General features: G+C 47.2%; 1 protein-coding gene across 1 annotated transcript; it reads left to right on the top strand.

The window, feature by feature from the left end:
• Positions 1-38,369: 38,369 nt before the first annotated feature.
• LOC144128388 (uncharacterized) lies at positions 38,370-61,918 on the top strand. The gene is made up of 8 exons (XM_077661757.1): positions 38,370-38,645; positions 45,247-45,434; positions 47,513-47,675; positions 51,069-51,291; positions 53,097-53,151; positions 54,790-54,905; positions 56,455-56,836; positions 61,493-61,918. The coding sequence occupies exons 1-8, from the start codon at positions 38,501-38,503 to the stop codon at positions 61,916-61,918; spliced, it is 1,698 nt and encodes a 565-aa protein (XP_077517883.1). The 5' UTR covers positions 38,370-38,500.
• The last annotated feature ends 10,171 nt before the right edge of the window (positions 61,919-72,089 follow it).

Raw genomic sequence — 72,089 nt, 5'->3', positions numbered from 1 at the left:
ACTGCCTGCAGTGAACATTATTTTCCTGCTGGATGAAGGCAATGGTTGGCCTATTAGAATGTATTTGTCATAAATGTAGATTGCTTCTTAGAATTTCTTCGCCTTCTTTGCATTTGCTGCATTTCTAAATATGTTTGCTTGAATGCAGATGCTTGTTTGCACCTTCCACAATGCTCAGCTATAGGTTTCTGTAGACACACATCTGTTCACATTTGTCGTATGGTCGGGACAGGGCCACATTTGTGATATTGCCAAAACCACGTTAGCAAGGTTTATTTTGATTTTTCAAAATGTGCTAAGCGGCATTGCACTGTTGTTGGCCCTGCAATGCTGACATTGAGCCGTTTCTGACGGTCCTACAGTGCCAGTGCAGCCATCGACCTGTTGAGGTTGAGATCGCATTTTATTTCAACCCATTTCCTACTGCTTGGATTGCATTTGCAGATTCCCTACTTTGCACCTGTGCTGAATTCTCGTGGCCGACATGCTTTAACTCAAGTAGTTTTTTCCTTCTTGCCGCGTGCTCTGTTTAAAAGAACATTAGTGTTGCAAGTAAACATCTGTGAGATTATAAGAAAAATGTTATACAGTCAGCAAGCGGTTTAATTATATATTTGTGCAGTGAACAAAGTGCACCAGGAAATGAGTCGCCGAGCCTTTCAGTGCCAATGATTTTGACACCAGAAAGAGAAGTGCTTCGTCAGTCAGAAAGTGCAAGCAGAGAGAGTCGGCATGCCCGGCAGTTCATTTTTTAACAAAAACTGCACGCTATGCTGCAAGTGGTATGAGGGCAATTCCAGGATGCAACAGCCATATGATTCAGTCTGTATTTGTCGCCAAACACTTCTAACAGTCCTTGCACTATGTTATAGTATCTGGCTACCACAGTCCAGATGTTCGCATTGCAGTCCATATTACACGACAAAAATATCTCGGTCCCAATTGGCTTTGTGCATTTAGGCCCTGTCATTTGTCCAAACAGCAAGTTTTCATGTTAAGGCATGCATGCTTTGATAAAATTTCATCCCCAGAAAAACTGTCCATAATTCAAGCCATCATATCACAGGGTGGGTATTAACGAGGCATGGCTACGTACAGCAGAATGTGGTAAATTTTTGAGTTCTGATAGTGTCACAAGCACCAAATCATTGCACCATTTCTATGACTAGCATGGGTTCCTAATTGTGAAAAACACTATATACTCTCACACTGCTAAATTGTTGTGGCTCATTAAATTGTTCCTTCCAGGTCGGTACGCTTTTTGAAAAGAGTTCCTTTGATAGCCAACTTTTCGTTCTTCATGACATATATTTGCTCCTTAGTCTCTTTGAGAAAGCATGTGATAAAATCATTTATAATATAATGTCTTGCATCGTACCGTTCTGAGTGGGATTTAAGTGATCCTAGCCAGTTCACAGCAGTTGGCCCATGCCAACTCTTGGTCATCCTGCCTTTCTTTTTTTTGGAATCTCGGGCAACCTCAAAGGTTTTGTACTTGGCCCTTACCTTTTTCTTACATTCAATAGTGACCTTCATTTCACTTGATGGGAATAACACGCTACACACGGAGAAAAACCGACAACTGAAACGACGGACACAGGACAAGCCCCCCCCCCCCCCCCCATTGTGCAAATCACAATTGTTCACCTTACTTTTAACAGGCTACAATTTTAGCTCGTGCAAGGGACAGGAAAAAAAGAAGCCTTTGAGATACGGGAGGCTGGTGAAGACGAGTGCGTAAGCGCACCCTCGGTGTTGTTATCAAGTGAGGAGTTAGATCTAATCAAGAAACGAAGGAGCGTGTGACACAGCCGGTGGCAATGAATTCATTGTTTTGAGCATGTGCATGAAATGTATTCATGTGCCCTCGTACCAGAATAGATTTTAGTTGTTAGTGCACACTTGTCCTGTGTCCGTCGTTTTTAGTTGTCGGTTCTTGTCCGTGTGTAGCATGTTATTCCCATCAAATGTGCAACCAACTAGCCGACATTGCTGTGCTTCTTCCTTTCACTGTTTCATTTAACTAGTCTTCATTGATTGCTATATGGTCTGCCATCCCAATATCAATATCAACATTCCAACCCTCCAGAACAACCATCAGCGTGCTCGGGAATGGCCTATTTGGCAATGTTAAAAGGACTGCATTAATAGTTTTTAATGTCAGCCATACCCATCTCCATTGCGAGCTGATATGTGTCAGTATTTCCTTTGCTGATGGCATACACACGCCATTCTTTGCAGAGTGAAAGCCCAACGTGTCATCTTTTTTTACCACTTCGTTAAATCCTTTAATGAAAAATTTCAACAAGTTAACGGCGTTTGGCACCTTGCATGGAGTTATGGGTGAAATTCTCGGCCGCGGCGACAGCATTTCGATCAATAGCAGTGGTCAAAATGTGCACAACCGCATCCGGGCTCAAATGTCACTTATTGAGACGTTAAAACGCAACGAAACCTCTAAAATCAATTGCACAAGCTTCCGCCGGTGTCATGATCGCAACTTATTAAACAGAGGCAATGAGCAAACGTGCATGTTCCGATAATAAAACTTCCAAAAAAGGCCTTTCACTGTGGCCACGTGTGTCGCCCAGCCTGCGTCTGGTTTGGCCGCGGTTTTTACAAGCTTATTAATTCGCTCAGTCTTTCCGCCGGGCCAGGAACAGACGCCGTCATCAACCCATGACGACGGCACAACTTCAACTTCTTTAGAGTTCAGAAACTCGACGATGGAAAACATCTAAAAAAACGAATCAATGGATTTTTTCATATCACATATGAGAGCAGGCTGGAACACATTTTTCTATCTTTTTTTTTAGTCCCATTATATTCTACGTCACATGTGGGAAGAATATGACTGCTTCGTACTCTCACAGCATGCTGAAGACACCAGAGTAAGGCATTGAGAACCTGAAGCAAACCTGCAGTACAACAAACTAAAAACGAGGGTTGAAAACACCAAATGAGAAGGTCGGGACAGATCCCGCAGCTTGTTGCGAGCAAATTATGAACTCACTAGCTCAAACTCCAATACTCTTTGTTCAATTATTGTCGCGCCTTATATTGCCCAGCAAAATCGGATACACAAACACGACGCAAGACGGCGTCACTGGGCGCCCGAGGCTATAATAATGTTTCTTTGGTGCTAATCAAATGGCAAGAGAAAAGAATACCAACCTTTTAGCAGGACGTACCACCAGACTCCCGAAAAAGAGCGAAGTACCCTGACACCGCCACACGTGCAAGTTGAAACGGTTGAAAGTCTCGCGTCGTTAACGTGAACCTTCGAGTCGATTTCTGTTAAGGCTTGTCTTGGCTGCAATCAGCTTGTAGCGCCGCATAAGGCACAACTTTTTCAGACATTTAACAATAGCAACAGCACCTACTCTTGATTTATTTTTGTCATTGCAGACAAATTGTTTTTATCAATTATTAAACCTGTTGTAAAAATTATAATTTGTTTGGCAATATTTTGTCGGGTGTGTCATCAGCCAAGACGAATCGAAAGCTGACCCGAAAGATGATTTCGCAGATGTAAACAAACATGGCAGACACGCTGGAAAAGGCAAAACAAGAGCTGTAAGTCAGCTTCAAAGTAGTGTCAGACGTCGTTTGAGCTTGTAGTCGTTTCAGTGCAGGAAGATAATCTTGTCTGCCAAGGTGCCGAGCACTTGGTGTCAGCTGAGCTGACGGACTGCTATCTATTCGTCGTATTCTTCCTTTGTGCGCTGTTGCAACGATCAAGTCTTGTCATTGCGTTATTATCATTTGTGTTGGTTGTGCAGCTGTGCCACGTGACTAGCTTCGTTTGTGTATGCGTGTGTGTGGTGCGCGCGCGCACCCGACCAGTAACGCTGTGAGCAGACCGAGCTTGACTGAGGAGATATGCGACTGGACAGTTCTGTAGTTTTTTGACGATATTCGCAAGTGCACCATCCTGAGTTTCACCGCTGCAAGCTTAGGCAGCACAACTGCTGCTGCTAGAGATGCATTGCATGTCTTTATAAATCTATGCGGCAGTCATGCCGAAGGCTAAGTACTGGCTCGCGAATTATGCGTGGTATCGAACAAAACGTGTTTCTGCAGCACTGCAGGACTTGGAGATCCCACAATTTGAACACGATTCATCCGAAAGCCGGATTGACCAATCGAGCGAGCATTCAGGCCCTGAATTGGCTAGCGCATCAAATGCCTTTGGTGAGGTTTCGGCCATTGCTAGACTTCCCAACTGTTCCTGGCGAGGCAGAAAATCATGTGCCACATGCAGCTGTGCAGCCTGATAACTGGGACTTAATCAATGCTAATAATTCTGCAGGCACCAAAGAAGCCAGTCAGACCAGCCATGCAGAAGAACCCGAAATAGATGGTTCTGGAAGCAGTATTATGAAAAGTCTTCAGAGCTGGGCTGTCTCTCACCACATCACACAGACGGCTGTAACCTCATTGCTAAAAATGCTTAAAATCATCAGTGTTTCAATAAATTTCCAAGTGATGCCCGTGCCCTTTTGAAAACCCCTAGACTGCCCGGAGCCGAGATTGTTGACATGGGTTCTGGCGAGTACTGCCATTTTGGTTTGTTAAGAGGTTAACAGCAAGCTCTCAAAACAGGGGACAGTGTGCCATCAACCATCTCTCTGTCCTTCAACATCGATGGCCTTCCTGTGTCTAAAAGTTCACATACTCAAGTTTGGCCTATATTGTGTTTGGTCACAAACTGTAAAGGACTGGGCCCGTTTCCTGTTGGGGTGTTTGCTGGCGACACAAAGGCGTCTGATGCAAATTAATTTCTTTCCCAGTTTGTCGATGAACTGTTGGGATTAATACAGAATGGCATTACCATGAGCAGTTTTAAGTATTGTGTGCAGATTCACAGCTTTGTTTGTGACGCTCCTGCTAGAGCTTTTGTCATGATGACAAAATCACACACAGGCTACTCCAGTTGCCCACGCTGCACTGCTGAAGGCAAATACGTAAATGCCAGGGTGGCTCTGCCACCAGTAGCGTCGGCACCGAGGACAAACTCCTCCTTTAGAGACCAAACGGATGGGGATCACCATCTTGGTGCATCAGTTTTGTTGAGACTACCAATAGATGCAGTCAAAGATATCCCTTTTGATTATATCCACCTGGTCTGTTTAGGTGTTGTTAGGAAACTAATTCAGCTATGGCTATCTGGGCCACTGACAACTCGTATTGGGCCCACTTCCCGAAATGAAATGTCCTAGAAGACCTTGCATGCCAGCAAGTATGTGCCAGCAGAGTTTGTACGCAAAGGCAGGGCATTAACGGAATTCGACAGATGGAAGGCCACTGAGCTTCGACTTTTCCTGTTGTATACGGGACCCGTTGTTCTTAATGACATTTTGCCAGCACCACTGTATTCAAATTTCCTTGCCTTTCACTGTGCCATCGCTGTGCTTATTAACAAGGACCTCTGCACCCAACAGGCATCATATACACAGCTCCTGCTAGAATGCTTTGTGGGTACCTTTGCAAAATATTATGGCCAAGAGCAAGTTTCTTTCAGTGTGCACTGCCTCCTTCACCTTGCAGACGATGTTCGCCATTTTGGCTGCCTTGACAATTTTAGTACCTTTCCTTTCGAAAATTGTCTACAGCAAATTAAAAGAGAACTCCGCAAGCCAGGAGCTTTGCTGCGACAGCTGTACTGTAGGATGGTCGAAAAAGAACATGCCCAGGAAGTCTCAATGGTGCAGTGTTAGTAATGAGCACAGTTTTGCAGGAGCGCACGACAAAAGGGTGCTGCCTCCAGGGTGCAAGGCACCTGAATATTCAACTCTCAGAACCAGCAACTTTAATCTGAGCTGCAGCAGACCAGACAACTGCTGCATTATTAATCGCCATATAATTCTGACAAAGAACTTTGCCTGTGATGAAAACACGTCCTCGCCAGTTGTCATTGGGTGCGAATTCCTGAAACAAGAGAACATTTATGTGCAACCATTAGAATCATCAAGGCTTTGTATTGTTGTTGTGTCTAAGCTTTCTGAATTAAGATACTGGCCAATTAATAACATCAAAAAAGCTGTCTTGCTGCCTTTTGGATGCAAGTCAGTTGTTCTTCCTTTGCTACATTTGTGACTCTAACGTCATTATTCATAGACCCTGTGGTTCTTTAACATGAACGAGGTGAAACGTAAGGTGCCCGTGTGCTATGCATTGTCAGTGTACGTTAAAAATCCCTAGGTGGTCTAAATTATCCAGAGCCCTTCATCACGGCATCCCTCATAGCTTGAGTCGCTTTGGGATGCTAAACACCATAAACCATCGTTATCTTGCTTAATACTTAATAGAAATGCTTAATGGAAATGTTTTGTTTAGTCCTGTAAACTAAATCTGTGTTTCCTGCTCTTATATTGCTTCATATATTTTATTATGAGCTGTGATGGCTTTGTGTCTTATTCAATAGTGACCATGTCACAATGAAAATATATCTAAAGAAACAGGTGCACATTTGTGGACCAAATCTTGGCCTTGCAAAGGCACCCTAAGATGCAGACAAATAAAATGCATGTGTTTGTACACATGTGTAACCATAGTTACACATACAGTTTCCACATCTGTGACTTGTGTGTGACATGTGTATGTTAGTGAATGGATAATTTAAATAAAACATAATTACACTACTGACAGAACATGTAGTTGAAAAAATCCTTTCACTTCTACCACATACTCCTTTTCATCCGGTTACATATATTAATATGAGAAATGTATATAATAATAAGAAAAATTTATGTTTAGTTGTGAGATGTCTGTGGAACACCTCTGCAGTATTTTCAATTCAAGTCCATTAAAAAAATAGAAACCATAAGTTTTAGTTTAAAACCATTGGTATCGTAGACATCCACACTCATATTATGTAACAAGTCCAATGTGAAATATATACTAGGCAGAGATGTTCTTTTGATTGTCCGCGATGCACAGCATATGCAACCACAATAGTGAGGCGTAAGTAATTGAAAGCATCATGTATGCACATAAAAAAGTACACACAATACTTTCATAAGTGCCCATAAAATAAAGTGTGTTGAGCTGCGATGATGTTTCCAGCAATTCTATATTTTAGTAAAAGAACATCCTAAAATATTGTATGAATATCTACTAGTTGATATCAACATGCAGTAGTTCACACAATATCCACAGAATATCAACAAATGACATTGGACGTGGCGCTCGGCTGCTGGCCCTAAAGATGCGGGCTCGATCCCGGCTGCGCCGGTGCACGGAATTTCGATGGAGGCGAGATTTAAGAGGCCCGTGTACTGTGCGATGTCAGTGCACGTTAAATAACCCCAAGTGGTCGCAATTTCCGGAGCCCTTCACTGCGGCGTCTCTTATAGCCTGAGTCGCTTTGGAGACGTTAAACCCCTACAAACCATAAACTATCTTATGCTTACATTCACAGCGCAAAGACGAACACGGATATGAGGGGAGACACCACAATGCGCCGGAGACAGCACAAACGGCGCTTTGTGGTGTGTCCCCTCATATCCGTGTTCGTCTTTGCGCTGTGAATGTAAGCTTGAAATACCAACTCGCCCAGCAACTGATCTTAAACTATCTTAGTCTAGTGATGCAACGGAGGTAGGCCGCAGCGATTCGCGGAGCTCGGCGCAGCAACCACCTGTTTCTATAGACGCAGATCCGGTTCCTGGGGGCGCCGTTCCTAACCACTGGCAACACGCAGCGAAACTTTGGTTCGCTCTTGTCGCGCCACAGATAGAAGTTGATGACGACGCTCTGCAGTGCTCAGCGCGAGTGTGTGCTGCAGTTTGACACGAGCCGTGTTCGGCTGCGGCCATGTTTAGTCGCCTCGCGCAGTGGTCTTTGAAGCTGACATGCTCGTGCCGCCGCGAGTTCGTCTCAGAGTCGTGGATATATGTTTTTATTTTTTTAAAGCGAAAGCTTTACTTGCCCAATAAAATGAAAATTGGTTTATGAGGAAAGTAAATGGCGCAGTAACTGTCTCACACATCTCGGTGTACACCTGAACCGCTCCGTAAGGGAAGAGATAAAGGAGGGAGTGAAATAAGAAAGGAAGAAGGAGGGGCCGCAGGGGAGGTATCCGGGTAATTTCTACCACCTGGGGACCACCCGGAGATATTCACCTACGTCAGCAAGTACGTCCGCTCGTTGCCTGCCTGTTTTGCGTCGCAAGCCCGGTCCTCACCACTCAGTCGGCCTGATCAGCCCCTCTCTTGCCATTCTCCGCCTTTTGACCGCGTTGGGATTGACCTCTACGGACCGCTTCCTTACACTGATGCTGACAACCGCTGAGTTGCTGAGTCCGGCGCGTCTTTCTGTCCGAGGTCGTGGGATCTATGCTCAAGCAATGCAAGGTCGCTCACCATACCGCAACGGCCTACCATCCGCAGACTAGCGGTTTGGCGGAATGGTTTAACCACACCCTGGGCGATATGCTGTCCACGTACGTGTCTACTTCCGACCATTCCGACTGGGGCTCCCCTTCGTCACCTACGCCTACAGCACCGCCGCGCAGACCACCACTGGCTTCTCGCTGTTTTTTCTCCTCTACGGGCGAGAGCCTTCCTCACAGCTAGATACTGCGCTTCCTTGCCGGCCTGACGAGTCTGAGTGCACCAACATTTCAGAAGCTGCCTAACATGCCGAAGAGTGCCGTCAGCTCGCTCGGTCATTAACGTTGGAAGAGCAGGGGTGTCAAAAATTCTGCTTCGACACCACCCACACTGCCAACAGTTTTTACCCGTCTCTCGCCTGGCTTCGCGTGCCTTCTACCACACGCGGCCTCTCTTCAAAGCTTCTCCCCAAGTATCAGGGACCTTACCGCGTCGTAGAGCGCATTTCCTCGGCGAACTACATTGTAGACCCGCAACAGATCGGCGCCGATGTAACTGCGAGGCTGTTCATGTGTCCCGCTTGAAGCCGTGCGATGACCCGTGTGTTTTGTTGTCTCTTTGACTTGCTAGGATGGCTTCGCCTTCAGTCGGCGGTGATTGTAACGAGGAAGATGGACAGTAGCGGCAGCCGCACCGCCAGCGCACAGCGCGAGATTGTTGTGCTGATGGTCAGAGGTCGGACCGCCATTCTGGCCAGCTCTCCTTAGGCTATTTTCCCTGTAAATCCCCTTAGACTTAACAATTTGCGCATTCTGGCCATCAGCCAAAGGTGCTAGAAGCTGCGTTGTGTGATTAGATATGAAATGCCTGCAGCTCTATTCGTGATACAAACGAGGCGAACACTACGGCTGTTTTTTTCAGTGTGAAAGCACTTCTAACCACACACCCCGGGTTTCAGTGGTGTGTATCTGTGTATGAGTGCGAAACGTCTCGTAGAAAGTGTAACTGGCTCATACACACCTCAATATCGCTTCGAGTAGCCCGTGGTGTCCACGTAAAAATTGATACAGTTTGTGCCTTTCCTTACCTCAGAACAAATGAAAGGTTTAGAAGAGTTTTTTGTTTTGTTTATGATGAACGCAAAATGGCGCAGGAACTGTCTCACATATATCGGTGGACACCTTAACCGCACGGTAAGGGAAAGAAGGAAGGTGGGAGTGAAAGAAGAAAGAGGTGCCTATTGGTCGCTCCGGAACAATTTCAACAACCTGGAGATCTGCAATGCGCACCGACATCGCAGAGCACACGGGCGCCTTTTGATTTTATCCTCCAGCGAAACGCGGCCGCTGTGGCTGGGTTCAAGTCCGGGAACCCCGGCCCACTAGCGAAGCCTTTGTTTATTTTGATGAAAGTAAAGGCGTGTAACCAGCTCCCTGTGTCAGTGGACAGAATCGAACTTGAAGTACGTGGCTGTGGTCTTCAACTGCAAAAACTATGCTTTAGCACATTTTTTCTTTTTTCGTGCTTAGTAACGCTGAACCGCCAGCCATTTTTTTTAACTACTCTGAGGTATACACTTCGTGGAAGCTCGTGTGAATGAGTGAGTAGTCGAGTGCAGTCGTGAGTACTCGTGTGAGAACTCGTACTCGTTTGAGTACTCGTGTGAGTAGTCAAGTACAGTCGTATCTTCTTGCTATTTTTTGTTTTCGGTGGAATTGTGGTATAAGAAAAAGGTGCCGCAATGCGAGGCGGTGCAAGCAAAATCACGGGCCGTTTTCCTTGGGGTCAACCACGAATTATCGTGCGCTAGCACCATTAACCCTGGTTTCGCATGGTTTAACCTGACTTTTGTATGATTTTGCTTGACCTGAACTCGCTGACTTCGCTGATATATCATATGATGTAAGTTTGCATGATATTGCATCATTTTAGACTTTTACTGCGGTGGAATTTGTCATTCTCTGCAATAACGGACCCGTGGGAGTCCTGATTGCGCTCCAGGCGCAGAGGTGCAGCGGCTGAGCTACGCGCCACTGCCCTGCGATGGCAGGTGGCAGCTGGTGATGACGTCACAACGGCACGTGACCGAACTGACCCACGTGCTAGAAGCAGGCTTCGGACAGACAACCGCTTTTCGGCGTAGTGAAAGCGTTAGGGGACTAAAATGGCAAAACAGGAATCGTTCACTACAGGCTCGGGGAGTTGTTGATTGATGTTATTCAGGCCATTTTAGCCACCCGTTTGATTTCCGAGTGGCCTGAATAATGATTTATTTTAAGCGACAGCATAAGAGCCTCACTGCAGCGGAAGGCCGGCATCGCACTGGTTGAAGACACTAACAGAATAAAAAACTTCACAGCTGGGGGAGTTCCGCTGGCCGCTGCATCATACCCCTACCCCACCACATCTTTCTTAAGCATGATATTCATTACATTGAAAATATATTCCTTTTACATTAAATAATTTACAAGGCTTTGAGGAAACGCCATGAAACACACCGCAAAACACACAGAGCGCTAGAGCGAGGAGCACATCACCCAGAGCGAGGAGTGCCACTGCGATTTATAGTCGGTCGGTTCATACACTTCCCTCAGATGTGGGAGAATTCTTAACACCCTGCCTGTACGGATTGCCAGGCTCTCGAACTGTGCTTGCAGTGTAGTCGTCACGTACCCAGTCTCTCACGCTTTTGTTGAGGAGGAAGAGGGAAATTTTTTATTAGAAAACTATACTGTGCTCGTCTTCTTGAGTGGAGCCCTTAGTCTAGGGCTCCCATGTGCCGCCGCTGTATGCTGCAGGCAGAGCAGTCGTCGCTGGTCTAGCGGGTTCGTGCCGGTCAGAGCGGTCTCAAGAAGCGCTCTCAGTCCGTGGCTCAGTTTGCCACCGCTATTTTCTTGGCACGCTCCATGAGCCGGCGCTGGTCGGTCGGCTCCGTGCTTGAGAGAGCATCTTCCCTAGAGGAAGCGGTGGGGAGGGTTACGGGTGGAACGCCGTCGGGTGCTGTTGTGCAGGCCCAAACGGAATCATGCAGAGTAGGTCGGTGTTCTTCGTAGCTCGGGCATTTTACCGGGTAGAGGGTGGGGAAGAACAAGTGTTTGTGATATAAGCAGAGGGCAACGGAGTGGATTCCAAGCGAATGCAAGCGTATCAGGGGCGGCAGAAAGTTAGCTGGGCGGATGAGATCAACAAGTTTGCGGGCATAGGGTAGGCGCAGCTGGCACAGGACAGGGTTAATTGGACAGACATTGCAGAGGCTTTTGCCCTGCAGTGCGCGTAGTCAGGTTGACGACACTTATATTGCGTTACCTGTAAAGTGCTGAGTCAGGCTGCATTGCAAAATGAATATGAGTCTTGAGTCACAACTATGACTATGAGTCATGACTAGGCCTTTGTACGTTTCGTTTCATCGTTGATGATTGTACGTGTTAGCTACATGTGTTTGTGACATCGCACACCGGTCTGCTTTAGCATCCTAATTTCGTGCCATAGATTGCGGGAAACGGCGAATTTCGTACCGTGGACGGAGACACACCCGCCGCGGTGGCTCAGTGGTTAGGCGCTCGGCTACTGATCCGGAGTACCCGGGTTCGAACCCGACCACGGCGGCTGCATTTCGATGGAGGCGAAACGCAAAGGCGCCCGTGTGCTGTGCGATGCCAGTGCACGCTAAAGATCCCCAAGTGGTCGAAATTATTCCGGAGCCCTCCACTACGGCACCTATTTCTTCCTTCATTCCTACCATCCTTCCTTCCCTTACGGTGCAGTTTAGGTGTCCACCGAGACGTGAGACTTCTGCTGCTCCATTTCATTTACTAAGAAGCCATTCACTAACGGGTGTTTGATATGCGAATGCAGGAGTGACCACGATGGAGACGCTTGCAGCGTTTGACTGTAGAATGTTTACTGCCTGGAAAAATTTTAAACACGAATTTATGTACGTGCGCAGAGATGATCGAAGCACGCGATCCGCAACCGAACTGCTCTTCCGCGTGGTCTAGCAGCCGCTGCGCTGATCAAGCATCAATGCGCTTGCGCATCGGAGGGTCAGACAAAGATCACCGTTGCCCATCATCCCTCCTTTCTCGATGGCCTGAGCGTGGCCTTTCTGCGGCTAGAATTCTGCTCTAGTGGCTTTAGTGGCACTCCCAGCATCGTTACTGTTCCACTATCTCGTACTGTGTTTCTTTCTGTTGAACAAGGACGACCGTGTGTTAATTGATCTTTATACAGCGTTGTTCGGAAGCGACGGGCCTTCGCACTATGCGTACACCGGTGCGATTTATGGGCGCATGGAATGATGAATCAACCTTTATTAAGCCTGAAATAAATCGGTGGTGCACGCACGCACCAGACGGGGTGGTTCCCTAGTTACGGGACCCATACGTTTCCAGCAGCTTCTGGCCCCTGTCGGTCAGTGCGAGCTGAATCGGTAGGGCGAGGCTGGATAACAAGGTCTTCCATCGCTCAAGGAGTTGGGGATTGGGGGTGTTGGCGGAAGGGCAGAAGGGGGGGAGGGGTCTTGAGTTTTTTGCACTCTGCCAAGACGTGCGGCAGGGCGCCCTTTTCTCATTTGCAAGAGGAACAGAGCATATCGTGTTCCGCAGGGTACATGCGGTTCATCAGTACGGGATGCGCAAGCGGTGCCGCCTGCGCTCGACGCAGGATCGTCTGTTGTTGCCTGGTGAGTTTGGGGTACGGTTCTGGCAGTCTGCACTTTTTCTCGCGGTACATCCGGATAAATGTCCCGAAAGCTGGCGACTGGGTGCGGTAGCTCTTCCGGCTCGTGCTCGGCCCGGATTGACATTTCTCGGGCATGGTAGTCGGCGATGATGTTGCCTGCTACCTGCGAGTGAGCCGGGGCCCACACGAGCTCTGTGGCTCTTGGCGCTTCCCGGAGGCTTGCACTTGGATAGAATGGCTCGGGCCACGGAGGAGATTGCCCCTCTGCGGAAGCTTCCGTAGGCTGTCTTTGAGTCGGTGACCACGGTGTCTACGTTCGGCTGTGCGAGTGCGAGGGCCACGGCCGCTTCTTCGGTAACTACGGGGTGTGTTGCCTTCAGGGACGCGCTGACGATCAGCCTGTCTTTTGACATAACCACCACCGCTGCCCGGTCACTGTGTTTTCGGAGCGAGGCGTCCGCGTAGAGGATACTGAGGTTCTCTTCCAGCTTCCGGGCTATGGCTTTGGCCAGCACGGTGCGCCTCTCGTCGTCCTTGCCCGGCGTCATGTTCCGCGGAAGGGGTTTGGTCTGAATGGTCGTATTCCAGTCCTCCGGAAAGGCCGCCTTGATGGGTACTGGCTCGATCTGCCATCCTATCTTGCGTAGGACGGCTCGTCCGTTTTCCGTGTGACTGAGCCGGATTCTCTGATTAGAGAGGTGGGCTTCGATGAGCTCCTCCACCTTGTTGCGGGTGCCCATGTCTAGCAGTCTTTGCGTGGACGAGTATATGGGCATGCCCAGTGCTTGCTTCATTGCTTTACGAAGCATCGTGCTGAGGGTGTCCCTATTCGCCTTCGACAGCTGGAGATACGGGGCGGAGTAGGTAACCCGCGACACGACGAACGCGCGTACCAGGCGCATGGCATCGTCCTCATTACGGCCTCGGTTTCTGTTAGATACTCACCGGTAAAAATGGGTACAAGCCACCCCCGGCCCGGCGCCCGGCGTCTTCAGGGCTGTGTGCTTGGAGGAGGCTCCGCAAACCCCGCTGCGCCCCTTCGGGGGCAAACCCAGTTTCGAACAACAAATTAAAAACTCGGTTCACCTTCACTGTTGACGACCTTCAGAATTGCCATATATTCTTGGGCCCCTGCAATCAGAAATAAACGGTCAATTAGGTAAATTTAGTTAGTCAAGCGTTGATTAGCGTGCACTATCAGGTACATAATGTCCTTCATGCTGTAGAATCAACTTGCCAAAACCGCACTGTCGTATAGGTCGCGGTTTTTTGTAGAAAAATCTGCAGATATTTAATAGAAACACCTGACATGGTGGCGGGCAGCAAACAGGCCCTAAGGGAAAAAAAACATATGGCTGGGCTATGGGCGGCGTACTGCCTACTGCTACATTCATAATTGCTCTTGAAAACAAGAAGGATCTTATCAATGGAGAAAGAGACCTCTTCCGCTGTCATTCCACCGTCCGTCGCGGTTTGTGTGAGGTCAAGACGCGAGGCACTAACGTTCTCGTGAGGAAACGCGTGCCTTGCGAGCTTTTATCTCGTGAACTACGCTGCTAGCAATTGTCACCGCAGATTCTAAAGCAACTCCAGTATTGCTTGAGCAGTGGAAGAGATCTCTTCTATTTTTGTGCTACAGAGCGGTGCAGTGTTGGTGTAGACACGGAAAACTGTCCTCTCAATAGTTTGTTTCCGCAGATTTGTATGTTCTCTATGTTTTTCATTGCAATAACACAGCGCGAAAATCGTTGTCGACTTTCTATGGCTCTGCTTATTAACGTGTATGATACGCTGACGCGAGCAGGTGGAAAATTTACTTACGCCTGTGGCCACAGCCTTTACGGTGGGGCTTAGATGCGGGGCTAAATCGCTCAGGTCTGGAGTGCAATTTTCAGAAATATGCTTTTTGAGATAAAATGCTCATTTTTTCGCGATCATCTATAGCGACGGCAAGGGCGGGGTCATAATACGTGCGAGAATATAATCCCGGGGGCATTCAACTAATATATGCTAATTGGCTTTTTAGTTCCATTCCTTAGGCGCTGGGTAATTGTAGCGGACAGTCAGGGCGCAGTTACTTTTGGAATGCCTTCCAACCGAATGTCATTCGACTCGACTGCCGAACTTACGCTGCCACACGGGGTGGCATTCGGTTCAGATTATATTTGGGTCCACGGGGCTCCGCGGTGATATTCGAGATTTTGAATGCCTTCGAAACGCGGACACAGCCCGCACCGACCAATAGCCGTCGCCTCGCACACACCTGCGCCGCACTACTGTGGCTGTTTTTTCTGCTGCTTGTTTGGGAAAAAAGCTCCTGCGCTCGCTCAGTGAGTGCTTGAAGGTCCAACACTGGGCGTGATGGTGGAATTTGCCGCAGGGCGCCGGGGAGGCTGCGCACAGCGCTCGTTCGCGAAAGAGAATCTGCGCTTTAGTTCCATTAAGTAATCTCGTCTTCTATACCGGTGTTACCTGTGCTTGTTTATGCAATGCGGCAATCTGTGGAGAGCGCCGATACGATCGCACTCCTGAGGGAAACACTTGGCAGCCGGGTTGTTGACAATCGGCGATCAGAAACTACAATGCAGGCAGACTATCTACCGGAGCCGTCAAAATGCTGGCTGCCGGCCCATCACCGGCAGAGCCAATTAACCAAATCTGGACTCCCGCCTGCAAGGGCCTCCGAGAAAACGAGACACCGCACGCAATTGGCCCGAGGACTGGCACGCCGGGATGCCGGTGTGGTCTCGTCGAGCAGAGAGCCATTTTAGACCGACGAGGAGCTGAACACGTACCAAGGTATTCTTAGTCAATACAGATTATGAAGGCAGACGCTACCTCGAGCACGCAAAGGGCTCAGCAAAAAGGACGATGTCATACGGGGAAAGTTACAGTGGGGTTTTTTTCCCAATCCACTAGCAATAGGACTGGCGCCTTTATCGGTGATAATCACCCTGACATGCGATTGATGCTGAGGCGACTTTCTTAGCATTGCGGTCTCAGTTGTGTGACCGATTAGTGTTAATTCGATCGCGGCTCTCGTGACCGGGCCTGCGAAGGGTGCCGGAGTGCAACCTTTAAACGGTTACAACCTAATTGCAGACATGGTCCACATGGTGTGGACATGCCCTAGCTACAACGAACCAGACAGGAATATAGTGTCCTGCTAGGCTTTTATGATCAGCCAGAGAGAAGAAGACCAAAAGAAAGTCATCCATCGTACACCGCTGAATCGCAAGGGAACCACCGCATTGGATGTGTACGGTGGAGGAAAAGCTATTTCACCGAAAGGTGGTTTGGGCACGTAGGCCCTTGGGCACCCGCACGACCCCATTGCACTCAGAGGTTCACGAATCCATGATGGTCCGGAATAATTTCGACCCCCTGGCGATCGTTAACGTCCACTGATATCTCAATAGGCGACCGTCATGAGTAGTTTGGCGCCAACGTTCGCAGCGCCTTCGAAACCACGGAGCCCGGCACATGTCCGTGCTTGAGGAGAGAGGTGGGGAGAGACAGAAAACTTCAACACAACGAAGTAATGCGGCGCACGCACTGCGCTGGCCTCCCGCACGATGCTGGTGGAAAAAAATCTTTCTGAGGAAAGAAAAGCATAGCGAGGGGTCGACCTCGCGAGAGAGGAAAATGGTGTGATCTCTTTAAACGCATTCGCCGCCAAGCAGTTGGCGCGTGCTCCATACCAATCCAGCAGTTTCCGTTATTACCTCTCCCCTATACTTTTTTCCTGTGCCCTCATCTCTTTCATTTCATTTCTCCATTCTGCCTGCTATCTTGTATTTCCGCTGCCCCAGATCAGGTACTTCACTATCGATGGCAGATGCCGGGGCTAGCAAAAATATTTGCCTTCCGTTTTATTTTATTTTAATAAAACCACTTGCTACTACTACTACCAAAGTGCGCTCGATAAAACGCTACCGTGCACTCCACTCGACTCCGTCCCTCAGCGGCGCAAGAGTCATGGATTCACGGCTGCACCCGCCGCGGTGGCTCGGTGGGTAGCGCGTTCGGCTACTGAGCCAGAGTACCGGAGTTCGATCCCGACCACGGTGGCCGCGTTTCGATAGAGGCGAAATGCAAAGGCGACCGTCTGCTGTGCAATGTCTGTGCACGCTAAAGATCCCCAGGTGGTTGAAATTATTCCGGAGCCCTCCACTACCTCTTTCTCTCTTTTTCTTCCACTTCCACCTTCCTTCCGATATGACGCGGTTCGGGTGTTCACCGAGATATGTGAGACAATTACTGCGCCATTTACTTGCCTCAAAAACCAATTTACTATTCACGGCATGCAGCCCCAGCGTTTTTAGAAGGCCCGGTAACGAGAGTTAATTGTTAATTCATTGTTGGGGAAAGGAAATGCCGCAGTATCTGTCTCATATAACGTTGGACACCTGAACCACGCCTTAAGGGAAGGGATAAAGGAGGGAGTGAGAGAAGAAAGGAAGAAAAAGGTGTCCGTAGTGGAGGGCTCCGGAATAATTTCGACCACCTGGGGATCTTTAACGTGCACAGACATCACAGAGCACACGGGCGCCTTTGCGTTTTTCCTCCATAAAAACGCAGCAGCCGCCGCGGTCGGGTTCACCCGGTAACGAAATTTGGTTTTTGGGGAAAGGAAATGACGTATCTGTCACATCTTTCTGGACACCTGAACCGGGCCGTAAGAGGGGGAATTAAAGAGGGAGTGAAAGAAGAAAGGAAGAGGTGCCGTAGTGGAGGGCTCCGGAATAATTTCGACCAACTGGGGATCTTTAACGTGCACTAACATCGCACAGCACACGGGCGCCTTTGTGTTTCGCCTCCATCGAAACTCGGCCGCCGCGGTAGGGTTTGAAGCCGGGTACTCCGCATCAGTAGCTGAGTGCCCTAAACACTGAGCCACCATGATCATCATCACTATCATTGCCATGAGACTGACTGCACCCACTGCAGGGCAAAGGCCTCTGATATGTCTCTCCATTAACCCTGTCCTTTGACAGCCGCAGCCACCATACGCCAGCAAACTTCTTAATCTCATCCGCCCACCTAACCTCCTGGCGCCCCATGCTACAATTGCCTTCTCTTGGAATCCACTCCGTTACCCTTAAGGACCAGCGGTTATCTTGCGATCGCATGCCCTGCCGAAGCCCATTTCTTCCAACTGATTTCGACTATAATGTCATTAACCCTCGTTTGTTCCCTCCGCCACTCTGCCCGCTTCCGGTCTCTTAACGTTACACCCATCATTTTCCTTTTCATGGCTCGCTGTGCTATCCTTAAGATGAAACCGTTTCATTAGCCTCCACGTTTCTGGCCCGTAGGTGAGTGCCGGTGAGATACAGCTGTTGTACACTTTTCTCTTGAGGAATATTGGGAAACTGCAATTCATGATGATAGAGAGCCTGCCATAAGCACTCCACCTCTTTTTTATCTTTATATTTATTTCTCTCTGATGATATGAATCAGTTGTCATTACCTGCCCTGAGTAGGCGTATTCATTTACCACTTCCATCACCTCGCTTCTAATCGTGAACTGCTGTTCCCTTGCTGGACCGATGAACATTACTTTGGTTTTCTGCATGTTAGTATTTAGACCCAGTTTTCTGCTCTGCCTGTCCAACTCATTGATCATGATTTGCAGTTCACCTCCTGATTGACTCTGGAAGGCAATGTCATCAGCGAATCGGAGATTATTTAGCTATTCTTCATTAACTCTTATTCCCAGCTGTTCCCTATTCAGGCCTCGGAATACCTCCTGTAAACAGGCGGTGAATAGCATTGGCGAGATCGGGTCTCCTTGTTTGACGCCCTTCCTTATTGCAATTTTATTGCTGACTTTCTTTAGGACCATGGTAGCTGTGCAGTGGTTATATATATATATATATATATATATATATATATATATATATATATATATATATATATATATATATATATATGGGCATGTAGATAACGGTAATCGAGGTCCGGTCCCATGACCATTTTTTGTTTTCAATTAAATTTTTATATGTGATGGGTAAATGTGTCCACACAAAGGAATGAACCTTAGTTTTGCAAGGAACTTCGTAGTTTTCTCGGCAAAAAATCGTATGTCACAAGAGGTGGAGAATGTCGTTTTTGCCACTTCGCAAAGGTGCAAGTTTGGAGCATCACTGCATGCACAATAAATTGTTTCTGCGCATAAGTTTTTTTTCAGTACATCATTACAACTTGTACTAAACGAACAAATAAAAAAACGTTTTCTTGCTGTGTAGATCTTCTGAGTAAACAATCACAAATTTCGCTTCCGGAGCTGTGCGGTGCCAAAAAGGCACTTTTCAGGGCAGCCTTAGGGCAAGATGCATAAAGATCTCCCGACTGAATCTTTTTTTCTGCATTTTTCAGCTACTTTTAATCACTTCAGGCAAGTTTTGTAGCTCAACACTTGACCTATATTTTTTAATATGGCCTCAACATTGGCAGAAGTTCAAAAATGTCAAAAAAGTGACAATTTTGAATTGAATTTAAAAAAAACATCATCATCGAATTTTATTAAAATTTGCCCTAATTATACTCAATACTTCGTAATTTTAAGGCACCAATAAAGTGTTGCATTATTTTGTTTTAAAGTATAAAAATAAATACAAAACTGAGGTCATGTTTTTGTTACCTAGAATTGCTTATTACTGCCTCTTAGAAATCGTAACTGTCAGAAATTTGAGTTAGCACTCACTGAACGTGGTTACATTTTATATACCACAATATGCGAACCATCCTGAATATTTGTACAGCTTCTACTCGATTGTTAGCGGCGTTCTTAATGCGTCAAAATGGGAATAAATTCGCTATTTCACCTGACGAACTGGCTGCTGGCGGTCAAGCGTTTTTTTTTGTATTCTCTAATTTATCATCGTAAGGTACATTGGTATGTAATCGATTCTTTAAAAATAATAGATCATTTGTCGGTTCTTAGAAAAATTTTTATATATAAATATTTATATTAATGTGTTTCCGAAGCCTACGTTTCCGTACCTGCATCTGTTTACCTCTGTGTTCAAAGGTTCTACAGGGCAATGTCTGGAGACAGAACGTCGTCTTCTGAGAGGAACAATTTATCTGCAAGATTTTTAATCAGGAGGAGTTTTAACAGGGACGCAATTTGCAAATTGGATGCCGCTTTATGTGCAGATTGCAATTCAGAAAATCGTAACAAGAAATAAACGGCAGCAGTTGAAGTCGGTATGCGGACAGTATATTGTCCAGCACGAAGCACAAACCAGATCACAGTCTCTTCCATTCCGAAGCAGCGGTGGAGGCCACGTAGGATGCACTGCCTTCATTTGTTTGAACGTACTTTCACATATGGAGCGTCTGAACTCCAGGCACTTTCTTTGCCATTTTCCATTCTTCCTTCTTCGTTTCGCGAAAGTCTGCAAGCTCCCTCTGTGGGAGCTCTAGAATGGTGATGTTCTTTAGCGTTCCTTGAATTGCGTCTACGAAGACGCTGGCTGTTTGTATGGCCTCACTTGCAGGCTTCCGCAAGTTGTGGTGTGATGCTCGATGTTTCACAAGCCCACCACCGCCGTCGCAAGCATTTTTGCCGTGTCCAGTGGCCGAAAACATCCATTTCGTCTCTTGACATTCACTGCGTTGTAGCTCATGAAACTGATATTTATTCTTGAAGTGAGCGGGAGCCCCGTCGCTCACATATGTTATCTTGGTGTAGATTGGCGCGTTGTCTTCGAGGTGTGCTTTGATTTTCGACAGAGCCAAGCATGCATGAGCTGAATCATGAGACATGTCAGAAATAACGGCGTAGTTCCGAGTCGATTTTCTTGACGTGACAACGCAGGTAAACACGGTCATCCGCTTTTTCTGCCAATGGTACTCTTGCACTGCGTCTAGAAGCACAACTGTCCAGTTTTCGGCGAAATCAAAATGCAAAACAATTGTACCTCTCTTGGAGCTGTGTTTTTCTTCATGTATTGCTCTTGCTTGCACAGATCTAATATAGTTGTGGGGAATCCATTTCATGGTCATTCTTAGAAATTCTCTTATAAATGATGAAACGGTCAGAGTCTTTTAACGAGCTCAACGTATTCCCATGAAGCAATCAACACCTCGTCCTTGCTGCTCATTTCAAAATTTTCGAAGTGAAAATGACATCTTATCGACAGTGCTCACAATTCCTAAGGAAACACGACGCAGTAGGATCCTGGCTTACGCAGAGACTCTGCATATCTTCGGGAGAAAGCGACCTTCTGGACGCGTTCTGCAGTCCCACGAGGCACAACTGAAAGTTTGCACAGCACACGCAAACACACACTTGCCATTGTGGCGAGCCTTTCACCCACTTAGGACGCAAGGATATGAATTTTGTGAGGCCAACCTGGGAGGCAGGGTGAGCTTGGTTGTAGAGGCGGAATGCTTCTCGCAAGGACCGCCTCATGCAGCGTTTAGGTATCCATTCTTTCTCTCCCTCCTTTTCGATTCTCACAACACCCTTTTTGTTCGGAGTCTGCCTAGAGCAATGGAGTTCATCCATGGTGTAATGTTCTAAAACGGTGGTAATGTCTTCCTGTTGTAGTTTACATCTTGTATATCTCTCCTGTGTTGACCATACGCCTTCCTCATCCACCTTCTTCGATTTTCAGATAGCGTACCTCGTTGCCTCCGGAATAACTTCCTGCACATATTTTACGGTTAGGTGGCGTGGTAGCAGTGTCAGCAGCTGGCAACGCTCTTGAAAGGACGTACACCTATTGTAGGCAGCACGTAGGTTGTCCTCCCAGCTGCTGCATTGCGCACACTTTTCTTCTGACGCACGCGAAGTCTCTGGGAGATTATATGCTGCCTGTATCCCCGATCGTATTTTCGTCACCATAGCTCTTGCCACCTCTTCCTGCTTTCGCTTTGCATAGGAAAGTCTGAGGCGTTTTTTTAGAGCGCTCGGTGGCTTTAGGGGCGAAATTTCGCAGGTAAGGCTGACACGAATTTAAATTTTCTGCGATTTCTTCCCCAGGGCGGAATTCTGCTAATGTTTCGGTTGACTCTGCCTGCATATTATCTATGTCTTCCTTGAACCGACGGTAGCAATTCTGACAGATGAAGTCACTTTCTCGTACTCGGAGAGCTTCTTCGGGAAGTAGGACTTTTTTTAGAGCAGCGACATTGAGTGTCTTTACACTGCGAAAATTACGTCCTTTTTCAATTCTCTGTTTGTGCCTTTTTGAGTAGTCGGCACAAAACGTTCGCCGCGGAAATCTCTTCATGAATGCAAAAGCTCACCGCTTCCGGAGATTATCGCGAGACAGAAGAGCAGCTGACGGATGCAGGGCCCAGAGCTGCTTTTCCAAAAAAAAAGAAGATGGACAGATGAATGGATTTTTAACACAGGCTGCCCACCGTTGACACTGATGTTGTTTCGGTCTGGCGTACGAGCTCAGACTGAGATACCAAGTATGCTGGTCGAGGGAGCGCTCCAGCGCAGAGAAAACACGTGAGTACAGAAAACGACCCCACCGGGTCTACCAGGCCTGAAAAACGACACACAAAACTCGAGATCCGAACAACATCCGCTCACAAGGGTTATCTCGGTCGAAGGCTGAGACATAACTGCCAGGCGTTCGGTGCGTTGATGATAGCGGCGGCTAAAGCCTCGGTGCGGCGGCGGCGCACATGGTGCTGTGAAATTCAGGGTCGCGCCGGGCGTTATATAGCTATAGGAGCGGCTGCCAAGCGCGGTTCATCCCTGGATCGGCGGTAGCAGGTAAAGTCACCTTGAGAGTGTGACGGGTGCATTAAATGTTTGCATAAACTACCCCTACACACACGTCACTCCAAAATAACGAGCTGAAATATGCTACAGTAATTTAGGTCCCACCGTTAGAACACTACGAAAGCGAATAGGAGCTTGAGACCTTTGATTGTAATAGAAAAAACGCTTACAAATTACACTTATGAACTCAGCAACAGTAGCGTTTAAAATTTACTTACAAAAACCAATACTAAAACCAGCTTCTGAGGATTGCGCATCATAAGAGGGAATACTGAGCAGTCGTAGGGATTGAAATCATGAAGTCTGTTTTGTATTTATTTTCATACTTTAAAACAATATAATGCAACACTTTTTTAGTGCCTTAAAATTGTGAAGTATTGAGTATTATTAGGGCAAATTTTAATAAAATTCGATGATGGTGTTGTTTATTTAAATTCAAGTCAAACTTGTCACTTTCTTGACGTTTTTGAACTTCTGCCAATTTTGAGGCCATATTGAAAAATATAAGTCAAGTGTAGAGCTACAAAACTTGCCTGAAGTGATTAAAAGTAGCTGAAAAATGCAGAGAAAAAGATTCAGTCGGGAGATCTTTACGCATCTTGCCCTAAGGCTCCCCTAAAAAGTGCCTTTTTGGCACCGCACAGCTCCGGAAGCGAAGTTTGCGATTTTTTACTCAGAAGATTGACACAGCAAGAAAACGTTTTTTTATTTGTTCGTTTAGTACAAGTTGTAATGATGTACTGAAAAAATACTTATGCGCGGAAACAATTTATTGTGCATGCAGTGATGCTCCAAACTTGCAACTTTGCGAAGTGGCAAAAACGACATTCTCCACCTCTTGTGACATACGATTTTTTTCCGTGAAAACTACAAAGTTCCTTGCAAAACTAAGGTTCATTCCTTTGTGTGGACACATTTAAAAATCACATATAAAAATTTAATTGAAAACAAAAATGGTCATGGGACCTCGATTACCATTCTTATCTGAACATGTACCCCATATATATATATATATATATATATATATATATATATATATATATATATATATATATATATATATATATATATATATATATATATCCTCCAGTATTTTGAAATAAGGTTCTACTACAACCCTGATTACGAAATGCCTGTATGACTGCTTTGGATCCCACTAGTCGAATCCTTTCTCGCAATCAATGAAGGCTACATATAGGGGTTGGTTATATTCTGCGAATTTCTGTGTCACCAGATAAATGGTGTGAATATGATCTATTGTGCAATATTCTTTACGAAAGCCTGCCTGATCATTTGGTTGATTAAACTCTAAGGTTGTCCGGAGTGTATTAGTGATGACGTCAGTAAATACCTTGTAGGCAACGGATAGTAAGCTGATCGGTTTGTAATCCTAAAGTCCTTGGCGGCTCCTTTTTAATGAAATAAGGTAATGTTTGCATTCTTCCAAGCTTCTGGTAGGTCGAGTTCATAACTAAGGCATTGCGTATACGTTGTGGCTAATTTATCCAGCACGATTTTTCTTCCATACTTCAATAGATCTGCTGTTACCTGACCCTCCCCAGCTGCTTTTTCCCTTTCCATTGCACCTAAGGCTTTCTTTGCATCCTTTTTCGTAACTGGTGGGATGATGCATTGCTGTGCGCTAGTGACTCTCTCATTGACGTTCTGATTACATTTGCTACTCAGCGGATTTTTGTAGAACTCTTCGGCTTCATCAACTATCTTATCCATATTGGTAATAACATTACCATCCTTGTCTCTTAACGCACGCATCTGGTTTTTACCTATGCCTAGTTTCCTCTTCACTGCTTTTAGGCTACCTCCTTTCTTTAGAGCATACTCGATTCTCACCATATTAAACTTCCTTATGTCTGCTACCCCCCCCCCCCCCCCCCTTGCGCTTATTAGCTTTGATAGCTCTGCCATTTCTATTTTGTCGGTAGGGCTAGACGCCCTCGTGTTTTGGCGTTTCTTAATCAGATCTTTCCTCACCTGAGATAGCTTGCCGGTATCCTGCCGAACCGTCCTTCCCCCTACTACTGCGCACTCCGTAATGATAGCTGTCAGACTATCGATCATTGTATGGACATCAAGATCGTCTTCCTCAGTTGAAGCCGAATATCTATTCTGCAGCACTCTCCTATATTTCTGCACTTTCCCTCTTACCGTTAAACCGTTAATGGACTTCCTCTTCACTAGCTTCTTCCGTTGCCTCTTCAAGTCTAAGCTAATCCGAGACCTTACCATTCTGTGGTCGCTACAGCGCACCTTTCCGAGGACGTCATCCTGAACGATGCCAGGTTGAGTGCATAATATGAAGTTGATTTCATTTTTAGTCTCACCATTGGGGCTCTTCCGGGTCCATTTCCTGTCCTCTCGTTTGCGGAAAAGGTATCCATGATCCATAAGTTATTCCGCCCTCATCTGCGAATTCGACTAATAACTATCCCCTGCTATTCATAGAACCTATCCCAAAGTCGCTTACCGTGTGGTCGCCAGCCTGCTTCTTGCCTACCTTCGCATTGAAGTCGCCCATCAGTACAGTGTAGTGTGATTTTACTTTGTTCATTGCCGATTCCATGTCTTCATAGAACCTTCGTAGAAGATTAGCCACTAGAGCGGGTCATCTACGGAATAATTTCGACCCCCTAGTGATCTTTAAAGTGCATTGAAAAAAAAGGACACCGGAACCACAATGTAAGAAAATGAAGGAAAGTGTGGGTGAAGGAAGAAAGATAGAAATAGATGCCGTAGTTGAAGGTACCGGAATAATTTTGACTCCTTGGGAATGTTTAACGTGCACTGACATCGCACAGCACATGGCCGCTTTTTGCGTTTTGCCTCCATCTAAACGCTGCCTCCGCGATGGGGTTCGAACCCGGGTACTCCAGCTGAGTAGCGGAGCGCCCTAACCACTGAGTCCGCGCGACGATAATGAAAGTGGCGCAGTAAGTGTTTAACTTCGAGATGGAAACGTGGTGGCGTGGGAAACCTCAACAGCGCCGTGAAGGGAAGGAGGAAGGTTGGATTGGAAGAAAGAGGGAAAGAGTTGAGACGACTGGGAACGGGAAACAAACTGTCGTCGTGTAGGTTTTCCAGCTTTGCTGAACGGGCCCCGGTTGCAGACGGGTGATCGCAGGTGTGTCCGGATTGATGCCCGTGATTAGGATTACTGTTTTCTGCCTGAACTTTGCAGTTGTTCACGAAGAATAAAATACTGACAGAAGCACTCAGTTACACCATTGGCTTAACTTTTTGCGGGACCGAATTAGATTGCGACGACACGTTCCTGCTTTGAGCGTACTGATGTTTTTCGCTAGAAGTTACTCAGTGATGCGTTGGGGTTTATTCAGGTTCTGTATCTTAAGAAATGCTTTCTTATTCTTACGCCTGTTTAAAACTGTTTCCTTTATTCTACATACAGCGTGCAATATATAGATGGACAAATTTCGTGAGTGTTCCTAGAAATTCCTTTCAAGCAAACGACGTGGCGTGCACTGTAGCAGACCTTCCAGTGAAGGCCAGCTAGCCGGAAATCAAGGCAGGCAGACATGGAGCCAAGGGGAGACTACGTGACGGAGAGGACGTCCTCAAATAGGCCGAAAAAGTGGTGGATGTTTCGACAGGTGGCGGTGCCGCCAAGGGCTACGAGCTGTCTCGATATTTGGGAGCGTGACGTCATACTTGCACCTTCGTCCCGACCTGTCCCGACCGGACACAGAAGTGGGCTGAAGAGCGCGCCCTTAAACGCCGCATCCGAGAAGTAACCGTGCGCACACTCTCCGAATCCTCTAGCTCACTGAGCTCTGCTCCACTGTCGAAATGAAGGCGTTATTCTGCCTATGCCTTTCAGCGCTCTGTTTCTATCGACTAACATCAACTTCCCGCTGACTAAGCACATTTTGCCTTTGTTATTAGCTTCGCACTCACTGTTTCCTTCTCTATCGGCAATGTCCTTCACTTAATAATAATAATAATAATTAATTAATTAATATTTGTTTTTTGGGGAAAGGAAACGGCACATTATCTGTCTCATATATCGTTGGACACCTGAACCGCGCCTAAAGAAAGGAATAAGGGAGGGGTGAAAGAAGAAAGAGGTGCCGTTGTGGAGGACTCCGGAATAATTTCGAACACCCGGGGATCTTTAACATGCACTGACATCGCACAGCACACGGGCGCCTTGACGTTTTTCCTCCATAAAAACGCAGCCGCCGCGGTCAGCTTCGAACCCGGGAACTCCGGATCAGCAGCCGAGCTCTCTAACCACTGAGCCACAGTGGCGGCTGTAATAATAATAATAATAATAATAATAATAATAATAATAATAATAATAATAATAATAATAATAATAATAATAATAATAATAATAATAATAATAATAATAATAATAATATAATAATAATAATAATAATAATAATAATAATAATAATAATAATAATAATAATAATAATAATAATAATAATAATAATAATAGTTGGTTTTTTGGGAAAAGGAAATGGCGCAGTATCTGTCTCGTATATCGCTGGACACCTGAACCGCGCCGTAAGGGAAGGGATAAAGGAGGGAATGAAAGAAGGAAGGAAGAGAGTGGTCCCGTAGTGGAGGGCCCCGGAATAGTTTCGACCACCTCCCCGGAGAAAAACTCCCGCGGAGAAAAACATAAGAGTCCTAGGGATGCGGCTGCAAGCAAGCAGAAAATGCAGCCACACACTCTGCTTGCTCGGAAAGTAAGCCGAACAGGTAGGCAGAATGATAACCAGTCTCCGACCGAAGACATGGAATGAAAGAAGACGCGCTAAAACTAGTACGGAGCCTCATAGTCAGTAGGGTCGTCTACTCGCTGCCATACCACCCCATGATCAAAAGCGAAACGGAATAGACAGAGACAATCCTAAGGAAAGCATACAAGACGGCACTCCACCTACAGAGAAACACATCGAATGAGAAGCTGCTGCAGCTAGGAATCAGTAACGCCTTTGTGGAGCTGGCAGAAGCACAGCACAAAGCACAGCTGCAACGACTCAGAAACACGGCTACAGGAAGAGCGCTCCTGACAAGGTTGGGTCGCGACCCAAAGGGGCATCTCGATCGATCCGCCGATATACCCGACGAGATCCGTAAAACCCTGCAGGTCAATCCCATTCCGAAAAACATGGACTAAAATCTCCACGCGGCCAGGAGACAGGCGCGGGCAGATTATGTGAAGAGGTTCTTAGCCAAATGAGAAAACACAGTCTTCACGTATGCAACCATGTATCCATGGAATAGACGCGAAAGCTACTACAAGACAGCTTCGGTGGTAGTTGATAACGCAGGCAATCTAATCACCTGCGCAACTACACGTAGCGTCAGGATAGCTGAAGCGGAGGAGGTCGCTGTTGCGCTGGCAGCGGCTGAGGGCTATCGAAAAGACGAATCGTTGGTCATCCTCACGGACTCAAAAGAAACATGCAGAAACTATACGAAAGGTAGGATCTGCGGGGCTGCCTTAGCTATCCTTCACGAAGCAGTACACCTCAGAAAAACAGCAGCCCACAAATTAATCTGGATTCCGGCACACACGGGGATAGAAGGAAACGAAAGGGCAGACAGCTTGGCTCGAGAGATCACGTACCGAGCCGAGCGGCCATACGCCCTGGGACAGCATTTCACCGTGGAGATCGGATTTTCAGAATACCTAAACTATCAAAGAGGCAGGAGAATTAGATACTCCCCGCCACATAAGGGCCTAACACAACAAGAAACAGCTAGTTGGCGGAGGCTGCAAACGGGAACATTCTTTAACCTGCATATACTTAGCAAGATGTATCCTACACAGTATAGGAACACATTCCCGTGGTGCGGGGCAACCCCAACGCTTTACCATATAACCTGGGAGTGTAAGCGAAACTACACGTTCCACCAACACAAAACCCCGAGTGCGGAGCAGTGGGAGGGCCGGCTCACCAGCTGCGAGCTCGCCGCCCAAAGGGCAATGGTGCAACACGCAAGCGAAGCAGCGCGACTCAGTGGAGCCCTGGACTAGGGGCCCAACCCTGCTTTGAAGGTCAAGAGTCTGCAGCGATGCAGACGAAGACCGAACGCTAAACCCTTAATGGACCAAATAAAGTTTTTTCTCTCTCTCTCTCTCTCTCGCCCACCTGGGGATATTTAACGTGCACTGACTTCGCACAGCACACGGGCGCATTAGCGTTTTTCCTCTATAAAAGCGCAGCCGCCGTGGTCGGGTTCGAACCCGGGAACTCCGGATCAGTAGTCGAGCGCCCTAACCACTGAGCCACCTCGGCGGGTGGATCCTTCACTTCGAATCTCTATGCAGGCGACGCCACACGCCGGACAGGTGTCTTCCGCCAGAGAAGTAGAAAGGGTGTCACCTATAATCATGATAATAATCATCAGCCATGCTACGCCCACTGCTTGACGCAGGCCTCTCTGTCGCGAATCGGTAACGCGTCCCCGACTTTCCGAAGGGGAACGCTATCGCGTGCAGGTTCGAACGAAACAACATATAGATCAGAGAATAGAAAATTGGCGGTGGTTTAGCTTTGGTTAAACCTGGTGTGTCGCGATACCTACAGCTGGCCGAGTGGAACTTGGTCACGTGACCAACCACGTGACGAACCACGTAATCAGCCACGGCGAGGCGCCGCCGGCAGCTGCTTCGTACCACGTGACCAACCACATGACAGCGTGGCGGCGCAGCCACAGGGTGGTAGCGCCGCCACGCTGAAGGCTTGAAGTGCTACCGTCATGTAGCTTTTGCTACAAAACGAAGCCGTATTATAATTTAAAGGAAAGGGACCAACAACAAACGGAAACGAAAAGAGGAAGAGCACACACGCACAACACGCGTACAACACTACAGGGTGAATCAATGAATGAATGAGATTTTTAGAAAGGGGGGCTCGAGGCCGTACGTTTGTTGGGGAGTTGCGTTGTTAAGGAAGGGAAAAGTAGGGGTCTATTAATAGATGAAGGGACGTCATGGATGGTCTAGCCACGCTTTACGCTGCTTTGTAGAGGCCACTTAGCATATCTGCCAATATCTTCCCAGATGCCCTTCGCTCCGGCTCTGGTCAATGCACGAAATTCCTCGCCATCGGTGGGAATACCACACTTGGCGACGAGGTCGTCGCGTCCCCTGCGGAACTCTGGACAATGGGTGGCACAGGCCAGCACGACACATACAGCCACAGCACGGGCACATCACAACGCCCGTATTGCCCCCTTGATGCCAACGAAGGCCGGTAAGTTAATTACGGATTATGTTTGTCGTGCAGGCGGCATCCGCGATGATCTTATTAATGAAGATCAGCTCATGCCGTGTGAGAGCAGCCGAGGTATTGAGGTAACCCGGTGGTGTGACGGCCGTAAGTCGTGCAGGTTTCCTTTGTTTGCCACGCTCCAGTCTGCAGGTTAGGACAGCCAAGTTGGACATAGCAGCAGGGTCGTCGGTAACTGCGGGGTATACCAGCGGAGGGCGGAACGAGACACTCTCCCGAGCCGCGCTGTGAGCGCACTGGTTCCCGTCGTCATCGCCAAGGGATCCACGCGAGGCGGATGCGCATCTGGCGTGTTGAGAAGGTCGTGATTATCGAAGTAATCTGCTGTGCAACGGGGTGGCTCTAGATTGGTTTGTGGAGCTCGCGTACAGCTTAATGTGAATGAGAGAGTATTAGGATTTTGCGCGATATGTCAGTTAGTAGCAATTGATATCCGACCAGAACGTATTCCTCCTGCGCCTTATATAGCGAGCAGCTTTATGCACCCATCGGGTGCACGAATTGTACGAAAGCCGTTGAAATTGATATTCTCACGGCGTCGCCATGCCATTGATATGGCGTCGTCCTTCAGGGATGCATCTCCGTATATGTCCTCCTCATCTTGTTCTCTAACAGCGGCAGTGTGTCGAGCTAGGTGGAGCCGTACCGCCGTAAGTGCTCTGTGTGGAGCCGTACCTCTTTAGCGGCGAAGGTGTGGACAAAGCCATGGCGGAACCGGACGGCCTTCACAATCAACCGGTGCCGAGAGTTGCCGGTCCCAGCGTTCTAAAGCGCGTCCCTGTTTCGCGCAAGTTCTGCGTGTTTCGTGCCGAGTTGCAGCTTCCTCAATGATTTTGTGTACATGAGGAAGGGCCACCGCTCCTTCTAGAGCCGTCATGCGCGTATGTCGTGGTAGACCTGTTATGGTGCACAACCTGGCCCTGTGCAGACGAGCTAGGTCTTCGTGGATTTTCGTGGTCAGTTCGTATGAGGGGGAGCCGTAGAGAATCTTGCCAACTGCTACCGCGCAAGCCAGCATCTCACAAGCCTCCTGCCTTGCCCCACCGTATTTGTTTGACATACGAGCGATGAGATGTAGAGTACTCTTCCAGCTTCTCTTGAGGCGTTTGATCAAAGTACGAGGACTAGCTGTTACAGCTGCTGACGGGCACACCGAGAAGCTTGAGTGATCCTTTATGAAATGTGAGCACCTGGCCTGCCATGAGAAGATGCAACTGTTGGGACGGATTAGTACGAGTCATGCCATCAATTCAGAGAGATTCAGTCTTCTCAGGTGCCAGTTCAAGGCCCAGCTCTGTTAGTGAAGTCTCCAGGCTATGCACCGCTGCCTGAAACTCAGCTTGCAAGTGATCGGTGGACTCAAAATCATTCCCCTCTACCCATACTGTTACGTCGTCCGCGTAGATCGCGAATCTTGCTGCACTGTCTTGTTATAGGCGTGTTGCTGCGTTCGCCATCGCCAAGTTTAACAGTAAAGGGCGGAGGATTGGGCCGTCAGGAACTCCCCAGTCGAGGTCGTGTGTGCAAGGGGTCCATTCTTGGGTACCACAGTTTATACGTACGCGTCTGCTCTGGATAAAGTTCCACAGTTCAGCGCCGGCTGATTAGGGTAGGCCTGGGCGAGTTCCGCAAGGATGGAATTTTGATCGACTTTGCCAAAAGCTTTTCTAATGTCAACCGCGAGGACGTAATAAGCCACGAGGTGTCGGGATCGAAGTTCGATCAATGACTCGCCGAAGCAGCCATAAGCAATTGTGTGTACTCAAATTGGGGCGAAAGCCGGCTTGCGCAGTGTGGTACCAAGTTGTAGGGTATTCAAGGTAATATTGAATCCTATTGTTGATTAGTCACTCGATCAATTTGCAGACGGTGGAAGTGAGAGCACTTGGTCAGGTTAGAAATGATTGAAGGATCTTTTGCAGGCTTTGGTATGGGGTAAACCAGTGTTAGCTTGGGCTGCTCCGGCACATCCCCTGTCTCCAATGAGCTATTTACTGTTTCTAGGCGCTGCGCTTTGGCTGCATCAATACGATTTATAAGCATCTGCCAGGTGACGCCTTGGTGCCCTGGGGCCGAGTGGCTCTTTCCATGAGCGAGTGCCGCCGACAGTTCCCCTATTGTGAACGGCCTGTCAAGTTCGTGATTTAGAGTAGACACAGTAACGGAAAGAAGGTTATCAGGAGGTTGGTCTACAATATGTGGAAAGAAGGTCCATATAAGTTGTTCCTCGACATCGGTTGTTGTAAGGAGAGCTGTGCGAAAATGGAAGTCCGCGTTTTTCCTTTTCCAGCCATGCTTCTGTGAAGGGCCCATAGTTTACGGAGCCCTTTTTCTTGCCCCACCTCAGCGCAGACGTGGGGCCAGTTTTCTCCGTCAAGGCGAAGTGTGTAGTATGGTATTGTAGTGGCGACAAAGTTTTTGAAGATACTTGTGGCGCTGGCCGCGTGTACGGTAGCGGTTCGTGAGTACAGAGGCACGCTTCCACATGTTGACTAAGTCGTCGAGATGAGTGGTTGCGTCGCTACATTCTATTTCTTCTGTCGCCACCGCTTTAGCTGTGGTAACCTCATGGACAAATTGTTGGAAGCTATGGCATTTAAAATGTGACATTTCTCGAAAGCGCTGCCAGTCAAGTGAGGGCAACGTCTTCTTGGCTCGAAGCCATTTGTTGTTGACACGGATGGATATGGGGAAGTGGTCACTGTTCCATGTAGTATCTAAAATTTGCCAATGTTTTACCGCGCCAGGGGTTGCAAGAGTGAGGTCCGGTGTAGTGTCGGCGTGTCTAGCGTGGAGGCCGACACGTGTGGGCACATGTGGCTCGTTGCCAAGGCGTAAGTTAGAAATATCCATGGCTTCTTCGAGACGACGCCCCCTGCAGTCGGTCGTGGAGTAACCCCAAAGAGAGTTTTTGGCATTGAAGTCACCGCCAACAATAACTGGACTGCGGTGTTTGGTTGCAATCAGTTGTTGAATCCATTCATATTTGTCCACTCTGAGCTGTGTGGTAAGAGGCCTTTAGAAGACAGACACCAAAATTATGGGCTTACGGCCCGGAGGCTCATCTTTACAATGACGACCTCACGATATTCATCAATGGCTCCAGAAATGCGGATCAGCGTCACCTCGCAATCTGTGCGAATGAGCTCGGTCGATGTCACGATGGGGAGGCGGGTACTCGCGTCTTGTCTCCTTGCAAAAGTTGATTTCCTCATAGGATAGGGGGGCCTCGGAGAGAGCATCCGGGCTCAAGGGGCCGGCTGCCCAGTTTGTTAGGCCTCGGCAAAATGGTCGACAACTTCAGTCTCAGACCCCGCGTGCGCAGGTACCCAATTGCGCAGTAACTGCAATTCTAAGCGCCATCAACCGTCAACTAAGCCGTGAGGGAAGGGATGAAGGCGGGAGTAAAAGAGGGAAATACTGGGATATGCCGATGTGATAAAATGGCACGGACAGCCTTCATTGCTTGTTAATGACCCCCATGGTGTCGAAAACAATCTGGATTCCTACACCACGACACCTCCTTCTCTCTTTCTTTTTTCGCTCCCACCTTCATGCCTTTCTTCACGGCGCGGTTCGGATGTCCGTCAAGGCGTGAGAGAAATACTGCGGCGGTCGAATTTCGATGGAGGGGTTTTGCCTCGATAAACACGCAGCCCGCGCGGTCCGGTTCAGAGCCGGCTACTGATCTGGAGTACCCGGGTTCGAACCCGACCGCGGCGGCGGCGTTTTTATGGAGGCAAAACGATAAGGCGCCCGTGTACTATGCATTATCAGTGCACGTTAAAGATCCCCAGGTGGTCGAAACTATTCCGGAGCCCTCCACTACGGCACCTCTCTCTTGCTTTCTTCTTGCACTCCCTCCTTTATCCCTTCCCTTACGGCGCGGTTCAGGTGTCCAATGTTATATGAGACAGATACTTCACCATTTCCTTTCCCCAAAAAACCAATTATTATTATTATTATTATTGCACTCCCTCTTTTATCCCTTCCCTAGCGGCTTGGCTCAGGTGTCCAACGATATATGAGACAGGTAGTGCTTCCATTTCCTTTCCTCAAAAACCAATTATATTTATTATTAATCCTAGAGGCCCGTGTGCTGTGCGACGTCAGTGAAGGTTAAAGAACCCCAGGTGATCGAAATTTCAGGAGTCAATCACTACGACGTCCGTCACAGCCTGTGCCCCTTCGGGACTTTAAACCCCATAAACCATAAAACCAATTGCTGAGCCATTTTTTTCCTCGAAAACAACAAAAAATATTTTGGCGAAACTACTTCTAAACCTGGTTGGAGAGCGAAAGCTGTGGTGTTTCCCGAACTAGACGCGGTTTGGAGTTCTTGTCGTTGAGTGCGTTCCGCACATAGGAGAGGCAGTGCGCCCACCAGAGGTTGGAAAATTGTTTTTAGGGAAAGGAAATGGAGCAGTAACTCTCTCTCATATATCGGTGGACACCCGAACCACGCCGTAAGGAAGGGATAAATGTGTTTGGGTTGAAGGTCGTTGAAGGTCATTCTCCGGCCTACCCGACGACTGCTTTACCTAGCGTAGTGAAGTTTTCTGCTTCAAAAGACTGCCCGCCGCGGTGGTTCAGTGGTTAGCGCGCTCGGCTACTGATCCATAGTTCCCGAGCTCGTACTCGACCGCGGCGGCTGCGCTTTCAAGGAGGCAAAACGCTAAGGCGCCCGTATGCTGTGTGATGTCACTGCAGGTTGAAGATCCCCAGGTGGTCGCAATTATTCCAGAGCCCTCCGCTGCGGCACCTCTTTCTTCTTTCACTCCCTCCTTTATTCCTTCCCTTACGGTGCGGTTCAGGGGTCCGCCGATATATGCGACAGATACTGCGCCATTTCCTTTCCCCAAAAAACCAATTATTAATTATTATTAAGCCTAGATGTAGCTGGCAACTGCTCGTCAAAGACGCACGCGCAAAGAAGAAAATGAAAAGCGCGCTGAGCAGAATCGCCAAACGCTGCGGGCGTCCCATCTCATTGGTTTCGCTGTGTATTTTTGCTTTTTTTCTCCGCGCTGTGCGTGGACACCCCGTGCGGCGCGTGTTACTACGCCCCGCTTGTAGCTTGCAACGACGCCGGTTTTAGGGTCTTGCAAAGTTGTTTCCATCTTTAACTCGGGTTTCGGGCGACGGGCTTTGCGGAAAGTCTGATACTCGCTAATTATTTCTGGGGAATAGTCAGGTTTTTGAAAAAGTTGGTAAGGAGCTACGCGGCCCCTTAGTAGCCTTGCTGCCTTTAATGCGGTATCAGGAATTTAAAAACAGGACGTAACATAATTTTAGCGCACTGTGCTAACTGCTTTTGCGCGGTAGGCGCCATTTTTCATCAAAGCTGTAAACATAAAGCTGTAAAACTTAAAGATCAAAGCTGTAAAACTTAAGTAAGCAATGCTCTCCAGTGGAGATGGTCCTTCGCGAATGCCTTAAAAAATCACCACATAATCAAATCACGATTCTGACGACAGCGAAAATGTTCGTGGCGAGAAAACAGAGCCTGCCGAGCAGAAATTTGAACTGAAACGTTGACAGCTATATAGTAATCTTACGAGATATGGAAAACATTACTTTAATAATAATATCGCGTGGAAAAATGTCCTTGTTCATAATTACTGGGCCTGATTAGAGGTACAAAGAAAGAGAGATAGAATAAATTTTATTCATAAATATAAAGTAATTATGCCGGTGGTTCACCCAGGTCCAACAAACCATTGGCGAATACGGCCCTCCAGGCCTGACCGATCAGCTGTTGCTGAAGGGGGAGCTCTGTGTGAGCTACGTTCGCCTCCCACTTATCATGCCTGAGTTCCTGTAAAGGTCTGCTAAAACGAACAACTATTCGTGGGTGTCTAACATATGACGCTAAAGTTTCGCCGCGAATATAAAATCGAGTTTTGCTGAATATAGGTTTCCCTTTTCAGCATGGAAAGTTTAGAGTCGAATATATTTGTGCGTGTTAATATTCCTGTGTGACTTTTTAATTTGTCCGCATAGGACTATTCTTGCCACCGTGCGTACGTCCTGAAGTGCTTACGATGATCTCTCAACGGGGTTCATCCATGGAGGGTGACCGAAGCCCTTCTTTCAGTAGCTTCTGAGTAAGCTTGATAGGTGCGCCGTTTCCCTAGAATGGCGTTCGGCTCCAGATATCAAGGTCAGGGAATCAAAAACCTGCTGGGGCGACCATATTTTCACAGAGGGGAAATGCAGAACTGCGTGTCTGCTCTGGGACAACGGTGCCTGTCAACGAAATCCAACTGCCCTACAGAGGAAGTCCTCCATTATAGCTTCCCCTTTTTTGTTTCTTCTTCCCCTCCCTCCTTCCATTCGACTCCAAAGCGGTGGAGGCGTCCATGGGAAGAGCGCCAATTAACCGTGGCTTTCCTTTCTTGGAATAAAGGTGTAGATTTGCGTGCGTTTTTTTTTCCTGATCTCTTCCCGTTCGCAAAACTGTGCAACCGTGGCCCAAATCAACGGTGCTCATTATCATTTCGGTTTGATTTATAGTTTATGGGCGTCTAACGCCCCAAACCGAATCGGGCTATGAGGGACGCCGTAGTGAGGGGCTCCGGAAATTTCGACCACCTGGGGTCCTTTAACGTGCACTGACATCGCACAGCACACGGGCCTCTGGAATTTCTCCTCAATCGAAATTCGACTCCCCCGGCTAGGATCGAACACGCGTCTTTTGGATCAGCAGCCGAACGCCATAACCGCTGAGCCACCGCGGCGGCATGATTTCGTATCATTTTGAGCATAGCAAGTGGACGAAATCCAGCGCCCTCCATTACGGCATCTATCTCCCTCTTTCTTCGTTCACTTCCACCTTCTTCCCTTCCCTCCCGGCGCGATTTGTCTCCACCAAGAAGTGAAACAGTTACTGCGCCATTTTCTTTCCTGAAAAAAAACCCCACTAACCCACCCAACCTAAGCGCGCCTCCTTCTCTAAGAATGGCCGTTCCACGGTGCTTGCGAGCCGATGTAGCCACACCTGGCAGCTTGAACTCAATGCCCGCTGAATGGCAACTTCAGGGCTCCAACTTTCTGCACGGAAATGAAGCCACAAAGTCACAGGCGCTCGCGCTGCGCTTTCTGATACCACAGTCAAAGGCGTACCCACTGTGATGACTAAACACGTTTCGGACCTTGAGTCAACTTAGTCACAAAGGGTGGCCGGCGTACATTAGGGTACATACGCTTCGAAGCTTCGAGAACACCCATGACTTCCTTCATGACTGGTTAGCCAAGAGAAATCGCCTTAGTGGAACAAAAAAGCCACCGCATACGAGGTGCAGTAAGCGGAACACTTTGTGCTCTTTTAGAGAATAAAAAGTTCTGCAGTCGTCTCAGGAAGGGTGAACGAAAAGCTAAGCAAAAAAAAAAAAACCGGCATGGGCGACTGCAAAACAAAGCCCTCCATCCGTCCTCTATGGGGTCACACTCGCGGCATCATTTTGTGCGTCTGTTACCATGTATTCCTGCAGGAAACATCGCGAACCAAGCATTACCGCCAATATTTTCTCGTGAAATGCCGCGTGTCCTAACATTAGACGTAATAATAGTAAGAACGTCTTCATTACTGCAGTAAGATAATATGAGATGTAGCCTGTCTTACGACAGAAAGACTGCGAGCCGGCCGCAAAGGTTCCCTGGAACCACCTTCGCCGACTGCGCTGTTTGTTATTTGTAATATTAGGCAGTGAATATTGACACTTCTCAGCGCCAATTAACTGCCTGTTTTCGTGTTTCACGAAAGTGCTTTAACTTTTTCATATTGCCTCGAAAATCCAGCCGTGATCGCCACACGTTCCTGTAGACGCAGGGTTTTAAACTTGCATTTCCTGCCTTTTTTCTTTTTTTATTAGGCTTCGTAAATATGCTTCACCTATTGTCCAACCAACAAAGACGACTTAACGCTCAAAATTGCAATTTATTTTTCAAAGCGGAAAATCAATAAAAAACCAATCGGTAATCTCCAAAACTCTCGCAAAGCGCGTCTCCGTAAACCCCTGTTAAAGATGCACAGAACTAAACGCAGGCCTTTGAAGCAAGCGTTCGTTGGCAATTCCAAATATGGGCATAGCTCCTTCGCGCTGGCAGAGGTGTCCACCATCGACACTGTGTTTGCTTTTGTCTGTTATTAGTTTAATTGCTCGGAAAGTTAATGCGCAATAGTTGCGCACGCGCAGGAGGAGGGAAAGGGAAGGCAACGTGCCGTCTGCAAAGCCATGCAACGCTGGCGCTTGCAAAGAAAAAAACAGACAAAAGCGTAGAGAGAAGGTAGAGAGAAAGGAGGAAAAGCACCTAGGTACCGCCTGCAACGTGTGACCTCTCTTCAGAGCTCGACATTCTTTTGAGTGGTACGGATGAGTGCATCTACTTTTTCGATTTGATGCCGCGATAACCACTGCGCATTTTCCTGTCGCTTGCAGACAATGGACGACAGTGACTGGACCTGGGACGGGGACGGCTTCCAGCCGACCAAGAGGCCGAAGCTCGAGGGGTCATCCTCGACCAGGAAGTCGAAGCGTCCACGACGAAAAAGATCGGGAGGAGATCGCAGTCGAGCCAAGCCTCGCGGTAAGTGGTGCTGGGCGGATAGCCGCCATATTGACCTACTTTTTCGACCTGCGCGGGCTTTCAAGATGACCGGGACCGGGTCGCGCTAAGCCTATCTGTACGGCGTCTGCGGTCTGTTACTGCAAGTTTTTCGCCTTTGCGCTAATATTTACGCGCGCTTCTTATCGGCGCTCGCTCGCGCATTTGCGCGGATGCTTGCGATGACAACGGTATTTCATTAGCGCCGGCTTAGCTGCGCGAGATGATGAAGGCTCGCATGGCGCGAGCCATCCGCCGCTCTTGCCAGGGCACGTTTCGGCCGTTCTTCTTGAAACATGGCGTAAGGATTTGAGGGCGCCATGTTTAGCGCGCTGGGCAGGCGTAATTTTTTTTTGTTCAGCTAGTTTGGCCACATCCTGTATTAGTTTTTATGTTATGATTAGCGTTTCGGTAGATTGAGACACGACTGGTTGAGTTTTTTTATTTAATTTTCATTGCTCTGATTCATTGAGTGACTGACTGGTTCAATCATCACTGAATTATTTGACTTATCGATAAATATGTATAGTGTATGATTGACTTAATTGATTGAGCGATCGATTTACTGAGCGACTGATTGATTGATGTGCTATATATATGGACATGGTTGAAAACGTGATTGTCCTTGTGTTCTTTCTTTGTCCGTTTGTCTTTTACGCCGCTATTCAAACATTTATTACAAGAAACTTGCCCCACTTTCTCCCATTAGCAGATGGGGTTTAACGTCCCAGTATTTAATATCTGTTCTCCGATTGCTGGCTTCTGTCCACCACACCTGATGGCCCTCAGTCAGTGTTCTGCGCTCGTGCTGTGACCCTGACTTGTACAGTCGTCCGCACACCCTTCTAGAGTGCAAGGTGTTCAGCAAGGAGTTCGAGCTGTAGAGAGGTCTGCGGACGACTGTACTTCCGCATTAGAGCTGGCTACCAGGTTGTCCCCTTTATGCGAGCTTATGAGCTCCTGGAATTCTTCGGGTGGTGGGTCTGTGGGGCAGTCCCGAAAGATGTGTTCTGTCGTGGCTCTCTCGCCACAAAGCTACGCAGGCTATGAGGATTGCGGTAGCGCAGTGAAGGGTTATGGATTAGTACCGACCAGCTGGTTCTCCTTAACGTGCGCTGGCATCGCGCAGTACACGAGATGCATTTGCTTCGCTTCCATGGAAGCTTACCTTCACTTGACCGATTGATCAGTCAATTGATCGGTTGATTGATTCATTCATTAGTTATTGACTATCAACTGATTGAACGAGTCATGTGCTATCTGATAGAATAATTGATTGAATTCCATAATTTGATCAACTGACCGAATTATCAGTGAATTGACTGATTGCTCGCATGATTGATTTGATCTATGCTGATCAAATGATCGACTTTTTATTCAGCGACATTGGCTATATTCTGTATTAGTTTTTATATTATTATTATTATTATTATTAACGCTTGGCCGATTGCGACATGACTCGTTGAGTTTAGTGATTTTTGTTCTGATTCATTCTGTAGTTGACTGATTGAATCATTACTGATTTTATAGTCAGAGTGATCCATTTATTAAGTTATCATTAGATTTATTGAATGGCCAACCGAATGATTTAATGCGATGTATTGGTCAAAATGCCGATTGATCAATCGTTTGCTTGACTGATTGACTGACTATTTTAATTTGTTGAACGATTGCCCGAATGATCATATATTTGATTGAATGAATGATCTGAATTATAGATATAATTGCCTGAATGATCCATTCATTAATCGATTAATCAAACTACTGACTGAATAATTAATTAATTGATCGGCTGAATTATTGATTGGATGATCGAATGATTGGTCTAATTTAATGTGCTGATCAAGTGACCGATTGATTAGTCGGCCAAATAATCAGTCAGTCATTTGGCTTCTTGATGAAGTGACTGATTTGTAGATTGTTTTAAATATTTAATTTGATATGCTCGTCAACTGCTCAACTGCGTAATCACCGATTCTTCCATTCATTCATTGAAGGTCTGACTGATTGATTGGTAGATTAGTCGATCGGCTGCTTGCTTTAATTTGATGTATTGACCAATTAATCAATTTCAGTAATTGATTTTTATTGATCTATTCATTCATTCTTGACTAATCGATTTTTATGGATTTGTTGATTCATTCATTGCTTGAGTGGATATCTAGATTATTTGATATAATAAATCAATGACTCTCTCTCCACTGAATAAGTTATTTGACTGATCGTTTTAGTTACTGTCATTGATTTAATTTCAGGTTCATTTAATTTTCTATGTTGTTCAACTGAGCAATTAATCAATCATTTAGCTGATTAGTAAATCAGTTGGTTAATTTAATTTGTCATTTTGATCATTTTGGCAATTGATCAGTCATTTGATTGATTGATTGATTGATTGATTAAATGAAAGCTTACCCTAGGCGCTTGTTTTCTGCTGCTTCGAGTTTTGAGCGTGCATGTTTGGGGAAAATTGCAGGCAATGGGTGGTCTTTGTATATAAACCAGCTACCACAACACTCTTCGCGTTTTTTTTCATTGCTGCTGTTTTTGTTTTCGTTGTTGCTTTTTTGTTCTTAATGCGCCTGGGTTTAGTTATTTTTCCTGTCTGTCCTGTCCGAAGCTGCCCTAGTATATTTAGCGTTTTTTTTGCGTCTGGAGTGTTTTACAGAGATATTTTTGCGCATTTTTCCTTGTATAGTGTGTTTCTGGGCAATGTCCCGTGCGACCATTGTTTTTTTTTATATATTCCACCCTGTGTTAGGCACGGTAGCTTGATGGGAGAAAAAAGACAGGGGATGTGCGGTGCGATGGCGGTGCACTACACGTTAAAGATTTCCAACTGGTCGAAATTATTCCGGAGCCCTCCACTATGGCACCTCTTTCTTCCTTCTTCTTTGACTCCCTTATTTATCCGTACCTCTAAGGCGTGCTTCAGGTATCCACCGAGATATGTGATATGTTACGGCACCACTTCCTTTCGTCAAAACGAAAAAAAAAATATTTCGGAGAGTTCAGCCTATCGGTGCTGAGGATTGATCTTGGTATGCCAGAGGTTTGTTATATTGATCACTTTTTGGGATTTAAATTAAAAGCGGACGGCACCTGGACCCAATCGAATGCAGAAATTCGCGTGATTTTCGAGTTATCTCTCTAAATTCCCAATTTAGTCCGCCTTCCTTAGTCAACTTATCTGTTGGACTTAGGCTGAGGTAGATTTTAACGCGACAGCGTTTAGGAGCTCGTGTCACAGAAAAGGCGGTGTCGTCGGCGTCGGCGTCTTTGGCAGTGAGCGAAGAATGGGGCATCTCGGTGGACACCTGAACCGAAAGGGAAGTGATTTTAACGCGACAGCGTTAAGAATTGATTGATTGATTGATTACTAGATTGATTAGTTGAATGAATGATTAATTGATCGATCGATCGATAGATAAATCGATCAGTCAGTCAATCAGGCCATCAATCCATCAACAATCAAATTCCGTCCATTACAGTGCGCTTCACGTGCCCACATCGATCGATCGACTGATTGAGCGATCGATTTACTGGTCAATTGATCAACTGACTGATCATTTATTGATCATCGATCGATCGGTCGATTGATTTTTTCTTTCCTTACGGCGCGATCCGGGTGTCCAGCGAGAAATGTGAGACAGGCGTCATTTCCTTTACCCGCCGCGGTAGCTCAGTGGTTAGGGCGCTCTACTACTGATCCGGAGTTCCCGGGTTCGAACCCGACAGCGGCGGCTGCGTTTTTATGGAGGCAAAACGCTAAGGCGTCCGTGTGCTGTGTGATGTCAGTGCACGGTGAAGATCCCCAGGTGGTCGAAATTATGCCGGAGCCCTCCACTACGGCACCTATTTCTCTTTATCTTTCACTCCCTCCTTCATCCCTTCCCTTACGGCGCGGTTCAGGTCTCCAACGATATATGCGACAGATACTGCGCCATTTCCTTCCCCCCCCCCCAAAAAAAAAACAATTATTATTTTTATTTCCTTTCCTTAAAAGCAATTCGTTTCATTTTCCTTCCGTTACGGCCCGGTTCTCCGCCGAGATATGTGAGACAGGTGTCCTTTCCTTAAATTGTCCAACGGCCCATGCGTCGCGCCGAACGGGAGATGGCGTTCGTTGTACTGACACGCTGTCGCGACTCACTCTTGAAGACGAACCTTAAGCGTCCTCCGATTCTTTTGAGACATCCGGGAGACACCTGACGCTGTTGCAACGAGTACTCAACTCTCTCTTTCTGACCACATAAAAATCCTGGCATCTTACACGTATCTTTTAATAGAGTCAGTGGTAAGGCTCTATAAAAACCCGAGAACTTCACAAGGCGCAGGCGATGTTCAAACCTATAAAAAAACACTGAGTTATGTGTTGTTTTTCATATATATTTTATTTCTTTGCTATTTCATATACTACTTTTATTTTAGTACTGTGTTAATTTAAGGAAATCCTTCACCATAAGTTCCACAGCTCAGTGCTCCAGTGACTTTACGATTATTATTTCAACAGCTGCCCCTTTGGAGTCTGGCGAGCTTTGTTGCCGAATCTTAGGTTTACTACATCGGTCATGATATTATCGAGTGAAAGGTTTAAATCATTTGCTGTAGACAAATTTTTTGAGAGGCAGTAAATAGCCTTCAGTTTCTTTCGCTGGAAAGTGTGTGAATAAATTTACCCGAAGCTATATACTATAACGAAGACTACACTGCGTTTCCACACGTAGTGATGTTGGGGAAACCTGCTCATCAGCCATCGAGGTCGTGAGTTCGACTTCCGGTAGCGGCGGCTGCCTGCCAGAGCTTTATGCAGCTTTTTTAGTCGAGCAAGAAAAACTACCCATATCATGAGGGTTCAGCACTCAGCACTGCAGCCTGTTTTTTTTTTCGTGAATTGCATTCTGTTCACGCGGCGCGGTGGCTCAGTGGTTAGGGCTCTCGGCAACTAATCCGGAGTTCCCGGATTCGAACCCGACCTCTGCGGCTGCGTTTCGATGGAGGCAAAACGCTAAGGCACCCGTGTAATGTGCGTTCTCAGAGCAGGTTAAAAGATTCCCGGGTGGTCTAAATTATTCTGGAGCCCACCACTACGGGACCTCTTTCTTCATTTCTTCTTTCACTCCCTCCTTTATCCCTTCCCTTACGGCGCGGTTCAGGTGTCCGCCTAGATGTGAGACAGATACTGCACCATTTCCTTTCCCCAAAAACCATTCTTAATTTTCTGTTCTGTTCATCAGTCTCTCCTTCATCCCTTCTCTTACGGCGTGGCACAGGTGTCCGCCAAGGTGTGAGACTGATACTGCGCCATATCCTTTCCGCAACAACCAATTTTCATTTCCACTAGTAACGCGATGTACACGAATTCGGAATTGCTATGGTAATTTCTAGTTTTCAGTGCCACACAGTAAGAAGTGGCAGCCCTGGGAACTAGAAGCCCTTGTCCAGATTTTCTGATCTTTAAAAATTCACCTTCGCTAAACCTGATTGAGATTCCCGCGCTTCGAACATTTGGTTATGTGCTGGAAAATGCCAAGCATAATGAAACATATCAAGCGTCCAAAGCACAGAGGAAACTTCTACATTGCCGCACCACGTAGTTACAGCGGGTGTCTCGCCTAAAATGCTCTGCATGTTTTAAAGATAATGTAACAGGGGCTTTTTGATTTAGAAGGGCACTTTTTTTCAGTATACATGGTCAGCGGCGTTGTGCGTCAGAATAAACCTAAGACGTGCTAACTAGTAGCCTAGTTAATAGTTAACTTTTTGCTGTTACTCTTACTACTACCGTTAGTCTCTTTTTTATTCTTCAACCCACTATAAGTAAGATCTATATTGGCTTTTAGAATTTCAAAAACCCAGTTACCCTAGGCGCTGTGGTACGAAAAAATTTCCTTAGTTCGACAAGGTACATGCATTGGAGGGGTTCCTTTGCCTTCAACCTTCTCGAAAGCGCATCTATTTTGGCACGATATAGGCAAAGTTTGTTGGGCCACACTGCCGAGGGTAATTGCGTTGTTAAAATTCTAAAAAAAACTGTATAGATTTTACTTCAGGTAGGCTACAAGTTTCTCACTAAATAAGCAGACCAACAATAACAGTTAGAAAACTACCTATCAAATATTAGTTAAGCAGCCTAATAATTAACGTTTCTTGTGCTCTGATGCGCTACACCCCTGAAAATGCAATGGCGAAAAAGCGCTCTTCTAAATAAAAGCGCCTATTTAAAAATCAGTGCAAAACACCTTAGTTGCAACACCCTGTATATGTGCACGGCCATCCCTTAGGCCCCTCTGTCTATATTCGCCGCCAGTATTTATTTTTCCGCGGATAAATGATAGCTTTCTCGTCGATTCCATGCAAGGCATGCGTCTCGAAATCATAAACGACGAAATAGTCATAGAAGTGTATGAGCAAAGCTACACTGTAAACAAAAAGCAGTAAAAAGGGAGTAAGCTGCCCTCCAGCGCACTCTAGAGGGCAGCTCACTTTCTTTTTAGTCCCACCTCGGCATATTAGTGTTTACAGTGTAGCGCGCAGGGTGAAGTGCCCCGCAAACCAACGCCTGCTATCCCACGCTTTAACGCAGAGCGCTCGAAGCACCCCCTCAAGAAAAATGAAGAATGTGGCGCGAAAAGGGGACGCCGTGGCCGGGATCGCGTCCCCACGAAGGAGAAGAAGAAGCTGGGCTCGTCGGCCGTTGCCCAGCCGCCACCCGGTACCACGATGGAGTGCGGCCACGTGCCCAATACAGAGGAAGAGCCGCCGGCAGTGGTGGTGAGCCAGATGGCATTCCTCTATCTCGCGTCCTGGAAGCACTAGCATGTAAAGCCTTTGTAGAAAATGTACTATCGTCATGGAAAGAAACGCTAACAACGAAGCGCCTACATGCTCCTGTGTTCGACTTTATTCCATCGCGCTTTTACATCGCCCCCTTACAAAATCTTCTTTAGAGTCTATAGACTGTCTATAGACTTCTGTCTATGGAGCCTATAGACTCTTTACAGTCGAACCCTGCAGAAGAGACGATTGGCAATAAAAATACTATAGACTTTCTATAGGCAATCTACAGATTTATGGTCATACTTTTTCGGCAGACTTTTGTCTGTAGATGGTCTATAGACTATGATTACACAAAAATAAACATGTATAGAAAGGCAGTATAGTCTATAAGATGTTTGTAGACTATGTATACACAATTTCTGTAGGGGGTGACAGCAAAACACGTTAGGCCCGTCCATGATACATTCCAGGAGGAATCTAACGTCTTTGTCGTACGAGCGGGGTAAAAGCGCGATGCAAACAAATTCAAACAGCGCAGCGTGTAGCCGTTGCATTGTTTGCGCTTCTTTCCATCGCGATAGTACAGCTCCGGGGGGTGGGGGGGGGATGTGTTCGCTTGCTTCTAAGACGCCTAGTGGGGCTCTCTAATAATTCCTCCTAGGATTCCTAAGCTAAGGACGAGTAAGAACACGAGCTCCTACAACCATGGAGGCATTTAGAACGCTGAAGAGTCAGAACCAGCCAAAACGCATGCGCAGAAGTATACCCGGTGAGCTGTATATTCTCGGCGAAGGAGTGTTCGCTGGAGGCATTCGAGAGCTGGGCAGAATTACGGCACTGATGACGTGGTAACAATCTCGTGGCAGTCAGAAACTACAGCTGAGTTACATGCGGTCCATTCCTCGAGAACGGTGAAAACAATGAGCCGACGCTGAGGCAGCGCTCGAATATCGGCGTTAACACATCTGACATAGGTCGCCGGTTCGAATCTCTGCCAGGACGTTGGTTCTAACTTGACTAGTAAGTTTAAGCTGCACCGAGCGCGACATCGTGTGCCACAACCACGAACACTCGGGGACAAACGGCTGAGCCGCAATACTCATACAACAGAGGCGTTCAGTGGGGCTAGTTCGTACAGATGCATCTTTTGTAAAACAGTGCGAACAACGTCGGAAAAAAGCGCGAAGGACACGGGACGAGCGCTGTCCCGTGTTTTTCTTGTTCTTGTGCGACGTTGTTCGCGCTGTTTTACAAAAGATGCTCATATGAAGGTTCGTAAAGACGTGGAACTGGGTGCATATAGTTCGCCGGTTCGAATCCCTGCTGCGAGCTAAGCTCTAACCGTACTAGTAAGTTTGTGTAAAAATGGCTGAATTTTGCGACGCCATCAGGAAAATTCTGCGGCAAATTGTTTTCCTTTTAACCCAATGTCAGGAGTGCTGCCCACTTTGACGCCTGCCGGAGGGATATATACACCGGTCGACTTAGTTTAATTCTCATTTGTGGTGCTCAGGCATGACGCTGTCGCCTGTTATTATTTAATTCCATTATGTAACCACCTCGGTTACCATGGCAGCCAGTGGTTTACGATTTGCTTTATAACGCGTAACGCTGTGACCCGAAACGCGAGAAGTAGAGCTTCCCTCTCTATGTGATGTCGTTGCTACGGAGGCCGCCATCTTGTATTCTATCCGTGGAATCAGCACCACTCGGAGGCCGACCAGTAGAGTTAATGGTCAAAAACTTCTGGCCGGTCATCGCAGCAAGGGTCTGAAATAGCGCATGCCATCTCTTCTTAGCACTGGGGGGCTTATTATGGCGCGATCTAAGTACAGCGCGCCGTCGGATGGTTGGCTTCAAACCAACGCCGTCCGCCACCAATGCGCGTAGGCTGTGGTTGTGCTTCTGCTTCGTTCACAAAATCACCGCTGCCTAAGCTGCTTGGCTGAGTCTTTCCCGTCTCGGCCTAATGTAACGCAAGCATTTCTTTCATGGCTGCATTGAAGTAACCTAAGCTGCACGGCAGAATCTATATCCTATGTCTAATAACCTCGCCTGTGTCTTACTCGCAGTACAACGAAGACCTATTGGAAGACCTTGCCAGGGAGTACTTGGAAACCATCAAGCCGGACCTGAGCACGGTCGTAAGGCTCAAAGGGAGGGACTCTTCCCTTACCAGCCACAGCCGCCGGTCCCGCTCCTTGGGATACGTGGATACCACGAAGAGGCGCCGTGGTGAGAGACTTGTGCCTCTTTCGAACACAACTTTCGTGATGATCAGAGTTACTGCGCAAGTACCTAGAGCTGAGCTTAGACCTGTGAAGTTGTTGCAGAAGGCATCCAAGTTGGGCGGCAAAGCCTCACTTCATGTTTGCAGGAGATGCTTTGCGGGGACGGGGAAATCTTCGAGAGGTTACCGTCGACAGTCTCATTCCCCCATATTTTACCGTGGACACTGCTCGTTTATGCTGGGTGTTTCACTTCGGAATTTGCACAATTTTTAAAAACAAGCTTCCAGAGTTAAAAGATCACTTTTTTGGCATAGCATTGTCAGTGGTGTAATACATCAGAAAACAGTTGAGACGTGCTACTAGCAGGCTGGTGAACTAATTCTGAATGGTTAACTTTTTAACTATTTACGGTGCGTTACTTTTTTATTGATGATTAATTAGAACAACCTGACCGCCCTAAACTGTTGCCGACTCCAACACCGAACGTGCAATATGTAAATGAGTTTGGATACTGCGGCCTCGAATGACTCACGCTTGACGTGAGCTAAATAAAACCGGCGCCACAGGGTGCAAGCTGTAAGAAAGGATATCTCCAAATATTTTATATTCTACGTTAAACAATGATACTGGACGGTAAAACAAGCCAACAAGACAGGCGTCAAGCAATGCAAAAACGTATTGTGGAATTTGCTACTCAAGCCATACCGTGATTCAGTGTTTTTCTGGGACATACTGCAGCAAACAATCAAAACGGATATTGAGATTTCGCCTTAGAATATAAGGCTCTTCCCGGCCCTGATAAACTCCGGGATTCCGTGCTATCTCTTAATGATGACTGGACTTTTTAGCCTGCGGAAGAACCGCATGATGGATTGACACACAGATCCCCCTCTATCATCTAAGCCTCTGTTTAGTGAGCAGTGCGCCTTGGTGCGGGGGGTTTATGCGGCGTAGGACAGACAGCCTGAATGGTCGCCAATTCTTGACGCATGTGTATGCTTCCCGGCATTTTGGTGTGCTTATAGAGTGCAGTGTAAGAAGACATGAAAGTATGTGTCGGCATTGCGGAATAGTATGGTTGCCCGTAAAGCATTTGGTAGCGTAGCGGGCTTGATTTCTGTGCAATGGAGAAAAAATAATCGTGCTCTCACGCAGTGGGCAGCGAACCAGATCTATTTCCGCCGCGGTGGGTTCGAGTCTCAGTGGCGGCAAAACATTTAATTTTTAATTTTTTAGAGGTAGAGGTCAAGGCCTCAAATCGGCATTAATGTTTTACAGCCTTGGTCGTGAAGTTGAGCTTTGCCTCTAAAAGGTAATTAGAACACCATCTGGTTAGACCTCACCGGACAGTGCTTTAGCTATCTCATTCTAGTCTGTTACTGTGTGTCAAAAGAACGAAAACTTCTCTGCTTTAGCGAATATAGAGTCTAGAAGATTAAGGTTGCGATGCGAAATTTGTGTGGCAAATAATGAAGTTAAGTGGAATGAGCTCTCCAGATCGATTTCTATGCGTATTATCAAAAAGAGAAAAAGAAATTCTAACAAACATTTTTTTTGAACTTCTGACCGCTTATTACCAGTTGGCAGATTACCAGTTGTACATGGCTGCTGTACATTACATTTGCATCGTACTGTCGTTGCTTTACATAGCTGTGGCCTTTGTGCAAACGGCGCGTACACTCTAAACATGAATACGCCTATAGGAGAGTAAACAGGGAGTAAGCTCTCTACTAGCGCTCTTCATTTTATAAAAAAGGTTGTGGTGAAGGACAGTAATGGCTGCATTTGGGCGAGTTGGTTTTCCATTCTGAACGTAAAAGCGCAAAAAACACAAGGACACAGACTAAGGCAGACAACACGAGCGCTTACTTCCAACTGATTTTATTTCATGCAAGAAGCGAAATTTATACTCTTGATAAGTGTCTGCACATGCTTACAGGGCAATTACCGCAGAGTTATGACTGATACCAGTTATCATGTAACACATATGAAAGATGTCAGATATGCCATCTCTTTTTGTGACAGCAGAATTGATGGAGCACTTATGCAATCATCCCCAGCTCGCGCTATCTCCAAAGCTTCCACAATTTCTCGGGTAATTTGGCATTTGTACACGTAAAGGACTTTGCACTTGTGAAAGAGAGGACGACAACCCTCTTCAGTTCCGCGCACTCAAAGCTTATAAAAAGAAACATAGCTCGTTTAGGGTTTCTTAACTGTACAAAGAAGTCTTGTGAACATGCAATCGAAGAAAGCCTTCTCCTGCAGTCCAACAAATTGCAAGATGTGGGTTATCCGTTACACCTGCTGGTTTCTGTGGCGGAAGGACTTGTCAAAAAGAAAAAATGGGAAGCCAAGTGCCAGGACGAGCCGGAAGAGAAAAAAGCCAATAAGAAATTTGCAGTCATTCCCTATAAACATAAGATTTCACACAATCTCAAAAAAATTGGTATCAGGGCAAACGTTGACGTGGTGTTCTCTGCCCCAAATAAGCTGATGTCATTATGTAAGCAAAGCACTTCAGGAAATCAAAGAAAAACTGGTTGCAAAATCAGGCATCAAAAGCCGTTTGTGAGATGCAGTGAAGGTGTTGTTTATAAAGTGCCCTTATCATGTGGAAAATACTATATAGGCCAAACGGGACGATGCCTGAACGAGCGGTTGAGCGAGCATGACTACGTTGTGAACAACAAAAAAGGGGGGCACATGAGCATTCATTGTTTAAAGTGCAAAAGTAAAAGTAAAGAGGGTTGTCGTCCTCTCTTTCACAAGTGCAAAGTCCTTTACGTGCACAAATGCCAAATTACCCGAGAAATTGTGGAAGCTTTGGAGATAGCGCGAGCTGGGGATGATTGCATAAGTGCTCCATCAATTCTGCTGTCACAAAAAGAGATGGCATATCTGACATCTTTCATATGTGTTACATGATAACTGGTATCAGTCATAACTCTGCGGTAATTGCCCTGTAAGCATGTGCAGACACTTATCAAGAGTATAAATTTCGCTTCTTGCATGAAATAAAATCAGTTGGAAGTAAGCGCTCGTGTTGTCTGCCTTAGTCTGTGTCCTTGTGTTTTTTGCGCTTTTACGTTCAGAAAGTGAAGGACAGGTTACTCGCTTTTCACTCCTTTCTCTTTTAGACTGTACCGTTGACGCGGCATTTCAGTTTATGCACTCTGCCACATTCGTCCTTTTGACCAGGCCGGATTTGTGAGACGCTGTTTAAATGCGTGCCCTGTCGCCCCATTCGAAATCCTTCCACGGTGATGAAATAAGGTGGGCCCTCTTGATAGAGAGAAGGCGCGCAATGCTTGGCTGCATTTCGCGTGCGAGGAGACACTTCCGCTAAGCCTCGAAATGAACTCTAACCGCGGCATCGCCGGGCGTGGCCGGGCAGCTTCTTCAGAGCCCGCCAAACGTTCCGGCCGCACCCGCACCATGTCCAGCCCCGCCGGCACGTGCACCGTGGCCAAGCTGCCTCCGGGTCCCCTGGCCGAGCTGCTCCCTGCTGGCACCATCGTCCGCAGGCCTCCGGGCAAGCTGGTGCAGCTGGTGGCGCAGGCGATCCATGAAAGCCCGCTACAGGTCCTGCGTGTACGGCACGTGTACGAGGCGTTGAAGTAAGTCCCTCGTTTTCTTTTTTGGGGGGAGGGTGTTGTGGAGACCTCCTGCTAAATTGCGACCAGCGGCTGCAGTAACGTTACTTGTGATTCAGTAAGAGCCGGCTTGACCTCCTGGTTTATACCAGTCCATGGTCGACAGTGGTTGGGCAGATGGTTGTTGATAATCACAAAGTGAACAACGGACGGGAAAGCGTTAGGGTGCTTGCCAATGTTTCGACAAAAGGACTCGCCTTCGTCTGGGCGAAGACAAGTATTCTTGTCGAAACATTGGCAAGCACCCAAAGCCTTTGTCCTCCACCGTTCAATTTATGATAGGCGCATACCACAGCATGAAGTACCGTGTCATAAGCAATCGTCTTGTTCTGTACTTGGTAATAATGAATGGTGTGTGGTCTTGCCTAACCTTTTTGTCTTAGCTCTTCCTTTAAAGCGTCTTTAGCGTAACCCACGTAAAATGTAAGCTCAAGCAAGCTTTGGGTTCGGAAGCCCAAGTGCTTGGCTGGCCTCCTCTCAATGCACGGACATAAAATAACCGAGAAAAAGTATTTCATAGGTACGAGGATATCGGCGCTAACCCTGTTCTTGTCTAAGACCCCGTTAAATGATAGCGCGCCAACCCGCGTTATGGAGCCGAGTATCGCATGCTACACCAAGTTGAAACTACTGCTTTAGACTCTAAACATAAGGGAGTGAAAATGGAGTAGGCTTCCCTTTAGGGCACACAGGCAGGGACACTTCATCGCGCAATAAATTTTTTGTCCTCTAGGGCACTCCCATTTACAAAAAGATTGGTGCGGCAAAAAACCGCTTACTCCCTTCTTACTTTCATATAGGCGTATTCATGTGTAGAGTGTGTAAAACCTAACTCTCGTCTTTAGCAGCAGCGCGAAGCATATGCAGAGAAAGTCAAAACGCGATTAGCTGCGATCAGCGCTTCAGGTTTTGGTCACTGTATGCGAGGCGCAGTTGCGGCGAGTCCTGACCTCCTGCCCACAGGGAATTCCCTCGTATGCGGGATGCACAGGGTTCGAATCCCTGTACCGGCGAGGGCTCAAACGGTTTTCTACTGACTACGGCTCTCGCACGGGTGGAGCACATGGATAACCTAGCAGACATGTCCGCTTATGTTCGCGCTGGTTGGTTGGAGCCCCAAATACGCATCTGGCTGCTGTGTGACCACGGATCTGACCCGCGTTTCCTGTCATGTTATTTGAGCTGAAACCGCGAGTCGCGTACACGTGAGGAGACGATCATTAGCTGATACTGAAAACGATATTTTAATGAACCTCTGCCGGTTACATGACTACGGCCACTACCGTGACTGCTTGCTTCACGGTCACTTGGCTTATGACAACAGGGCCCAGTTACAAGCACCACACTCTGGTCATAGTTGCCAGCACTAGACTACACTGGAAACACCACATCGCGTTTGCCATCGAGTAAATAACCGTAATCTAAGCGTGAATATGACAAAAGTTGTCCTGTAGGGTTAAATTCTGAGGTATTTCTAAAAGGAGGAACCACGGCTGTGTTTGTGCTGAACGGGTATGGCAGCATCTACGCAACTAGCGAGATGCGAGGCGGCGGAGACAGCGTCTGTCACTTTTATCAGAAAAAACAGAAAGACATGGCCTGTGTACGCCACACTCATGTGCCACCTTCAGTGTGCGCCAGCTTCGGTGTATAGAGGCATGCTCGAGTGTGTGTATTGTCATTGAGAAACTGCAGTTCCGGGTCGAATGTTCCCGTGTGTTTCTTTGACGGCGTTCTCCCTCTTTTTTGTTTGTTCCCCCAATTTGCAGGAAGAGATATCCATATTTCATGTTTATGGATAAGAAGGACGAGACAACCTGGAAGGTGAGCAAAGCTCCGAGATTGATTCAAAAATCTTCACTGATATGCGGTTTTCCATTTGGGCACTGAAACTCCCTTGGACGTCCTGGAGGCAATTAAGACGTCCTCCGGACGTTCAGTGGAGTTTTAGTGCCCATTGGGTGTGCCAGAATTTTTCACCTGAGAGAGCGGAGAGCTGTCACTCTCCTTGTGGGATAGTACTTGGCGAAAAAAAAAACAACTTCGGGGTAAGAAAAGGAAAAGTGCACAAACACGAAAATAAAAGTTCCATTATGAAACTTCAGCAAACCAATTTCTAGTGATTTATATACCATTAGATTTTAAGTATGACTCAAAGAACAGTGTTTTGTAGACAGCTAAGCAAAAAGTTTAACGCTTGGTTTGTGTACAGGTACAAGCCGTAACAAATTCGCACTCGATGATCACAACGTGCGGTACCTCTTGGCACTGAGCTTGAAAAGAATACTACAGGGACTTTGGGAGCCACTCAGCGCATTTGGGGTTTTTAGTGAAAATAGATTATTTGCTTCTTCGTCGCTATACTGAAGTTGGAGCAAACGCAGCAAAAGATACATTGAGAAAAGTGGTATAAGAAAAACTTTTTTTTCGCCCATCCATTCGAACTGTTAATGGCAGTGATGAACAAAGCTTCGCTATCGCATGCTAGATGTGAACGAGTGTGTAGCATACAGTCGAGAGACCTCGAAAACTAAAAGCGCTGACGTCGTTTGAAAAATGGCCGGTCTCGGCGACATCTGAATTTCATATTTTAGCTTTCTAATCTAACAAAGACTCCTTTTCCAGTTAAAGCAGCCTATTTTTCAATAGAATGGGGTTATCTATAGTTACAGATCAGCTTAGTTCGTCCATTGATTACATTGGTTACAAATGAACAGCTGCGTGTCATACTGCTGGAACAGTCGCGAGTAAAAAAGATTAGTACAGTGACGTCACCGGAGCGATGAAAATAGCACCGCGTGGTGAAGCGGCGCCATGCTTTGTGAACACACCTAGCACTTTAGTTATCGGCGTGTTCTTAGCCCCAGCGCCAAGTGTTCCTGTATGCCACTCCTGTGGCACGTCCCTAATTCCAATCTTCTTTACTCGTGGCTGTACAGTCTTCGTCACGATTAGCGGGAACACGAGAACTCATTAATGGCATCGCGTAGCACAAGCCCGTTCTAGTGGGACTGCCTGGGATATATGTGCAATGTGCGCCTCTCATGCCCTGTTCATGTACACGCTGTTTCCTCGCAGCGCCGCTAGAATGCATTGGTAGTAAGCGAGGCCGCGTGCTAGCGTGTTCCCGCTAACCACGATGAAGGGAGTGGAGACCTCCACACACACACACTTGTCAAGGAACGCTCGAACGATGGACCGGGATGCACCGGCGGTACTTGAAAGTGCCATAGGGCTCGAAACATCGCCATATCGGGCATAAACATTCGCATGAATCATGGCTTACTTGTCGTGTCTCTCAAAAAGTGCATCGAGCCCGGCAAGTAGCGACGAATGTCACAAGCGCACAACACACCGCACCGTTCTAGCGTTCTGTAGAGAAGTGTGTGGATATGTCTTTGCCTATGAAACCGGAGCCACTTGTTTGAAATGAGTGACCCACTCCTGTGTCCACTGTCGCAGAGCTCTGTCCGGCACGCCCTCTCCCAGCGATGGTTTAAGAAGGTGCACACGCACCCACCGGACAGAAACGCCGCGCGTGGCAAAAGCAATTTTTGGGAGATCAACTACCACAACAGGTACGCATCGCCTCAAGTGCGCCTACGGAATGGTGGGCTGCGGAGGCATAGAGCGGCGAGCTTCGATGGCCGACGCCTCGTCTGAATGCGATAGCATCAGAAGCGTCATCGGGTAGACAGTTACTGGCTGCAGGGAAGTGACATGTTTAGATGGGAGCATTCCCATTTGCTGGAATGAATTGACATCACCAGATGGGAGCATTCCCGCCTGCTGTAGAGAAAAAACGTCAGCAGACCGGTGGTGACGTCACATCCGCTAAAGATAGACATCAACAGCTGCTGATGCTATCGCACTGCCAACACAAAATGAAAAATAGGCGTCCCTGTGAATTTTTCTTTTTTTTGTGGTGGTTGGGCGAGGCAGTTCTGGCTAGTAAAATGCCTCATCCTATGATCGTTGCTCTCTCCTTCGCTGGACTTCCGGCATACTGTGCACTCACTGTGCGAAGGCTATGTGGCGCACCCTGATTGTAAATATATAGCACGGAAAAGGGGAGAGAAAATTTTTACGCTTTTAGTTTTTCTCAAGCCGGCAATTCATAGAGGAGAATTTGCCGCGGCCATCCTGCAGGCAGCAGACATCTTTGACCGCAACAGCTTGTGAAACCCATTGACTGGCCGTGTTCTTACCCGAAAGGAAGATGTGCTCTAGCTCATTAGATGACTTTGAAGGAATATTAACGAGAACAAAAACACACCCCACACACGGAAGGAGACCAGGACCCACACAAACCTCCTTATCCTCCTATGCCTTCTCCTCTTTCCAGCCGCCAAGGCGGCTCAGTGGTTATGGCGCTCGGCAGCTGACCCGAAAGACGCTGGTTCGATTTCGGCCGCGGCGGTCGAATTTCTATGGAGACGAAATTCTGGAAAGCCGTGTGCTGTGCGATGTCAGTGCACGTTAAAGAACCCCAGGTGGTCGATATTTCCGGATCTCTTTATTACAGCGTCTGTCATAGCCTGAATCGATTTGGACGTTAATCGCCATAAACGAAACCAAACCTCCTTACCTTGTTTCCGCGTCTTTTTACCCTAGTTACTATCCCCTCCGGCTGGGAGCAGGCAAAGCTCCGCTCGCCATTGCGGCGCATCACTCTTGTCTTCATTGGGTATTGCGGCCATTGCACACTGTGACATGTTGCGCGCTAGCACCCCTTGAAAGATGGAGGAGTGTGAGGACGAAAGAAGGAAAGCTATGCTTTCGGTGGGTCGGTGCTTCGACGAAACACGAAGCCAGTGACAACGAATACGAACGTCACTTCGTTCTTTTCATTTCACTTGTTGGTAACATCGAGGAATCGCTGAAATTACATATTGGAGTGGTCAAGTTCATGGCATATTAAACAGAAAATAAGAAACCCGGCAGAAAAGCGAAGCACAAATTACTGTGGCGTTTTGCAATGTTAGCTAACTTATTTTTAAAATACTGATGGTGTTCAGGACGAGTGGTTTGGGGTAGCGGCTCTAACGCCTATAGATGTGCGATAGACAAAGCTCTCTGAACAGCCCTCACACCCTCCCACTTCCATCCTAACCGGTGCACTTGCAGGCCGCGCGGATGGGCCATGCCGGAGGAGGAGGAAATGTCGAGCACTGGCTTTGGGGAGTCCCCAGAGTCTACGCCGTCCGTGTGGTCGCAGGACCTGGACATGGAGCTTGACCTGCTGCCGCCCTTGCAGTCTCCTCCGCCCCAGCAGCAGGCGTGCACACCTTATCAGGTGTTGCTGTCGCCACAAACGGCGATGCAGAGGCAGCAGCCGCCTGTGGCGCGGCCTATGCCGACCCATTCATCAGCGCCAACCCTCCAGTCAAGCAGCGCGGAACCCTCCTTGATGTCTCCCCTCTACATGCTTCACATGTCGCCGCCGGCCTGGTGCACCGGCATGGACGAGATTCCTGTTGGCAGCGAGTTGGGCCCGCTTTGTGCTCAAGTACGTACTCGGCAGCATCGACGAGATTCCGATTGGCAGCCAGTTGGGCCAGCTTTGTGCTAAAGTATACATACTCGGCAGATGTAGTCAGGTGGGCAGACGACGTTAGGAAGTCTGCAGGAACAGTGTGAACCACAACAGTATCCGCCGCGGTGGCTCGGTTGTTAGGGCGCTCGGCTACTGAGCCCAATTTCCTGGGATGAAACCCCGCCACGGCAGCTGCGTTTCGATGGAGGCAAAACGCAAAGGCGCCCGTGTGCTGTGCGATGTCAGTGCACGTTAAAGATCCCCAGGTGGTCTAAAGTATTCCGGAGCCCTCCACTACGGCACTTCTCTCTTCCTTTCCTCTTTCACTCCCTCCTTCATCCTTTCCCTTGCGGCGTGTTTCAGGTGTCAAATGATAAATGAGACAGATACTGCGCCATTTTTATTTCCCCCCAAAACCAATTATTATTATCGTGGAGTCAAAGGCTAATGACCTCTCGAGGGTCATTTAAACATCCCGCAATATTAACACATAACAACAGTGATTATGTCACAACACAGTTCCTCATTGGTCTTCATGGACGTGGCGTCATTCCACTACCTGTACGCAGTGCTTGCGAAGAGATAAAAATTGCTGCTGGCTCAGCTCCGGTCAAACCTGGTATGTGCGCGATAGCTGACCCGAAGAATACGCAGCTTCGCTCACGGCTTGTCGCTGTCATTTTTCCGCTTCTTGACGGCGTCGTTTGGAGAGCCGTCCCTCTCGTTGTACGGCGTCTCGGCCGCGCGCTTGGCATTCACGGCTTTTTGGGCTCGTTGTTGACTCGCCTTATACCACGCCACGACTTCGGGATCTGTCGACGTGGCTTCCCGCAGTCGCCGTTGATGTCGGTCGCAGTATACACGCCGACTTTCCGCTTCTTCGCCCATTGTTCATCTGAAGAACGAGCGTTTCGCATCCTATGCTTATCAAGGGGCCGAGCAATGACGCGCATCTGTTGCGCAACTGCGCATGCGCGATGCAACGATGCGTAGTCGTTGGCAGCTGCTGCGGCGATGCCGCAACTTTGACGTCACGAGTGGCGTACCTGTTGCTCGGCGCATGCACACTAGCGGCTCCTGCTCGACCCTGTGCCTTGGCTTTACATGGCGTAGTCAAGCTTTTGTTTCAATATTGCTTCGAAAACTATTGCGCTGATAAGGAAAATGGTCGAGCCTGTACTCGAAGCGCTGCCCTTTGGTCGTGAGCCGGGCACGCTACCCCTGGTCCAGTAAGAAAAATTCGTCCGAGTTGGTTCAAGGGAGACCTTGTGTCCTGAGGTATATCACGAATTTAAAAAAGATCTAGAATAAAACAAGTAAGGCTACTGATACACCATTGCTAAGCCCAAAATATTGCGCGAAAGCAGTTTCCTGAAGGTGGACACCACCGCCACGTACCTCAAAGTACAATAGTGGTATCCACTGACCCAGGGAGCCAGTTACACATGCTACTCAAGAGGGTTCACACACGTAGACTAAGGAGACACATCCAGTTCAGTTCAGTTTATTACCTTAAGGACCCCCGTGGGGGTATTACATAAGGGGTGGATTATACAAAAAAAATAAGTACAATGGTTGCCATGTGGGTTCAACATACAATATGATCTGTTAGTGCTTTGGAAAAGTTGGATGGGCAGGTGATAGCGGCGATGCTGTGGGAAAGGCCGTTCCAATCTAATGCTGCTCGGGGGAAGAAGGAGGCAGCGAACATGGTCGTATGCGTCCGAGGCCGGGCAACTTGAAGAATGTGACCAGTGCGATGCGATCAAAGAAATCAAATAAGGACCAGTGACAGTATTTTCGAAGTGATGTGCAAAAAGGACCCCAGGACCCGTATGGCAGAGCTGTGTCCCCAAATTTTTTTTTGTAGGGGGCTTAGATTGGCTAATGATAATGGTTGCGCTCTGGATATTATAAATATCTCCACTACCTAGTAGCAGGAGATCAAAACACGTGTTCTTATGCTGCTCTTGCAGAAGACTTCCACCTAATTGAGTTATTCCGTACCCTTCAAGAGAGCAATGTAGAGCATGACGGCAGGCCTTTCTTGTGGATAACGAGTCCCCTGCTCCGCTCACACTGTGTGGTATCCTTCCTCTCTTCAGAATGCACAGAGCCGTTTGAAACGCGTGGTGATTAGGATTGGTTTTTTGTGGACTTGACTGTCATCTCCTTGGCTGTCGTAATTTCCGCAGAGTCCACAGACGTCAACTAACGCAAAAAACTACTACCCACGGACAGCCTCCGCCTCCTAACATCCACCCAGAAAGCTACGCAGTTGTTATACAGGATGGTTCGCCTAAGCCGTTACATAATTTTTTTTCAATATGCTTTTTGAGTCAGAGTCCTTATCTCGCCTTAGCAACGCCAGCGTTGTAGTACACTAGAATACAGTGGAGACGTGCTAAATATTAGCCTCGTTAACTAATACTGTCACGTAGGCTATTTCCGTAGGTTAACAGCCTTGCAGGTAGATCAAGGACTAAGCCCGAAGAATTAGGCGCCGCAGCGGTCAGCAAAAGCGGCCGAGGAGAGAGCACGAGCCGCGCACTTGTTTACCTCAGTAAACATTGCAAATGCCCTCGCGGGTATTTGCCGGGATCCCCTTCTAAATTTCTACCTTCACAGATCTGACCTGGCGGCTTCCCCATTGTGCCTTTTTTGTGCCGAACCTGAGACAATAGATCACTTCCTGCTGTTCCCTTCTAAATTTCTACCTTCACAGATCTGACCTGGCGGCTTCCCCATTGTGCCCTTTTTGTGCCGAACCTGAGACAATAGATCACTTCCTGCTGTTATGCCGCCGCTTCTCTCATATGAGGAAGCGTCTTTTGCAAACTCCATTTCATCAACTCGGCTTGCCTGTGTCTTCCGGAGTTGTTCTTTCTATTGGCGCTTCTTTGCTTGGCTGAAGAGATAGGTGTGTGCGCTCTGCTGTGCAAAATTTTCTTCAAGAAACGCAGCGACTCCCATTCTAATTTCTTTTTCCGTCCGTCAGTACGACATTGAAACACTACAGGCATTGTATACTATTATGTACATTTAGCCATTGTCCCATCCTCGATCTCCAAGTTAACAGGACCCCTGTCCTTCCGTCTTCCCATCTATCAGAACACATACTATTACCACTCCTTCTCCCGTCAAAACTTTCCTGTATCCAGCAATTAACTGCCTGTATCTTGGCCATTCCCCTGTAGTGGGCATGTGCCTGCAACGTCTGAGGCCTTCCTTCCTTCCCTCCCACTCGGGGGGATTGGCCAAGGTGTAGTGGCATAAACAAAGAAATTTCGTTAGGAGATTACGACAAAATTATTTTACCATCAAGCGTGAATTTTGAAAAATTTATCAATAATAACGACAGAAGAATATTTAATGTTAAATAACAGACAGAATTCTGGTGAATACAGAAGAGCTCGAAGAATATTAATAGAATGTCCAAAATCCTCGTTGTTCCCTTCAGCGCTGGAGGTAATATTGAATATTTACTTGCTTAAGAGTTGCAGTTCGGCTTGTTAATTATTGCGAGGTATGTTGCCCACCGTAAGTAATATGATTATCACTTTCTAGAATTGTGAAAGCGCTGTTACTCTTGGCTCTGCCTCCCCAACAAATGTCGTCACATTGCGCGAAATACATGCGCTTTCGAGAAGCTTGCAGACAAAACAACCTGTCTAGTGCAAGAGTTCGAAAGAGGCAAAATTTCTTAGGCCACAGTGGCGAGGGTAGCCATTTTTTCATTATTTTTAAAACTGATATGGATATTATGGTGGACTACACGCCTTTGAATGATTAATGAGTTCAACAGCAACACTCACTATGTTAACTATTCTATACTAGTTAACCATTCGGCTAGTTAGCACGCCTTAGCTGTATTCTGACGTCCTGCACCACTGACAATGTTACGCCAACAAAATCATCCTAACTCAAAACGCCTATTTTTAAAAACTGTGTAGAATGTTAGGTGAAAATGTGCACAACAAAAGTACGCAGTAGACGTACGTGCAGTTACAACAGTATTGCATCCGTACACGAGAACGTTGCCATGTGGACCAATTGATATACTCTATTGGTCCGCGTAGCATGGAAGTCTACACCGCTGTTTATAAAATTGGGAACATTGCGCTGTAGCGGAAAAGTTTTGTAAATACACCGCCAGTGGACGCTGACTGTCAATTTTTCCAAGATTTAGTGTACAGGCTCCTATATTTGCGCGTTTGTTTTCCCTGCGCCGCTCACAATTGTATTGGCTAAGCACGATCACCTGATTGAAAAGCATCCATGTGACAGCCCATTCGGTCAGCTGGTGTTCTAGTGCTTTGCGGCATTTTATTTTGACGGAGTGCTCATGTTCAGTGAAAAGAATTTTTTCTTGTCAATAACGCGCAATTCCATCACAAGTGTTCGCTATTTCTTGAAAAAAAATTGTGAATTGTGGCGTTTGCAACACATGGCGCCACACATCCACTTGGCGAGTATTTTGTGCCTTATCTTTGCTCGCCGCAACTTACGCACAACACGCCGGTGGAACCGACCAGCGGGGGCTTTGGCCATTCTTCGCCACACCAGAAGCCGCAGCTGGCTCTTGCACAGGAACCGCATACGCGACCAGAACTCTCTTTTTCTCGTCAGGAAAAGCATCAAGAGCAAGAGGCAGTGATGCCTCAGGAGCAGTCCCTTCCGCGACTGGGACCATCAAATTCGCAAGAGGGAACCCTGCCGCATCCGGAGCTGCCTCTGCCCCCGCAGTTCTCGTGGCCACCGCAAGAGCCCCCACTGCCAGGAGGACCCACTTCGCCCCCTCGACAAGAAGAGACCGGGCCATGGGGTACGGGACCTGGATTCCGGCCGCGATCTGGGCGGCTACAATTGCCGGGGTGGCCATACGTAGGGGAGCCTGTGTTTGCGGCGATCGCCAACCCAAGGAGGGCCGTCATGATGGAGGACGGGACGTGGTACATCCTGGTGTATCCGGCGTTTGCCGAGAACGACGAATGCTTAGCCCGAGCCGTATGGCATTGGGAGGAAGGAACTCCCGCGGATGCCGTTGCACTGTAACCAAGCCTGCGGCACCTGCAGATAGCAGCCAGCACCTGGGCGACGGGCTGGCGCCTTCCATACTCGGGTTCCGACAGGATGATTTTCACGGCGTAACTGCGACCAGGGCAGTCATCTTAAGAGTCGGCATTTGTTATTAGAGAGATTTAGCATAGCGGTGACATATTAGCGTAGACGTATACTGGCTTACCGGACACCTCCTGCTCACCAGCATTGGCACGGTGGAGCCAGGCAGGGCCACTGTGCGTGCGCAGGCTGTGTCCTGTAAACTGGTATACACCTGCGCTAGTAAGTCTCCGCCAAGCTAAATCTCTCTATTAGCTTTCTCCACTACGCAAAAGAGAATGCGGGTTTCTTTTTAAATTTTTCTTTCTTTCGGAGCACGGGTGGAGACCAGTATCGTGTCCTCGTAGTACAAGGTAAAGCGGCGGTTAAAAGAAGTGGTTTTTCCCGTTACGTGTTTTTAAGACGTTCCTTAACACTTGGTCTCATAGTCAGGGTACAAATCTTGCGGTCACTCCGTGAGTGTCCGCGAAATTCAGGCGAACTATAACGTTTTAGACCCTGAACCCTCGGCTGTTTGATGCGCCGTTCAAGAAACTGTGTAGTCGTTTACGGCATTTTTTTTGCCTCTCGGAGCGAAGCTAGATTTCGATGGGGTCAACCCATCGCTGCTAGACAATGGCAGCTTTTACATGTTTTAATATTTCCTAGTATTTTTGATGATGCTGCTGCGTGATTAATTTTTCTTGCCAAGCATGAGGTGAATCATTTCTCTATCTGACCCTTAATGTCGTGTGCCTTATATCACTCGGCAGGCAGCACCTAGGTGATATATGGCACCTTTCTGAAGGTAGAGGTGGGAGTGATCCACTCCGACCGCTAGCTAGGTGCGAGTTCAAAAGTGGTCATCGTTTGCAGTCGAGTGCTGAAATATGCAATTTTTTTATTCTGGGCTTGCTCTATAATTTGGTTCTATGTTGGGTTGTAGATTCATGGCCCCAGCTGATTTTTTTTCAGTTTTCATGTTGGATGTTAATATAGTTCGCTGCCATCTTTAGTGCACCAGGTGTTTAAGGGAAGGTGATAACTATTTTTTAAATAAGGTTCTTGAGGTAACGAGAAGCAATTTGCGGCATAGTATTATGAGTGTTAGCGGAGGTCAAAAAACAGGCGAATCATCTTAACTAGCTAAGTGATCAACTGAATTAGAATACTTAACTTCTTAAATATTACCAATAGGCACCTGATTGCAATTAGATATATGTAGCCGGCCGTTAGTAATAGCCATATAAGTCTTTAGAATTTCGAAAACGCCATTACTCTCGCCGCTGTGGCACAACAAAATTTGGGTATTTTAACTAGTTGCGACCACTGAAGGGGTTGCTTTGCCTGCATACTTTCCGAAAGTGCACATATTTTAGCACGATTAATCCAAATTCTGTCGTGCCATAGCGGTGAGAGCAATGGCATTTTCGAAATTCTAAAAACTAATATGGCTATTATGAACGGCTGGCTACAAATCTATATTTGCAGTCAGGTGCCTATTGCTAAAAGTTAGAAAGTTGCCTATTACAATTTAGTTAATCACTTAGACAGTTAAATGATTCGCCTGTTTTTTGACGTCCTCCAATGCTGGCATTACTATGCCGGAAAAGCTTCTGTTTACCTCAAAAACCCTGTTTTTACTCACTAGTGATAACCTTCCCTGAAACACCTGGTATAATACTGGCCACCTTTAGACCACCGAATTCTCTTGTTTCCTTTATTCATTTGCCGTTGAGTGTGAGGATTATTGTCCCTAATGGACCAGGTATGATCTCATTTTTTTTCTGCATTTTTTATTGTACAGTTATTTGTGTGTAGCTATGTGTCTGTTATGCTTGGTTCGTATCTGGTAAGCAAGGCGGACGAAGCTCGTTTTCTGAATAAAATTTTAGAAGCAAAGAAAAGTCTGGTTTCGATTTGTGGGCGACACATTGTGCACGCACTCCAGGTGGTCTCAGCCGTTGTGCAACTTGAAAGGTCACCGTGTGACCTGTTCTTAACTTTTTGATCTGATAATTGCATTACGACCTTCAGACCTCTCCCTCTCTGCTATGAGGGGTCGCCTATATTGGTGCAGAAATGGATTTTACGTGACTCACGACAAATGTTTCACCCATTCCTGCATATGCACCGCGCAGTTCACTTGGATAACCATTAAGGTTATTTCTCATGTGTAGTAGTAGAGGCCACACTTGTGTTGAAAAGCGGCTATTGTATACATGCATGACATGACATAACGTGCGCCATAGTGGTGATTCAGGCATAGCTTTGCCATGCAGGCCAGAAGAAGCCCTTCTTGCAGTGCTCCTGGTTCCAAAAATGGCGGCTGCTGTGATGTCTATGCAAGCTATATTACCCTGTATACATGGCTGTTTCTTGCAAGTTGTCCGTAGGACCGTAGGCAGTGCGGCTAGATTACACTTGTAGCATTGAAGAGAGAAGGGAGTGAGAACAGAGAGGGAGAGAGAGCCATAAGGGTAGGTACAGCGTTTCTCAGAAGTCTACAAGCAATCGTGTCTGCTCCTGAGCCATGTAGTGTGGTTCGTTTTTGCGTAGCCAATCTTCGCGCCTCAAATTTGAGCTGGACTCGAGCGCCTTCGCAACTCTGGCAGTTATGAGGACTACGGTGGTGCAAAGGCGTACAAAGGCTTAACTCCATTGATTGATTGCTAGAAGTTTTATTTTAGCAATAGAAATTGCCGGAGCCTTGGGTGGTCCGCCTATTCCGGCAGCCCATTGGCCGGCGCCGCAGCATGGGCCCTGCGAACCAGTCCTGTTTGCTGGTCGGTGGTCCTCGCTGTGCAGAATGGCCTCCCACTGCCCCAAATTGCGATTCGGAAGTGTGTCTGTAGCAGAATTGAGTTGGAATGGCCACACCGTGTGGAAACCTGTCGCTATTTCTTTTTCTCCACAGTGTGTGCACTCTGGTTTGTAGAGTGAGGACTACCATTGATGGAGTTACGAGAGTGTCTATTTGTAGTCGGCGAAAGGTGTGTTATTCTTCCTTGTCTAGAGTTTTATGAGGTGTGCGGTATGTTTGTCTGGCCTGTCTGCAGGCCTCTAGGTGTTTGGCAAAGCTGATTATGGGCTGCGTAATGTGTTCCTCTAACTCTTCGACTAAGGGGGAATCCAAGTACAAGAGAACTGGGTCTTGCCGGTGGGAGGCATCATTCCCTCCCGTGAGATCCGTGTGGCCTGGAAACCATATGATTGATGCTTGATTACGGGGATGTTTGGCTAAGAGTGTGAGAACTGGGGCTATATTACGGAACTTTCAAATAGCAAAGCTTTCAAAAACTTGTCAAAAACAGGTCAGTTTCACTCCTCTTAATCGAACGTCTGCGGCCATATTGCTTTTTTGCGTCATGGGTGGCTGCAGATTACGTCTCGTATGGGGCAGAAGTGGTGACGGTGCACACGTAATTATGCAAGCGCAAATTGAGAGTTTTTTGTGATAGCCCCGAGGCGGTCAATTTCACCGTTGTGTTTGTGACAGAAAATGGCGGTGTACGCGGCGATACGAGTGAGGCGGCTGCGTCGGCGCGAGCAACGCCGAAATAAACTGCACGAAGACTCGTTTGACTTGCCGGACAAGCTGTTCGACGCCTTTTTCGACTGGAGAAGCAGACTGTTGAGAGGCTCTGCGACGAGTTCACCCGCGATGAACTGGGAGGCGTGCTTGCGAGCGCGTTGTCCGTGCGGCCGCAGGTGCTATGTGCTCTGCTGTTATTTGCCACAGGCTAATTTCAAACCGCCGTTGGTAACGAGGCGCACGTCGGCATCGCACAACCGATGGTAAGCGAATGCGTGCGGCAGGTGTTGGAGGAATTCTGCAAAGTAAGCACGCAGATGGGGCGGACTCCAGCGGTCACCTCTGTGCCACAGCTACATATAAGTAAAACACGCTTATGCTGTCAGAGCACTTTATTTTTCCCAGCAAACTGCACTTTGTGGTCGTCTTCTGTTTCCCAGGGGAAAAGAATGAAATAACCACACATCACATACTGCAGCACCACACCTTTTGGCATTTTTGTCATCGATCGAAAGAGCCGAACAACACCGACTTCAACAAGTTGTCTTCGTCGATTTCGTTCCGTGCGGTCCTTGCAACTTCACTCGGGAGGCACGTATCCTTCACTACATTCGTTCAAATTCTTCTGCACACTTAAATCATCCGCACAGAAGCTTGATTTCAGACGCCACGTAAAAAAAACAATAAGACGGCGTGGAATCGGCTGCTTTCGTGCTAAAATGGAAGAAAAAAAAACTCCGAGTGTGCAAAGCGGCTGGACGTTTTACCACCGTCAGCGCTTTCCGACGGCAGCAAAAGTTACTCAGTGGCAAATTTAGTTACAAAACCTTAAGCGCTTTTTTTGTTAATATTTTTCAAGTTTAAACACATTGTTTTGGCAAAATAAAATATTAGTTACTTTGGTCACTGTATATTTCTTAATACTTTTTTGCAATAATTTAACTGACGGTCCCTCACCATGCAAATAAATCGTGGAGGGAAATAATTGCTTTCGGGGCGCCGCCCTGCTGTAATTGGCTGATTCCTCGTTGCGTCAAGCGGGGACGTCTCATCGGTTAGTCATTTTGACATTCCTGTCTGTACAGTGGCGTTTCGGTTGGTAGCTCGGCTAGCGCAATAGCTGGCTCCTCTGCGTGAGCGAGGTTGGACGTGCGCACTGACGCGCAGCCGATTAGTTTGCCCTCGGCATACGTTATGGCAATGGTGATCCGCCCATGGATTGGACAGGCTGCATCCACGTAGAGCGTGTCCCGGTGGCCATCCCTTTTCTTGCGCAGGCTCTCGGCTCTGGCGTTTCTTCGCTCCGTGTTAAATGTTGGAAGCATATTTCTGGCTATTTGATCGACATATATAGATCTTGCGGTTGAATAGAAGTTCCCTCCTTTGGGTCAACCGTGTAGGGTACTGTGAGGTGCATCTTGCTCAGAAGTGTCTGGCCTGTTCGAGTGAAGGCCAGGCGATGGAGCTGTGACAGCCTTTGCGTCCCCCAGATTTCTTGGGGCGTGTTGTGGATGCTGAGAGACATGAGGCGCGATGCTGATCCTGTCTTATGGGAGACCAAGTGCCGTGATTAGTGATTCCAGCTTTGCTATTTCTGACTGGGTAAAGTGGATGTAGCCAGTCCCGTACATTACTCTTGGGGCGACAAAATCTTGCACCTGACGAACTGTGTTTCTCATTTATGCCGTGGTGGCTGCTGCAGATGCAGCTGGGCATCCTGGTTACCTGCTGCGTAGTAGTTGTGAGCTTTTTGACCCCAGGTATGCCCCGGGAAAGGCGGTCGCATGTATTCTATTCGCTAGGTAAAGAATTAGTGCTTTATTCGGCTTTCTGTCGAACAGAGAAATCGCGCTGCATTCATGTGACGTCTACTTCCGTGAGACAACATGGCTGTAAATTTGGAGTTGTTTCATGTTGCTGATGTACCATCTGTACTGAAAAAATGGCAGTTGATATTTGCGTAGTTAGGCCAAATACGAATATGTACCTTTGGGGTCGCGTTCTAGCTTCTGCTTTAGCTTCTGCTTCAGTGGAGTAGTACAGAATTATTTTTCGGTCTTGGTAGGGCCTCTGTGCTTCTTAGCCAGCTGCAGGCTGCTTGAAAATTTCCCCACTAATTTCAGGCCGCTGATGAAGACCGGAAAAATAAGGGCGCCAAGCGCGGTCGCGACTGCACCGCCCCAGCTTCAAACAAGGCGGCAAAAATGACGGAAGTTCCTCACTCATAGCGATCGCTATCATCACCGGCACCAATGTCACTGTTTGCAAAATATTTACAATCACTACTATGGTCTCTGTATATTGGATTTGAAACTTCAACATGCAACTGCCGCGGCTACAAGTCTAGAGTTTAACCGACATTAAATATAAATATTATAACAGGGCTTTCAAATGTTAGCGCAATGTTGTGGACATGTAACCCAGGTGCCTCGTTTGCCTGATTGCTGTTCTGGTTGGTCATTTTTTTTGGCTAAGGATGATTTTCTTATGTCATCATCATTACGATAAGTAAATAGAAACTGGACAATCTTCTCTGTAAAGTACGTACGTCTAGCACAAATGCGTAGCGCTGTGGCTACCTCTGCCATACCGTACTCGAACTGCTGGCCACAGCTTCCGCCGTGGCCCGTGGACTACGACCGGCGTGGTCGACGGATGCGCTTCGTGCAAAGAGGCGGTGGCCGTGAATGATCTGATCGGCGGCAGCAACAATCCGTTGAGAGATAACCAACACTCCATTCAGACTCACTCCCGAATCCGGTTTCACTCAAGGTCCACCCGCCGTGTCGTCATCCAGCACGCAAGTTGTGTCGTTCCCGGGTCTCGTCAAGATCAACACGGGGTGAGGACGTCGCCTTAACTTTGCGTCTTGCTTCTCGCAGCCCCGGCGACTTGTGCACGGAGTCTTTTTTTTTTTTGCCTTGCAGCTCCATGAGCGGAGGTCGCGGTAGGGTCTCTGCTAGCTAGGACCGAGCATTCTTAGCGGAGGGTAACTCGCCTCAGCTCGGGAAACTGCGATCAGCATGTGACCCGTGCGATGATGTTTCTCTTTTTTTCCCCCTCCTCACATGTGTTGTTTCGCGAGAAATAACGCCTCGTTCCGGGTGCATCTCCAAAGAAGTTAGGAGCGCCACTTTCCGTAGACCGGCGGAGTGTTTCCTCAACTTTCGCAACCGCTTGCGTAACATAGGCTCGATTGACGGAAGACTTTCTGAAAATCAACTAATCGACTAATCATCTAAGCGAAGCCGAGTACCTGTTGATCACGGTTAATTGACAGGTGCCTCGTGTAGACTGCATAGTTTGGAAGGGACGAGGTGGTTGTGTCACGCAGTTGCGGCCTGAGGCTTCAGGCTGACGCCAAGTGCAGTGGCTATGAACCGCTTGCCTGTTTGCCCGTACAACTACAGAAAAAAAAATCTTCAAACAGCTGTACAATGCAAAAACGGAAAGTTGTCTGAGCGTGGCCGCTGTGATGACGGCTGAAATCCGGCGGCAAAAGATTACGAGAATCTTTGTAAAAGGAAGCAGTAAGTCAGCCTACAGCCGACGTTGTGGGCTGAGAGTTAAGAGTGTCTTGTTTTCCTATATTCGTCCTTTCTTGTTTCTAGCGGCAGCGTTGCATTGATAATAATAATAATAATAATAATAATTGGTTTTTGAGGAAAGGAAATGGCGCAGTATGTGTCTCATATATCGTTGGACACCAGAACCACGCCGTAAGAAAAGGGATAAATGAGGGAGTGAAAAAAGAAAGGAAGGATGAGGTGCCGTAGTGGAGGGCTCCGGAATAAGTGTCATTGCCAATGCTGCCATCTCGTGTTTACGTTTTGTTTTACGTAAAACCAAGTTTTACGTCGTACTACGCTCTTCATATTTATGCTTGTGGTGTCACGTTGTTCACTGATGAAAAACTCACATGGCACGTAGTTTGGCCTCTTGATTTATTTAGCCAGTTAAATCATCATTTTTTAAATGGTCTTGACAGATGGTCTGTCTAGAAAGTACAATATGATAGCTACGATATGATAAAATGCAGTATAATATATAGTGCGGTGATATTACTCTGCAGAGACTGAGACTGTTTCTGTGATCACTGTTACATGCCCTACACTCTGCTGAATTATTAAGGTGTTCGGCTACAGCTGATTTGCAGGTTGTGCCGTGCCCTTGTACGTGCCAGCTGGCAGTGACATACAGTAATTGGAGCATGCCCGGTGATGGAAAATTTTTCCATCTCGCACCTACGTTATGCAGAATATAAATGTGACAGCATTCTCACTGCAGTGTTTCTTCGTTGGTGACGAAAATTTAAGGTAGTGAATTTTCATGCTTGGTTCAGGTTATTTTCATGTAATCTTTGGTGGAGTTGATGTCCACTCTAAAAGTAATTAGGTTTTTGCAATTACATCTTGGGCACTATTTCTGCTGAACTTCGATTTTGTGAAAGCTGACGGAATCCTAGAGTGTTCCTGTACACTCACGTTGAAAACGCCAGATAAAAAAGATACAGGGACTAGAAGATGAGGGCAGACACAGCACTCCACAGATGTATAAGCTGGACTGCAGTCGTCAGTCTAGGGAAATTTCATGTAAATTCAGTGCTTCGTTATGCACTTTAATGCATATGTATGTAAAAAATTGCAAAAATATTTGCAAGTAGCGTCCACAATGTGCTATATTGTTTGTTAGTGTCAATTTTTTAGTTGAAAATTCTATGTAATGCAATTTTATTTGTAATGAGACTCAATGTAATAATATTAAGTTTTCAGTGTATTCAGTGTTTAAAAACACTTTGTGCATGTTGCTTTAAAAGCAAGAATTGCAACTCCGTTTCAAACTTGCAGCCAGAAAAAGCCTGTCCCGTTGCTACAAGAGCTCCACAAAACACGAGAACTTTTTTGCCACATGGCCACGCAAGTGTTGCAAGTTTGCAGCTACCTATTTTGATATATGTTAGCTCTGCACTAATAGTATAACCAACGTTCCTGGTTATCAGTGGTACATGAGGCTAGTACTGGTGCGTCTACAATGAAAGGCTAAAGGTGGCATCCAGTTACGGTGAGGATTATTGGCTGGTGTGCCAAGTTAAAGGAGTGTTGGACACCGTTTGCTAACCACACGTGTCCAACTTCCACGTCTACTCAACGCCACCGTTAATTTCTTCTTGTTTTATTTCTACGCTCCTGTTAATTCTCTTGCTGGAAGGCCTCGGCTTGTATTGAGCTGAAAACACAGCCGAAACCATGTATTTTTCTACAATGATTTTGAAGTGTGCAGGCCTATGCGCATTCCTTGCACATTTCATAGGAGCATACCTCGGAAATACAGGACACTGCATTAGTGAAAGGCTGCGGGAACGTTATCGCAATTTCCAGGAGATTAGTGCCTCCAGGAATCTTGCAGACCATTGCGAAAGCTGTGGTAGTATGCCACATTTTGAACAAAGTGGCATGCAGTCTAGGGCGAAGAAAAAACCTAGCAGAGCTATTTGGGAGGCATTTCACATCACCGACAACAAATATAGGAACATCCACAGCCCTTTTATCACACTCACGGAGCTTGAGATCAGATTCATTACAGGATTTATCTGAAGATAAAAGTGTACGCAGTGGACACGTTAGCAAGATACTAAGCAGGGCGACTTCGCCAAACCTATGAGTGGCATGCGTTACTAAAAAAATTCAGTTGATAGTCTGGGCTCTCTCCTGGTGTGCAGTATGTCATTGTTTGTTCCCAATATCTTTTGAGCGCAATTTCCAGTAATAGACCTCTCCCGGCCTACGTCACCAGCGCACGTGTTTCTGGCCCGGTAGGAAAAATATGCGCCGTGCCGAAGAGGCTTTTATCGGGAGAAGAAAGGCTGCGAAGCGTCTCGAATCGGGGAACAAAGCACCGGGGAGAACCAAGGCGCCGCAGGGGGAGGGGCGGCTGCGTTTTTATGGAGGAAAAACGCTAAGGCACCCGTGTGCTGTACGATGTCAGTGCACGTTAAAGATCTCCAGGTGGTCGACATTATTCCGGAGCCCTCCACTACGGCCCCTCTTTCTTTCTTTCTTCTTTCACACCCTCCTTTATTCCTTCCCTTACGGCGTGGTTCAGGTGTCCAACGAAATATGAGACAGATACTGCCCCATTTCCTTTCCACAAAAACCAATTTTTATTTATTCTAGAGGCCCTTGTACTGGGCGATGTCAGTGCAGGCTAAAGAACCCCAGGTGATCGAAATTTCCACAGTCAATCACTACGGCGTCCCTCACAGCCTGTGTCCCTTTGGGACGTTAAACCCCCACAAACCATAAAACCAATTGCTGAGCGATTTCTTTCCATCAAAAATAAAAAATAGCTGTGCTTCAACTACTGCGAAACCTGGCTAGAGAGCGAAAGCTGTGGTGTATCGGGCAACTAGACGCTGCTTGGAGCCTGTAACGTTGAGTGCGTTCCGCACACTGCACAGGCAGTGCGCCCACCAGCGGTTGGAAAATTGGTTTTCAGGGAAGGAAATGGAGCAGTTACTCTCTCATATATATCGGTAGACACCCGAACCGCGCCGTAAGGAAGAGATGAATGTGATTGGGTCTGAAGGTCGTT

This window comes from Amblyomma americanum, chromosome 1, assembly GCF_052857255.1.
Source record: "Amblyomma americanum isolate KBUSLIRL-KWMA chromosome 1, ASM5285725v1, whole genome shotgun sequence".
NCBI lineage: Eukaryota > Metazoa > Arthropoda > Arachnida > Ixodida > Ixodidae > Amblyomma > Amblyomma americanum.
The sequence above is the reverse complement of the archived record's forward strand: the minus strand, read 5'-3'. Positions and strand labels throughout refer to the sequence as shown.

Coding starts and splice junctions, on each gene's coding strand:
- LOC144128388 (XM_077661757.1), top strand. CDS start 38,501: ATGGACGACAGTGACTGGACCTGGGACGGGGACGGCTTCCAGCCGACC. Junction 45,435..47,512: donor AAGAGCCGCCGGCAGTGGTG/GTGAGCCAGATG, acceptor TCTTACTCGCAG/TACAACGAAGACCTATTGGA. Junction 54,906..56,454: donor GAGATCAACTACCACAACAG/GTACGCATCGCC, acceptor GTGCACTTGCAG/GCCGCGCGGATGGGCCATGC.